The 72,089-nt window shown below is 41.6% G+C and overlaps 1 long non-coding RNA gene across 1 annotated transcript; it reads left to right on the top strand.

The window, feature by feature from the left end:
• Window positions 1-52,643: 52,643 nt before the first annotated feature.
• LOC116752123 lies at window positions 52,644-55,796 on the top strand. Its single transcript, XR_004349410.1, has 3 exons — window positions 52,644-52,743; window positions 53,520-53,645; window positions 55,163-55,796. It is a non-coding gene; the product is annotated as an uncharacterized LOC116752123 (long non-coding RNA).
• Window positions 55,797-72,089: the final 16,293 nt, after the last annotated feature.

Below are 72,089 nucleotides of genomic sequence, written 5' to 3'. Positions count from 1 at the left end.
TCTGTTTTATAGAGAGCTCTATCAGTCTGAGAAGCAGATGTCACACTCAAATTAGGATGATTTGGAAAGGGTTTATTTGCAGAAGTGTGGTCACAGAAGAAGCAGAAGAGATAGTACAGTGTCCCAGGGCTGCTACCAGCAGAGCTCTTTCCATTGTAAGCCTGTGGCTTTGAGGGGAGGAGAGCGTCATGTAGGAACAAACTACCTTGAGAGAAGATGTAATCTTTGGTTGAGGGGCACAGTCAGCCTAAGGTGACCTTGCAGGAAAAGAGTTAGGGGAGTAAATATTGAAGGGTAGCAGAATATGCCTCTTTGGCATAAGGATTATTTTGAGAAACAGCGAGCACAGAAGTAGAAGTTAGCCTTTTGTAAGGAACATTTGCATTTATAAAGGAACTCTCCATTGTAAGGGCATCTCCCTCTCTGTGTTAGGAAGAGAAGGATGACTGAATCACAGGAGAACCTTATGGATGGAGAAGGTATCTGCTTAAATGTGTATAACAAACTATTTCCTGTTGACCTTGCTTTTCCAGATAACTTCCCAGAACTGGCCTCCTCCCACATCTTTTTCTTTTGTCGTTAGATGAAGATGGAATTTAAGTTGGAGTTCTAAGCCACCTTGGAGAGTTACTCTTTTTTCACTGGGTATCTCCCACATATACATGATGTATACAAGTCAATAAACTTCTGTTTGTTTCTTCTGTTGTTAATCTTTTATTACAGGGGTCTCAGCCAAGAACTCAGAAGGATAGAGAAAGTTAAAGCTTCAACAGATGAACTTTGTGGGGGGTTGGGGGCATAATTCAATCCATAACAGTTGGCAATATGCTTTATACCAACTTTTAAAAAAATATGTTTATTTATTTGGCTGTGCTGGGTCTTCATCGTGGCAAGCCGGGTCTTCGTTGCCACGTGGGGGATCTTTTTAGTTGGGGCATGCAGTATCTTAGTTGTGGCATGTGGGATCTAGTTCCCTGATAAGGGATCGGACCAGGGATTGAACCTGGGTCCCCCGCATTGGGAGCTTGGAGTCTTAACCACTGGACCACCAGGGAAGTCCCCTATACCAACTTTACATGGCTTCTATGAACACGTAGGTAATTGGAAAAGCTCACAGAATATCCAGAGCCTCTCATTTTGATTTGATTCTCATCACATTATTCTTCCAAATACCTTTTTCTGGCATTGGATGTCCATCTCTGCCTCTCTGACCACAGGCCTTGAGACATGGAGACTCTGACCTGGGTCCTTGATTTCCAGGTATCAGATCCAGTAAACTTCTTTTTTTTTTTTTTTTTTTTAAAGTAAACTCATTCCATACCAGTGAACTTCATTCTAATCTAGAGATTCATTCAGTCCTGTGAGTAACTTTCTATTCTTACAAGTAGTACATGTCAACAAGTTCCCTTTTTACTGAATTTAATTTAAATTGGGTTTCTGCCATTTGTGTCCCCAACTTCTGACTGGTCCTAATTAGGGTTATAGGGCATTTATTTGTGAGAATTTTGTTCTAGTTACTTAGGAGCAGGAGAAAATTAGAAATCTCCCTTTTTTTTTCTTTTTTCTTTTGGTCACACCATGCAGCTTGCAGGATCTTAGTTCTCCGACCAGGGATTGAACCTGGTCCCCAGCAGTGAAAGCGCTGAGTCCTAACCACTGGACTGTCAGGGAATTCCCAGAAATGTCACTCTTAATCAAGATTTGAGGCTAGTTTTATGAGACAGCAACCAGCCTATCTCTATCCCCAGCAGATGTGGCCACCCCTTGAAGGGATCGACAGAGCCAGGGAGGGACACAGGGCCCTTGTTTAGTGACCACTGCAGCCAGTCGGGATGCTTCTCAACACTGACCTTTAGAAAAATATCATGTACAGCATCACTGTTCACATTCGACATTCACAGGATCTCTCAGGTATCAGAGAAGGATTAATCCTAGATCCCCCAGGCTTGCTTGTTTCCCCACTCTCTTTGTTCTTCATTAGATGGGTGGGTTGCAGCCAGGAGGCTCTGGAGACAACAGTGGCTTCCTCTAATAAAATGCCTTGAATGTGTTACCTCAGAGGCTGCAGACAGCTACTGTGCTAAATTATTCACACTGACTTTTATTGGGTACCTTCCTCCCATCTCAATTACTTGGGATTTTTTATAGAAAATTGGCTGTGGGAATTTGACCACTCCAACTGCCTGGTAATAATCTGGTCTGAATAGCAAACTCAGCAGGTATTGATTCTGGGACAAGCCAGAGCATTCTCAGAATTTGTGAGGAGCTGCCCTCCACTGCAGAGAAAGCTAGGAATGTTTATACAAAATGAAGCTATTTATTTGTGAGAATTTTGTGCTATTTACATACCAGCAGGAAAAATTAGAAATGTCACTCTTCATCAGGCATTGAGGTCGGTTTTCTAAAATAGCAACAAGCCTTTTCATAAATGCTTTGACCTTGTGGGACTATGAAAATGCTTTTAAACGTCTGTATTATAATATAAAGAAATTTCGATGTCCACACACAAGCCATACACATAACGGCTGAAAGCTTGGCTGGGTGCTTACTCTATGCCATGTACTGTGCTCTGTTTATGTTCATTAGCTCACATAATCCTGATAATAATACAATGCGATAACGGCTGTGTTATCCCCATTCTGCAAATTAGGAAACTGAGGCTCTGGGAGATCACGGATTCCTCTGGAGATCAAGGAATACTTCATTTACTCCTTTAGAGATTCCCATGAGGTTAGGATTTGTAATCACACTTTATGAAGGAAGAAACTAAAGCACAAAAAAGCAGAATCAGAGGAGTGGCAGCAGCAGGATTTGAATTCAGAGTTGACTTCCTATTCCACTCAGTTAACCCATTCTGTAAACCAGGCAGTGTCTGATGATAGCATCATCAGGTCTTACCTTGGCAGATGAATGTTTTGCCAAATCTGCCCCAGCTCTGCTTTGCTTTGAGACCCCCAGTCCTGTTCTGTGAACATGGGTGGGAGAATTGACGTGATAATCTGGATTAGCTCTCCTTCTAAAGTTAGGATCCCCAGACTGCTTACACAAGATGGATTTGGGTTTTGGAGAGAGGTGGAGTAGACCTACGTGTATGTGTTGGGGGGTGATGGGTGAGAAAGGAGATACTTTGGGGGGACCCTGCACCCTCACTACTCTTCTTAGAGTTTCTTCTCATTTTGAAAGCTGACCTACCATTTCTTTAGTCACTAGAAATACTGAGTTCTCTGGTCTGGATCCCTTGACTCTGCTGAGAGCCAAGTGCCACCTCTGATTTACCACACTTGAATCCAGAACCTCATTGCCTTTTGAAAGACATACCAGTCAAGATATGATACAGGAAGCAGGGCTCAGACTGCGAATCTATTGCTTCACAGTCATTGGTGAGCACTCTTTCCAGGCACCAAGAGGAGTGCAGGTTTCCAAGCTTCTCTTCATGGAACTTGGAGTCCATTGGACAATTCCACCGCCTACAGAGGTAAAAATGAATTTTAGAAAGCTGTAGTAATTCAAAACAAAACAAAACAACCCATCTCCCTGAGGGTATTTGAATTTAGCTTCTGATGAAAATAAGGCCATTTCAGTGACATCATACAGCCATGTTTACCTTTTCCTGCCATCTCCGATTGGAGCCAGCTCAGTGCTTGTCCCCAGCCAAAACTAACAGCTGGACTTCTTTTGCAACTTTAAGAAGCCACTCTTTTATTTAGTGCTGAGAAATCTCTCTAAGGAATGTTTCACGGAACTGTGCTCAGTCTCCAGCTCTTCTGTAGGGAAACAAATCCAGGATGGTTTTAAGGGTAATCGGTTATCATGGAGTCAAAGTTCATTATCATTAAACCAAGTTATTGTTTCAGTGGATGTTTCACTTAGTATATGTTTAGAAGGGCTCCAAATTAAACAATCCGACCAATTCCTTTTTCACTTGTCTCTCTGCCAGTAAATGAATGCTGAGTATTATAGTCCACGTGACTGAGTCTCTTCTCCGCTACACAAGGCTGTTATTAATGTAACTTTTATTGAGTACCTACTGCATGTAAGGCTCAATTTTGGATGCCATGGTGAATGGAAAGGTGAAAAAGACACTCCTTCTCTTCTCTAGAAGATATTGGGAAGGTACCACCACATATAAAATATCTGAACAAGCCATGCAATAATCACTGCTAGCTGAAGGAACCTCTAGGGGTCAGAGGAGGTATCTGAGAGGAGAGAGATTGAAACCGGACTTAAAATGATGTGCAGGACTTTCCTGAGTAGATGTGACATCTGCAGAGTCGCACGTGATTGATTATGCTGTACAAGCACTTGGGGGAGCAGCCATATTCACCGTAGCTATTCATTGTCAATGAAGGCTGTGGCCTGTAAGTTTCAGCTCCCACTGCAGAACCCAAACAGAGTCAGCACAGACTGCACTGTACATTGACCCTCTTTAACAGAGACAAGAAGTCCCCTCACTCCTACCTCTTCCTGTTGCACAGGGAGAAGTTAACCAGAGATCCCGAGAAGGCTGACATGTCCTTGCTCTGGCCAGCAGTCCAGTCTCTGAAAAGGTTGAGAGAGGCTCACAGTGATCTTGGAAAGATGCTGGTCACTGGTCCAATGAGCACCTGGTCCCTGGAGCACATTTCCCTTATAGGGTCCTGCATTCAAGCAGACAACCCCCCCCCCCCGCCCCTCTCCTTCTACCTCCTGGGTCATGTTTCTCTTAGCTCAGCTTCCCAGAGACATGCAGAGGCCAGGGTAGTGGATCCAGCCAAAACATGTCCTTGGCGGAGATGCCAAGATAGAGCCTTGAAGAACAAAGGAAGTGTAGCAGATAAGTGGCTTCCTCTGAAGGAATCCAGCGGGTTATGACTACAGTGAGCTGTTGGCACCAGCGGGGGATGGAAACCGGGCCTTGCAAACTGAATCCCAGCTTGTCTGGGATGCATTCAAACCTGGCACGTGTGTAGGATGAATGAGGGCTGGATGCAGGATGCTGTGGGGCTCCCTCTCAGTGGTGTGGCCTTTCCCAGGAGCCCAGCCAAACGATGGAGAAGGGGACTGAGTCACAGGGGGAGCTGAGCTGTGCGCTGCTTCAGGCCAGGGAGGAATAAGGAGACTTGTCCTGATTTCTTTAAAAAGAAAACACACAAGTTCTTTCTATTTAGCCAAGCCTTAGGCAGATAAGAAGTATCCCTTCCAAATTCAGGGCAGTGTCTTTCTGATACTGGAATCACTTGGTTTGCTAGCTAAAAAAGCTAAAAACTTCAGGCCTGGTGAACTTGAATCTGAGGTAATTTGGGAAGTTTGCAAAGTTTAACGCATGCCCCATGTGAGTCCTTTGCCCTAGATAAGTAAAAATCCTGCCTCTAGTTACAAACAGAAGGACCGTGAAGCTTGCGTTTTGTATACCAAGCAGTGATGGTGGCTTCCAGAAGACCTAAATGAAATTCAAGACATTCATTCACTTCCCCAAACATATTTAGATCCTGAAGCTGAGACCCTGTGATACTTTAGATACTAAATAGTTCAGTGACTGCAGTGGTACCAGCCTCCCTCAGCTAGTTATCTGACAAATTGTTGCAAGACAATTTATACATCTGAGCTTCTGTTTTTGCATTTTCAAAAGGGTAGAGTTGACTGTTTGAATGCAATTGGAACCAAGAATTCTTCCGATTTTGTCTGGGTTGAACAGAGGACCCCCATCAAGGAAATTGGGCTCCAGGAGCCAGTGACCAGCATCTGCTTTTATTTTGCTGAGGTTTAGTGGTTGAGAAACTAGGCTTTGATGCAAGACCTTCCTGTTTGAAACCAAACTCTGACACCCATTAGCTGTATGACTTTGGGCAAGTTACTTAACATCTCTATGTCTCAATTTTCTCATCTAAAAGGGAATATAATAATTAGATATTCCTCCCAGGTGTTACAAGCATGTAAAGAACTTAGAATCTCACCTGCCTGGTAGAAACACTCAACAAATGTTGGCTTTAGTATGCATTTTGCGTTTTACAGATGATCCTTTGGAAGACCTTCCAGCTTAATCACCGAGACCTTCCCTTGGGCTTGAAAGTACATTTTACTACATGTGCTGGGATAGTATGCTATGTTCTTTTAGAGTCAACAAATATTTACTAAGGCTTTACCTGGTACAAAGGTGCAGAGGAAAGGCATATACTTTGCCTTCACGCAGCTATTAGTCTTGTCTGAGATAGGCATTTTATTGTTGGTTTACTTGCCTGTAATTGTACAAAGAACTATGAACAAAGGAAGAATCTGTTAGTCCTTCGAATCCTTTTTTCTTTGCTTTCATGGCAGAATCTCATTTTGATCCTGACAACAGTCCTGTGCAAAAAGCAGGCAGTATTTAGGAGAGTGGTTTTCAATACTCAGTGACTTATGGGGTTCTTTGGAGGCCCTTAGAAGCCAAGGGGGGAAGTGAAATGAACATAAGGGTCTCCCTGTCCCTCCTCCAAGTACACATGAACACACTTCCTCCAATCAGAAGATGTCTATTCTAACTATTTGAGCTTCCTCAGGAAGCTGTCATTAAATCAGGTTCTGCTGGGTGTAGAGGGTGGTGTGGAGGAAGAAATCCAAGATCTGGCTTTTTCCTGCAAATTAGGACTTCTGAGAGGATGGCCTTGGCATAGAACTGAGGCTCAAGAAGGAGAGGCAGAGCCTCAGGGCTCTTTCTCATGAAGGTATTTGTTTCCCTTTGTTTGTTTGTTTTTAGTAGATTGGAGCCTGTAAACAATTTAGGCCACAGTCCCAGAGGGTAAAACCATTTCTGAGCACCTACTTCACTCAGCAACTTCACTCAGAATTACACACGTAAAACCTGCAAACATTGGGATGAAAAAAGGGAATCAAACTTCAGACTGGAATAAAATGCACTGCAATTCTGAAAGACATATGATACATTTTAACCCATTTTATAAATACACGCCATTTAGGAATATTAAAAAAATTATTGACTCATTCATAAAATAAGCTGGTCTAAGGGAAGCCTGTGTTTAGACTTTCTAGGTCTTGGAGCTTTTGCTGATGGCCCAGTCTGGGGCATGCTCTGCTTCCAGCCTTTTGCACCAGCATGTACACTCACACGTGGGCCTGCACTAGGATGTGGGTTTCTGAATCTACCCATTTCAACTTCACACTATAACAGTACCTCACCTGTTAAAGAATAGGGCATGTGACGTTTTGATGAGGTCTTCTTGGTGCAGCCGTTTTGACTCTGGGACATTTTAGCCTGGGGAAAAAATCAAATAATTAAACTTTCAGGGAAAAAATTCTGAGTAATGTGCACGACAGAAAGATCAACTCATGTCTCATTTTCTCTCCTAGTAGCACTTTGACAAAACTACCAAATAAACATGTGCATCATTCATACCTCAAACCCCGCACCTTTCCCCATCTCTACTCTGCTGCTTACCCCAAACCTGCCTCTGTTCCCAACCACAATCCCTGTTCTTAGGGTTACGGAAAAAATAAGGACAGAAAAGATAAAACAACAGTTTATTATTACTTAAGTGTCCATTTAAACAGTGCACTAAACAGACAATTTTAAATTGACAAAAATGATGGCATATGTATGTATCTCACTTGAGAGAATACCTGACACATATGATAAACATGTGTAATGTATTTGTATTTGTTATATATAATGTGTAATATATTTGCGTATATTAACTCACTTAATCCTCACAACATACTGAGGCACAAAGAGGTTAAACAGTTTGCCTAATATTACTTTGCAATGCAAGTGTGTTGGGGCTATGCTTCAGACCCAGCCAGACTGTGTTCCTAACCACTGTGTCACCTGCACATGTGTCCTCAAATCAGATGGTGAGGATGTCACCAAATGCATTATTATTTATTTATTTATTTATTTTGCGGTATGCGGGCCTCTCACTGTTGTGGCCTCTCCCGTTGCGGAGCACAGGCTCTGGACGCGCAGGCTCAGCGGCCATGGCTCACGGGCCCAGCCGCTCCGCGGCATGTGGGATCTTCCCGGACCGGGGCACGAACCCGTGTCCCCTGCACCGGCAGGCGGACTCTCAACCACTGCGCCACCAGGGGAGCCCCAAATGCATTATTTTTTACCTTAAATATAGAGTTTAAGATGGATTAATGAAAGGCAATGTCCAAATATACAACTTGATTAAATCTACTCACTGATAGATGCAAGTGGAATTCACTGTGGAGCAGCTGACATGGGGCAATTAATAAATGAACTTTATTTGTCCAATCTGGAAAACACCAAGAATATGAGCAGAACATCTGTGGAGAAGAAACACCATAGAGAGTGCTTAAATGTACGAGGACTGAGAGAAGAAATCTGAGACTTTTGAGCCTGGAAATGGAATACAAAGGCAGAACTATCAGAGAGGAATCTCTTTATAATTTTCTTATGAATTCCTCATGAATAAAATGTTTGATATCAGAATTTGTAACTGAGCAGGACCCTATGGTGCCTTCCCACAACTGACCTCCCCCCAGGCCCTCCTCCGTCTGCCTTTTGTCTGTAGAAAAACTTTAGTCAAAGAATATATTTAAACAGAGAAGTGAGAAAATGCAGAAAGAAAGGAAAACAGTCAGAATACAAAATAATAATAGTTTAGCCATTAAACAAAGTCAAGGACCTTTCATTCCTCCTCGAGGGCTATAGAGAATATTCTGAGTCATGTCCTTTGAGCTGTCTGATAGATACTGAACCTCACCCTCTGCCCCCACCAGGTAGAAGAAGTTAACTGTGTGCTGTCCACAAGCAAGTAGACCCCAGACTGGTTGAAACCAGAAGGTTGATGATGCTGACTCCAGATTACCTCACCACCAACCAATCAGAAGAGTGTCCACGAGCTGACCACACATTCCACAACCTCCCTCCCTCACCCTGTCTTTAAAAATCTTTCCCTGAAAGCCTTCAGGGAGTTTGGGTCTTTTAAACACTAGCTGTCTGGACTCCTTGCCTGGCGCCCTGCAATATACACTGCCCTTTCCTTCACCACAACCTGGGGTCAGTAGATTGATTTTACTGCAAGTGGGCAAGCAGACCCAAGTTTGGTTTGGTAAGAAAACCACTTTAATCAAATGCCCCTGTGGTTCAGAAGAGTGGGTTTTCAGATAATTTACCGAAAGAAGTTTCCTAATACATTTAGATTTTTCTGGTTGACACCAGCAATGAGGAATGAGTGGGGTAGGGGGAGGTGGGCTAGGTTCAGGGATAGGGAATGGAGGAAGGGGAGATGAAAACTATTGTACAAACAGCACATACTAGGCCCCAGGTTTCAACAAAAATGACAAATGAGGACATATGCAGGGGTAGAGTGAGGGTCAGGATAAGACAGTTGACATTACCTGGTAATCTTTTTTAAAAAGTAAAGATTTCTTTTTAGGAGGAAATCTGTATCTACAAGAATGGCTCATGGGGAAGAATTATTGATCAGTGGCTGGCATTGACAGCTAATATTTATTACACATTTACTGATGCTTTAGATAGATGTATTACTTCATTTCAGACTCATAAGAATCTTGCAGGGTAGGTATTTTTACTTCCCACCTCTATAGCTCAGGAAAACAGGAGCATAGAGTCAGCAACTTGCCTAAGGTCATCTGGGAAGAATGGCAGAAGCTGGGATTTGAACCCCGTCACATCCCTCTAGGGCCTGACTTCATAATCGTGAGAGTCCCTTGAAGGCCAGGAGTGGGGACTCCCTCCTGCCCCCAGACCAGCTGCCAGAGCAGTAAATCTGTCCAGATATAATGTCTGTTTTTTAAATATCTTTTTACCTTTTATTTTTATACGTCTCATTTTAGACGGTACTCATCTCAACAGAGGGGAATATAAATGTGGACAGAAATCATGTCTACATTTTGGAAAATCTAATTTGGAAACAAAATTTTAAAAGTCCTGCCATGAATTTCCTAACTCGGTCCTCTTGAGGCTGACAGTGAAAATTTGCTCTCAGAAGTCATGGTGGGTTGGCTACCAGAGGCTTTCCTAACCAAGGAAATAAAACTTTTAAACCAGGAAACTGAGAGGTGAGCATTTTAAAACTCCAGATTTTTGCAGGCCTTATCATGTTAAAAAAACCTTCAGAAAAACTAACACTTTAGAAGCTGTATATGTATTTATAATTTATGTAAAATGGCTGTCCTTAATTTTTGGCTGATCATAACAGCTGGCTTATCATAGGTGCTCAATAAATACATTTTTTTGGTTTTGTTTTTTGGCCGTGCGATGCAGCTTGTGGGATTTTAGTTGCCCAACCAGGGATCGAACCCGGGGCCCCCTGCAGTGGAAGTGCCGGGACCAGGGAATTCCCTAAATACATTTTAAATAAGCAGATGGATGAATGAGTTTGGCAAAGCGAATGCCAATACCAGCACTGGCCAAGACAGCAATATCTAATATTTATTGATGACTTGTTATGTGTCAGGTATAGCTTAAATATATAGCACACTCACTCATTCAAACCCTCAAGCAACCGTTGGAAGTAAGGACTACTTTTAATCTTTATTTTGTAGATAAGAATACAGGGACCAAAGATATTTCACACTTACTCAAAGTAAGTTGTATACCCACGATTTAAACTTGGGCCCTATAGCCTGGGGCTTATCCTGGGGTCCACTGGGACAAGCCCCCTCCAACAAACAAAGCTCATCTGGGCCTGATTAAGCTCTGTTTAGTCACTCCCAGAAAAAAAGTGGTCTGCAGGCATTCTGGAGGGGCCTCTTGGAATCTAGTGATGAGGCTGACCAATGAGGTTATGCAAGGGCAAAATGACGTTGGGCCATGAGTGAGGATGGGCTGTGGCCAGGCTGGGGACTAAGGGAGTTGTCACTTCCTGTGGCTGATGGAGGTGGTGCTCCTTTGTCAGAGTTCTGTAGGGAATCCAATTGGAAATATGCTTTTAAAAGTGGATGAGGGGAGGGGAAAAAAAAGTGAATGAAACCGGGAATATGGTGATTATGAGCCTCAGTTGTCAGTATCTAAATTCAATATGGTGTCCAATATGTACCCCAGCAGAATGAGAAGGTAAGAGAAGCCCAACCTCAAACACCTCTTTGAGTTATAAGGCGCAGCCTTGGGAGAAGAAGGATCACCACTGTCAGTAGAAATAGGGTGTCCTATCTTAGGTACTGGCCCTCTAGGAGGTCCTGGATTGCCCAGAACAATCCAGACATGGCAAAAGTACCTCCCAGCAGGAAACCATCTGGATGGACTTTAAAAAAGATTCATAAAGTCTCCCAGCTTCTCCTTGACTGTCATAATGACAGAACGGAACTTGTGGTGGCAACCCAAGAGAGGGTTCTCCCAAAGCCCTCCAGGGGTGGGGTGGGGATGTGTAATTAAAACCTGGAAATCTGTCCATTCAGATCAGGTTGATTAAAAAAAATCAGGCAAAAATAAAAAGCAGTTCCAGAGCCCAGTGTACATCCACCACTCTGCTTCTTGTCATGAGACTTCATTCAGGGGTTCAACACCACCTTGCTCCTCACCAGTGTCAGGCCAGGGCAGTGCAGGTGGGTCCTTCCACAGGTGTGGCCTGTACAGTGTCCACTTTGGCTCGGAATTACTGTTATGTCCTGATATATTATTATAAATAACACTATTGTTATATATTACATACAATATTATTTATATATTATATAATATTATATATAATATATTAATAATACTATTATTTATATATTATACTATCTATGAAAACATTATGTGTGTGTATATATATATCCCTCAAATCCAAGGGTTATAAAAAAGACCAGAGGCTTTCAATAACATATTTTTTTAAAAGACATTTCACTTGATCTTTTTTTTTTTTTTACAGTTTTTTAAATTTTTATTTATTTATTTTAAGTTTTGGCTGTGCTGGGTCTTTGTTGCTGCATGGGGGCTTTCTCTAGTTGTGGCGAGCAAGGACTACTCTTCGTAGCGGTGCTCAGGCTTCTCATTGCGGTGGCTCCTCTTGTTGCAGAGCACGGGCTCTAGGCGCACGGGCTTCAGTAGTTGTGCATGTGGGCTCAGTAGTTGTGGCTCGCAGGCTCTAGAGCTCAGGCTCAATTGTTGTGGCACATGGGCTTAGTTGCTCCATGTTATGTGGGATCTTCCTGGACCAGGGCTTGAACCTGTGCCCCCTGCATTGGCAGATGGATTCTTAACTACTGCACCACCAGGGAAGTCCCTCAATAATATTATTTAAAAAGCAGAACTTTTTTTTTCCCTGAATGAAATCATGTCTGAAACCTCAGCACAGAAAGTAAAGGGGAGCTCTCTAGATGCAAGAGCAGGGTAGGGGGCAGGGGAGGTGGGGGGAAGGGGAGTGATAGGCAGGGCTGGAACTGGGGACATCCCAGGAGGGTCACCCCTGAAGAGACAGCAGGGAATGAAAATTCTCTGAGGGAAGACCCATCCTTTGTTTTGGGCTCCTGTATCCCCAGGCCTAGCCCAAGGCCTGGCCTGTTCAGCACTTGTTGAATGAAGTGGGGAAGAAGAAAGGAACAGGGCAGTTGCATCTACATTCTTTGGCAATAAGGCAGGGACTTCAGGGTGGGGATGAAGAAGGTCTTTAAAACATATATACACTACCAAATGTAAAATAGCTAGTGGGAAGCAGCCACATAGCATGGGGAGATCAGCCCCAGGCTTTGTGACCACCTAGGGGTGGGATAGAGAGGGTGGGAGGGAGATGCAAGAGGGATGAGATATGGGGATATATGTATATGTATAGCTGATTCACTTTGTTATAAAGCAGAAACTAACACACCATTGTAGAACAATTATACTCCAATAAAGATGTTAAAAAATTTTTTTAAATAAAAATAAAAAAGGAATGTCTTTAAGTATGGGAGAAGCTAGTGGGCAACAAACATATTTTCTATGAACTGTTTGTCATTCTTCCTTCTATGGTTGATGACTAATACTGATGTTAATTAATGGGCTGGTCATGTATTTGTCCCTGAGCCTCAAGTCTTTCTTTCTTTCTTTCTTCCTCTCTTTCTTTCTTTCTTTCTCTCTCTCTCTTTCTTTCTTCCTTTCTTTCTTCCTTTCTTCCTTCCTTCCTTCCTTCCTTTCTTTCTTTCTCTCTCTCTCTTTCTTTCTTCCTTTCTTTCTTCCTTTCTTCCTTCCTTCCTTCCTTCCTTCCTTTCTTTCTTTCTTTCTCTCTCTCTCTTTTTTTCTTTCTTTCTTTTTCTTTCCTTTCTTCCATTCAAGAACCAGCTCTCTGGATCCTCTATCATCCCAAAATACCTCTTGGAACTCCTGCCAGGAGTCCCCATGGGGTAGAATGTAGGGTAGTTGCCCCAAGTCACTGCTCACTCTGAAAGGCTCTCATGGACTTCCTCACAAGACCCTATGGGATATTTTTCAAAGTAAAATGTCTGTAGCAAGTTTCTGAGAATAAAGGTGAAATTTTTAAAAAAATTAGTGTTGTCTTCAGAAATGAATATTTCATCTGATGATGTCTAATGTCATTCTGGAGGGGGTGATGAGATTTGCAGTGATTCTAGGTGTTCAGAGTTAGTTTTATTATTTTTTGAGGGATAAATGAATAAGATGACAGCAGGCTATCGCACGCCAAGATTTAGCAATGGGTTTGCAGAATCCTTCAGTCATGTGTAAACATTTTCTGGTCCTAAAGTCTTCACCTTACTGCCAAAGCGGGAGAGGTGATTTAGCTGGGAAACATCATATGAAGAGTGCTTGGTTAGCATTTTTTCTCACCTACCAAGTCATAAAGAAGACTTTATCCTCCAGGAATGTAGGCATTTTTGTCTCTTTTATTCCCTGCTGTATTCTAGGCATCTAGAACAATGCCTTGTAAGTGGTACACACTCAATAACTAGTTTATGAATGTATGAAGTATGCTTCTCTGCAAATCCTTTGTGAAATTCAGGCCCATGGGCCAAAAGGAATCAGGTATCAACTTCTATGACTTTCCAAACTTTAAACATTTTTTTCTCAACTGTAGATACCTTTACTAGAGTCCACCAATCTACTCCACATTCTTTGAGATGAATGGGACAGAAAGACCAACTTTTAGATCCAACTCAATACAAAAAAAAAAAAATCCCTATAATGTGTAGAGATGTTAATTCCCTGATAGTACAGAATAGAGGGTCCCAACATGTCCAAGTATAAGGATGTCTGTTTAATATTCAAAGTTTGGCATATTGTCACATAATGGTTGTTGTATGTTTAGTATCCAGTCATTGCTTTTTGCCATAATATATTTTCTCAATTAAAAATTCAGTCACATTTAAAAATAAATTTGCATTTTATTAATCAAAACTACATCTATAGCACTTGAAAAATAGTAATAAGTATATATGAAAAACATTTGATTTATAACAATGCTTGACACATACATAGATTCATGGACTACTCTCTTCCCCTCTCCCATCCCCCACCCAAATCTGACGGTGGAACTAACACAGATAGATCACATTACGTTTATAAATAAAAGCTACTTTTGGTTAATTTGCATAAATTATTTTTAAGGAATGAAGTCCTAGTAACACTAGTAGTAATAGATGAACGCACTATTGCTATTCACTATCCCAAGACTGAAATTTTGGAGGAGTTAACTCCTTGAGATAGGCATCTCGGAGAGCAGCCCACCTGTGTCCTCTATTGTTGCCTTGAGCCATCAACAGGTGCCATCATTTTATTCACACAAGAAACCTCCCTTTCAGGAATGTATATATTTTTTTGTTTTATGTTTTTGTTTTTTTTTTTGCGGTATGCGGGCCTCTCACTGTTGTGGACTCTCCCATTGCAGAGCACAGCCTCCGGACGCGCAGGCTCAGCGGCCATGGCTCACGGGCCCAGCCGCTCCGCGGCATGTGGGATCTTCCCGGACCGGGGCACGAACCCGTGTCCCCTGCATCGGCAGGCGGACTCTCAACCACTGCGCCACCAGGGAAGCCCAGGAATGTATATTGCTTCTTGGCCCCTGCCTTCTCCCTGGAGGTCCTGGGCAAAGAGTCAGGAAAAGAATGTGATTGCTTAGGCGAAAATCAATGGCCTGGCGTTTCTTCTCCTTGGGTGACTCTACTCAAGGAATGAACTGAATTGGCACTGAGTAGGGAAGACAGCACATTCCCTTTGGATTCACTCCTTGATTTATAAGCCATAACCTCAGGGACAATAGCGGGAGGGCCTGACAGTATCCTTGAGCCAGCAACTCGGCTGATGTCACAGTAACAGTGCTTACCTAGCACCTGAGAACCAATGTAAAAAAAGCCCGAACCAAATGAAACATTGAATATTAATGTTATTCCAAAGGTGAAGCAGCAGAAGTATGAAGAGCTGATTCCCCCCAACTTTCTTCAAGTTTTAGAGCCAAGCATGATGATGGCTTCAGTCAAGAAGTGAAGTCAGGGAGCGTATAAGGCAGAACTTGCCACAAAGAGAGCTGACTTTTCATGTGTACCTGAACAGGGTAACAGCAGAGGTTAAAGCTATGGGTGACTAACAGGGGATCCATGATGATCTCATTTGACTTTAGTAGAGGCTGCTGCTACCTGCCTGGCATCCACTTCCCCTCCTTCCTTACTAAGAGAACCTCAATTCAGTGTTATCAGCAGTGTACGTAGCTGAAAAACCACATTTTCGATCTTCCTCTACACAGGTGGCTACGCTGTTTTGGCCATTGACATGTAGGTGAATGTGATGTTGTGATTTATATTAAGAAATATATATTTGTTTTTCATCCCCATTTCTGGCACAGAGCTCCTAAAACCCTTGAAATTTCCTAAGTGATAAGAGCGATAAAGGTGTCTTGATATTCATTAGAAGCCCCCTTCAACCACACCTGAGTTTATGTGAATGAGGTGACTTTTGGACCACACCTAAGGATGGGGGCTGGTTGCAGGGGAACCAACCCTGTGATTAGAGGGTTGGAACTTTCAGTCCCACCCCTGACCTCAGGGGAGGGGACAGGGGTTGGGAGGTTGAATCCATCACCGATAACCAATGATTTAATCAATCATGCCTATGTAATGAAGCCTCCATGAAAACCCCAAAGATAGGGGTTTGGAAAGCTTCTGGTGTGGTGAGCCCTAGGAGGTACTAGGAGAGACGTGCGATCAGGGAAGGCATGTGAGCTCCGAGTCCCTTTCCCTACACCTTGCCCGTGTATCTCTTCCATCTGGCCATTTCTGAGTAATATCCTTTGTAATAAACTCATAGTCTAGTAAGTAAATTGTGTGAGCCATTCTAGAAAATTAACTGAACCTGAGGAGGAGGTCATGGGAACGTCCAATTTATAGTCAGTAGATCAGAAGCACAGGTGACAACCTGGACTTGTGATTGGGGTCTGAATTGGGGGAGTCAGGGGGTGAGCGGTCTTGTAGGACTGAGCCCTTGGCCTCTGAAATCTGATGCTATCTCCAGGTAGACAGTGTCGGAACCAAGTTAAATTGTAGGACGCCCAGCTGGTATCACAGAATTGCTTGGTGTGGGGGAGAAAACATCACACGTCTGGTGTCAGAAGTGTTGTGATTGTGGTAGTAGTGTAGGAGTGAAGGAGAAACAAGGGAGAAGTGAGTTTTTCCTACACAGTGAAGGTTATTGATTGGAGCTCTTCCTGAAAACTCCAGTAGTAGGACTGACCCAGCCATACATCTGTTTGTCCTTGGTGCTTCCTCTTCTCTCCTGGTTATAGTATTAATGTGACGGCCAGAGTGGCAACTGCCATCTTAGGACAAGAGGAGACCTTGGGGCTGTAAAGCATATCGGGGATAGTAAAAGAGATAGAAGGAACTTGGGTCCCTGATAACATAGCAGAACGTCCAAAGCAGCGTAAGCTGCTCATCTCTGGACTTAACTTGCAGGAGAGAACAGTAAATTGCATCTGGCTCAACTCACTCACTGTTATCTTGTGGACCAAGGGCTTTGGCATCACCTGGGGGCTTGTTAGAAAGGCAGGATCTCAGGCCCCTCCCCAGTCCAACTCAATCAGAATCTGCATTTAACAAAATCCCCACATGCTTTGCACACACACGGCAGTTGGAGAAACACCACTCCAGATGTAGTTGTATATGTACCCCAGTTTCTCTGTTTATAAGAGATATAAGAATAATGCATCCTACTTGCTAGTACTAAAGCATAGTTAGAATTACATAATCATAGGGTAGAACAACTAAAGAGACTTGAATTCTTTGCATACAAAGAAATGAAGCTTTTGTGTAAATTAGTTAATTCATGTTCCAGCCACTACTTTTGGCACCAGAGATATCTAACAACAGATACATGTAAGCATTGCATTACAATAACTGTTTACATGCAGCAAGAGAGATATGCCCAGGTGTTTGGGGAAAACAGACTAGGAGTCTAAGCCTTCCCTCCTGGGCTATGGAGCATATTAGAGAAAACTTCTTGGAAGAGAAGTCACCCAAGTAGTTATGGACGATCTTGCTTCTTCTCCCAGCTTCACGGATGCAGAGGCCATCCTCTTTGGACTTAAGGCAGCCTACCAGCCTCCCCAGAGGAAGATTTGATGTTTAGAAAACACAGATTCCAACGCTAATGTCTTCAACATATGCCACCTTTAGTTTCTCGGTTGGTTCATAATATGGACTCCTTGACTCCATTTTACAGTTGAGGAAAATGCAGACACTGAATAGTGGGTGTATTTCAAGAAACTCAGAGTAGGTGATGGATTAAGCCCATATGAGGTTTCAGCGTTCATTGACCACTGATATCATCTCAATTTTGTCAACACTGGGTTTTGATTTCCATTGTTGATTAGCTATTTCTCTTCATCTGTATTTCTGTATAATCTGAAGTTGGAAATCCTTTTAACAGATATTTAGAATACATTTCCCCCTTTTCTTTATATTTCTATTTGATATTCTTCAGTTCATTATATTATTTAAAATGAAATCACATTTTTGGATATTTGTGGTTTGGCTGGCTAGCTGGGAAACTGTTTTCTGGCATTCATTAATGCTTTTTTTCCTTTCCATTTAAAGAACATTTACTGGATTTGGTACTTGAAGAAACAAAATGCCAAATTAAGAAATGGGAGGGAGAATAAATGCCCTGTGCTTGCAAAAACCCAGAAAGATTTTTTTTCTCCAATTTTTATGGATTTGACTGTATTGGGAAAGGGAACGTTGTTTCTAACAAAACCCAAATTTTTATTTCTCTCTCCAAGAGATGTGACTTTAATCCTTTTTTTTTTTTTTCTTTTTTCTGGCTGCTTTTCTGAAATGGTTTTCTAGGGTCTGATTTTCTTCTTCCTTAAAATAGACTAAAATAGCCTTGTTGGTGAATACCATCATGGAAGTGAAACGGACAAGGACTCAGCTTGCCTCACACTCATGGTCTGTCTACTTCTCTAGACAGTGCCTGGGTCCACAGCTCACTGCTTCTCACTGCCCTAAGTTAACTGCAACGAGGGGAAGACAGGAGAGCCTTGGGATATTTTTATATTCTCCTCTCTTCTGAAGAATTCACAAGTTAGCAAGTATTCAACCAGTGCTAAGTAGAGGGTATTGCCAAGCATAACAGACTATACACAAGTCAACAAGGCCTCCCTCATATTGCAATCCCAGCAGAAAATGGTGTAGCAAAAGCAATCCCCAATCCTTGGTTGTCTGCCACACAAGTTCTTGTTCCAAGCTACGTATTCAGCCAGTTCTAGGACGGTGCCACCTTTTCCTATGTCCAGCACTAGGTTTAAACCCGCAGTCCTTTCTACCCAGAATGTGTTATTTGGCTCTAACAAATGCAAGAGGAAGTGCCCTTCCCTGCACAGAAATCCAAACACAGGGTGAAACCACAGCTCGTTTTTAACAGGCCTCCTGTTATGAGTCCTCCCGGCTGTGCTGCCTTTCTGAAAGTGAGCTGGGGACTGGTGGTTCGAAGCCGTGGCCTCTGCCTCTTCCCGAGGATGCCTCTAACGAGGATCTTGAGATCATTAGTCACGAGCTGGAGGTTTACCAACATGGCTCACTGAACCAGGTCATGCTTTGTCAGATGTGAACTTCTAATGTTCTAACACATTGCTTGTTTGCAAATTGTGCCTTAAATAAATATGCTCATAAAATATAAAACAATACAGTGCTCTGAACTAGTGCATTATTTATGGCTTCATTTACTCAATAATCATTTATTAAGGGCCTAATATGGGCCAGGCTCTGTGCTACATGCAGCAGTTACAAGTCAGGAAAGAGATGGCATTGCCCAAAGTGGGCCAAGGATTCAAATCTCTGTCTCACCTCTCTCCACTAAACTACAAGTCCAGTAAGTGACAGCTGGTATGTAGGGAGTATAGTGGGAATGCAAAAAGGGGAGTAGTAGATTCCACTTAGGCAGGAGGGTTGCAGCTAGTACATACAGTACTTTTTTGTAAATCAGAGCCACATCCTCTGGGCTCAGGTATTCTCTTCCCCAGAACATGGGATTTGGTGAGTGGAGTATGGGCTGCGTTGACGCCACGCTCACCTCTGCAGCAGGTCCTGATCAAGACAGTTTTCTTCAGGAGTGGTGCTTGAGCTAAGTCTTGAAAGCTATGGAGGTGTCTGCTGAGAGGACAGGTATAAACAGAGCATGCCAGGAGGAGGGGACCGTGGAGCAAAGGTAAATAGATATGACACCACCTGGCACAGTCCTGGTACTACAAGCAGTTGAACTTGGTGGGACGGGGCATAAAAGGAAGGAGAGGTAGGCAGAGGCCTGGTTGTAATCGACCCTGTGTTCCAAACTAAGAAGCAAATCCTTCATTCCGAAGGTTGTAGGGCAACATTGAGGGGGTTCCCAGAAAACAAGTGAGACGATCACATTACTCATCTTCATGGCAGCATCAGAATGGTTGCAGGTGTTGAAAACAGCAGTAGGAGACCATGAAATAGTCCAGGTGATGGAGAGTGTGTTTGAACTTTCAACAGGCAACAGGGCTGAAGAGGTGAGAATAGATTTGAGAGAAGAGAAGGTGGTAGGATCTGCAGAAGGTGGTAGAATCTGGGGATTGGTGGGATTCTAGAAGATGAAGAGATTTGGGTGTTAAGTATGAATGGCTCCAGGGCGTCTTGTTTGGGATCCCGGATGGTTGCCGGCACTTTTCACTTAAGAGGGTTGCAGGGGGAAGAGGTGCTTAATGGGGGTACTCTCAGAGGAAGAATGCTGGGCGCTGTCTTACCAATGGCTACCGTCTGTTTATGGTACTCTTTTGGCAGCAGTAGGAGGTGTGGCAGGCAAAGTGCAGAGGAGCTTACCAGTCCCCACTTCATGTCACAGATGACTGAAGAATTTTTACCCAGATCAGACCCAGAACTTGAGCTGCCTACTCTATCATCACACAGAGGAAAATATCCTTCCAAAACTACGGCTCCGTTGGCTCTGACCCAGTCTGGAGAAGGCAGTGTCTGCTCGTAGGGGGCAGTGGGTTGGTGGGTCAGCCTGACATAATGCATCCCCCTGAAAGGAAAGCCTCTGAAGTACATGCTGTGACACACGTCAATACCATTGACTTACCCTACATCATGGGAAGACCACACTCTTTAGCACTAATGAAACATGCTACCCTTCAACTGCAAGTTATGTGTACACTCACAGAGTAAAAAAGATGCCAGGACTACAGTTTATATACTTGATAATTCTTCTTCTAAGTTCTCAATTTAATGAGTGTATATATTTTTTTGAGTTTTAGAATTTTATTTATTTTTTATACAGCAGGCTCTTATTAGTTATCCATTTTATACATACTAGTGTATACATGTCAATCCCAATCTCCCAGTTCATCCCACCCAGCCCCCCCTCCCCCCCTACTTCCCCCGCTTGGTGTCCATACGTTTGTTCTCTACATCTGTGTCTCTATTTCTGCCCTGCAAACCGGTCATGAGTGTATATATTTTTGAACTTTTTATTATGGAGGATTTTAAGCATATATGAAAGTAGAGTAGAAGGGATAATATAATATACCCATCCTTGTATCCATCACCCAATTCCAGCAACTATTAAGTTATAGCCAATCTTATTTCCTCTATACTGCCACCAATATCCCCCTGTCCCTCAGATTATAGATTATTTTGAAACAAATCTATTGAAGATTAAATATACTACATATGTAGTGTATAAAATATTACATAATTATATATATAAAATATATTTAAAATTTTTATTTTATTTTATTTTTTGGCTGCACTGCATGGCTTGTGGGATCTTACCTCCCCAACCAGGGATTGAACTCAGGCCCTTGGCACTGAGAGCACAGAGTCCTGACCACTGGACCGTCAGGGAATTCCCTAAAATATATTTTTTTACATAAACTTTTTATTTTGAAAGTTTTAAATCTAAAGAATTTAGATTTCTTTAAAATCTAAATACCCAGTTTCCCCTATCATTAACATTTTACACTAGTAATTACATTTGTGATAATTAACGAACCAACATTGATACATTATTAACTATACAGACCATAGTTTATTCAGATTTTCTCGGTTTTTCCCTAATGTCCCTTTTCTGTTTCATGAGCCTATTGGAGGTATATTTTACTCTGCATTTAAAAATCTTTGTGGACTTAGGGATGTAACGCTCCATCTCATCCCTTACGTGTAAGTTTTTCAGGTCTAAGAAGCCTGTGTCACATCGTGTTCACTTCATCCCTTTCTCTCATGCTCTAACGGGAAGTGAATGTCTAGCACACAGGCCCACGGCAGCTTAGGGGCACTGATACCTTTGCTACCCTAGGAGCACTTTGGGCACATGCCACTATGGAATTAATGCTGGGAAAAACCACTGAATGGACTTTAGGACAGTGGGGAAGCAGACAATTCAGAAAGGGGCAATGTACCTTTAAAAATACATTTGTGAGTTCACCACATTAATTAAATGAAATGGAACTAAAGTCACCCAGGCTGTTTGGGTCAATGTCTATGTTGGCTGTTCACAGCACAGGGTGTTCTGTGACTCAGAGGCCCTGTGGAGACCTGGGGAGGGGCTGCTGGCTGTTAACCCCTCGTCAGCACTAGGGTACCTGGGCACAGGCCATTTGCTCTCTGCTGGCGTCACAGGAAGTCAGTTCTCTTTGGAGGTGTTTGTTTTGAATCAGTGGTGTGTGTGGTCCACATTTCTGATGCAATGCTTGCCTCCAGCCAGCCTGTTGAACAAATCTAAGTGCGTGAGCCGGCTGGCTCAGGGCCAGAATGGCGTCATTGCCCATTAATAGAAGTTGACAGAGCTCAGAAAAATGCTTTAGGTCTGGCAACAACCCAACTCCTCCTATACTGTGTCTGCCGCTGGGCAGATAAATGGAAAAATCAGTTTAAGGATGCTTATTTTCACGAGTTTGTGCTAATTTAAGCATTGATTTGCCTAATTACTGTTGGATTAAAAAAAATGTTTTGTGACACATCTTGCTTTTACCCAATTTATATATTCCTTTATAGGCTCTGCTTCTTTCCAAAAAAAGATTTGAGGATTTGAGATGATTTATTACAAAGGACATTTATTATTAACATGTAAGCTTCCTCTGCTTTTCCTTGATGATGTTCTACTTATATAAATACAGCTGATGAAGTAAGAGCTTATTTATCTATCAAACATATGGAATACAATTATGGATACATTCAGAGTATACAGAGACTCACATCATATAACAAGAAAACACAAATTATAAATAGATGCAAAAGAGAAAAGAAAACACAGTTAAGAACATAAAACATATGTTTTGTGGAAATTAGGACTAAAAAGAAATTGATACCGTAAAGTCCTCCAAATGGGTCACTTATCAGTCAACAAGCATCAGAAAAGCTATGAAGAAAGAGAAAACATGACCATCTGTTAAACCAAATGACAATAATCTAAAAATAAGCCACACAATTTTTCTGATACCCAGATCAGAAAGAAAATACTATGTAATGAACAGCCTCAAAAATATTCTTATTAGAAATTATTATGGGCTGAGTTGTGTGCCCTTTAAATTTATATGTTGAAGTCCTAACCTCCAAGTGTCTCAAAATGTGACTGTATTTGGAGACAGGGTCTTTTAGAAAGTAACTAAGTTAAAATGAGACCATTAGGGTGGACTCTAATTCAGTATAACTGGCGTCCTTAGAGGAAGAGGAGATTGGGACATATGCTCAGAGGGAAAAACACGTGAAGACAAGAGGCAGCCAAGGAGAGAGGCATCAGAAGAAACCAACCCTGCCGACACCCTGGTGTTGGACTTTTGGCCTCCGGAAATGTGAGGAAATAAATTTCTCATGTGTAAGCCACCCAGTCTGCAGCACTTTGTCATGGCAGCCTTACCAAAATAATACAGACACAGTTATGAGTTTCCTAAGAGATATATCTAATGGCATGCCTCTTTGCAGGCAGATTACATCACCCTAAGGTACACACCTTCTCCTTTCCCACCTTCCACCCGAATTCACATGACAATTGTGGGAACTTTGATATTCTTATGTGACCTTGCCATGCTGACCACAGCTAATCAATCTGGAAGCAGGCATCTGACCCCAGACAGCCCAATCAGAACGCTTTTCTGGAATTTTTCCACGTGAAACCAAGAGAGCTTGATATTAGTCCTCTCTGATAGCAGAAACCGTAAGATGGAAGCCTCGTTATCTGTCAATGGCCATATTTTCTCCCAGGCTAGAAGATGTCAGGCAGAGTCTTAACATTATTCCAATTTCTAGTTTATTCTTTCATTCAGTAAATATTTATTGAATGTTACTATGTTCCAGGTGCTAGTTCAGTTGTTCCTGAAGTTTATTAGCATCCCTGCTTTCATGGCATCTTAGTTTGTGGCTACCCTTTTATTGATTTTATCACCAGTAAAACCCCCCTTTTTGCCTAAGCCAGAGCAAGTGGATTTCTGTCACTTACAACCAAAGTAATACATCACAATTCCACACATTCTCCTTTCCCTCCAGTCACACTGAATTGCCAGTAGCTCCTTGAACAAGTCCTGTTGTCTCAGGATAACAAGAGTCAGTCAAAAGATAATCATGCTTCTTTCTCAACATAAAAATGCAAAGTTCAAATATTAATTGTGCTGGTTTCCTTGTTCTGCCTGTAAAAATCTTTTTCTCCCAAATATCTGAGCTGACCTGGATATTCTCCTCCTCTTTCAGATTTGAGGGGTTCGTTACAGAGGCTTTTACTCACAACCGGGTGACTATGTCAAAGAGTCAGAAGTACCTAACCTCTTTTATAACCTCTCCTAAGGCAGAAATGATTGGTAGTAACAACATTCAATCATGGACTCAACATTATATGTATTAAGGGAATTTCCTCCATCTAGTAAATCACTCTCTTTTCTTTAGTGGGTACATTATCTTCCACTTCATGTGAAATTTATCTTTTAGGAAAGATGTATGCAATTTTTTGTGTAACTGTTCTCAGTTTATAGATTTTTTATTTTTCCCAAGACGAAGGTGAAAAATCATTAACTCTATGGTGAGGCTTTCAGCCATAGATAGGAGATGGGCACTCAATCAGGGATTCTTAAAACACATTCAAATAATTTAATAGATGTTTTCTATTCTGACAAATAACACCAAAGCCAAAGACCTAATACTTAGAAAAGAATGGTCTTTTGTTTTCATTCAGAAATGTCCACATTATCTCTATTTCTGTTGTGGAAACACATGATCTTTATTAATTAATTAATTTATTTTTACTTTTGGCTGTGTTGGGTCTTCATTTCTGTGCGAGGGCTTTCACTAGTTGTGGCGAGCGGGAGCTACTCTTCATCGCGGTGCGCGGGCCTCTCTCTGTCGCGGCCTCTCTTGTTGCGGGAGCACAGGCTCCAGACGCGTAGGCTCAGTAGTTGTGGTGCACAGGCCCAGCCACTCCCCGGCATATGGGATCTTCCCAGACCAGAGCTCGAATCTGTGTCCCCTGCATTGGCAGGCGGATTCTCAACCACTGCGTCACCCGGGAAGCCCCGGAAACACGTGATCTTTAGCAGCCCAAGTTTGGATACCAGCACTACTTGGTAGGTGGGGGCACTGTACCACGCAGGTCATTAGGCTCCAGGGCCTTAGTTTTCCTCATTTATGGAATGGGAATTTTAAAAATTCCTACTTTGTAGTATAGCTGTGATGTCAATGATAATAAATTACTGTCACAAGTGTCTGGCATGTTATGGGCATTCAAGAAATTGTATTATCATCCAATTCACTATATAATTGCTTATCTCTAATGTTCAATTGCCTTGTATGCTTACTGTCTATTCTTTCTTTCATGATTTTCTTTTTATCATTTGATACATATAATTTCTGGGCTTTTGGTGACATAAAACTGTTATCATGGCATTTTTTGGTTTTCATAAGGAGACACAAGGGAGGAAAAAGCAGAAAAGGAATACTAATTCTACATCAAGTCATTCATTTATTCATAGAAAGTACTTATTCATAGCAAGTAACCAGTATAAATAGTCCATACCACTAGAACAGCATGAGGTGTTCAAACCAAATTATGCATGTCAATGCCTTTCAGCTAAAGATCAGCAGGAACACATCTGTTGGGTTTATGACTTGTTGCAGGGAAACAGACCATGCAGCAGTAAGAGGGGGTTCCAAAGGAGTTGGAGGACTTAGCCTTGTGTTAGCTGACACAGGAAGGCAAAGGAAACAGGGCTTGTGTTTAGATTGAAAGCTGTCAGGAAGAGGAGCAAATCTATGATTGGGCATCTTAATAAATCCTATCCAGGAAGAGGAAGTGCTAAGGTTATCACTGGAAAAGAGCAGCAGTCACTCAGATGAGCAAGAATAGGGGCGTGTTTGGTCATTTTTGTGATACGGACAATGTTCATAATTTGTCCACGTTCAGACATGACACAGAGTGGTCTTTATGTTGATCCATCAAAGTCAACAGAGGGACCTTGTCTGAAGCTGATGTTCTGAGAAATTATTTACATTCAATTGGAGAACACATGGCTTATCTGTAAATGCCAGGTCAGTTCCTAACAACTGTGAAATGTAGCTGTAAGTGTCAGCCCAGTTTCCATATGTCAGGCTGCTTTTTTCATTCTTTTTTTTTTTTTTTTTTTTTTGCAGTACGCAGGCCTCTCACTGTTGTGGCCTCTCCCGTTGCGGAGCACAGGCTCCGGACGCGCAGGCTCAGCGGCCATGGCTCACGGGCCCAGCCGCTCCGCGGCACGTGGGATCTTCCCGGACCGGGGCATGAACCCGGGTCCCCTCCATTGGCAGGCGGACTCTCAACCACTGCGCCACCAGGGAAGCCCTGCTTTTTTCATTCTTATGTATTAACATGCTCTATAATAGAATTTAGGTGCAGGTAATAGGCACTGATCCATTTTAAGAGAATGAGAATTAATACAGGGAACTGGGTGCTTACAAAATTGTTGGATGAACTGAAGTAATGGTTCTGGGCTTAGAATCCAGGAACAACTTCAAGAATCACCCCACTGAACTGGTTCTCCAGAGGAGCTGCTAACCACTTAATTCCTCACCTTCCTGGTTGTAGCAATCGCCACTGAAGTTGTTCACTCCAAGAATATGTTAGCTTATGTACTCTTCAGAGATCAGGAATTGCTGATTCCTGATCAGCAATTGCATTGCTGCAATTTCTCAGCTTTGAAACCATGTCACATCTGCTCGGTGCATTCTAACTCATTTGGGCCCTGCCTCTTGGCTCTTACCATGCTGGTGACCAGAGCATGGGTACCTCTGCTACCTCGGCCATGGGACAATGCAACTCTTCTGCAGCCACCTTTGCCAACAGAAGCAGCACAAGTTGCAAACAGCACATTCTCTCTATCACTTCCAATTTCCAGATCTCAAGTCAGCAATCTGATTGCCTGAATCAAATCATATCCAGAACTCTAGCTGCAAGGGTGTTTGGGTTAGTGTTTAGGTTTTCCAGTTTTTGCAGTAGGAAGGCATATTGGAAGGAGGTTGCAATGGATATTGATTTCCAGGCCAGGTTATTCATCATAAGCCCTAACAGTAAAGAGACCTGGATCTAACCCTGATTCAGTCACTTATTTGCTATGTGAAGTTAGAAAAGCATCATTGCCTTTCTGGGTCTCAGTCTCCATGACCAAGTTAGAGTGGTTGATATCCAATTTTCTTTTGGATTCTAAAATTCTGTGGCTCTATTATAAATTATTATACATTATAAATATTTAAAATATTTTCTTAAATAGGCTCATTTTGAAAAGAATTTTCTGTACTTTTTTTTTACAAAGATTTTATTTTCCTCATTAATACTTGTAATAAAATAGGAAGTTCTCTAAGATGATTGGAGGGCCCAAGTGATTTTTACCTCTCAGTATTTTCACCCTCCCACATTGAATAAGGTTGGCCCATGTAACAGGATATTGTGGAATTAACAGTGTGTAACCCAGGGTTAGATCATAAAAGTTGTATCTTCCACCTTGCTCTCTCTTGGATGACTCACTCTAGGGGAAGCCAGCTGTTATGTCATGAGGACACGTAACCAGAACTGTAAGGAGATCAGGTGTTGAGGACTGAGGCCTCCTGACTACAGCCAGCATCAATTTGCCAGCCATATGAGTAGTCCCCCCCGGGAAAGTGAATGTCGCAGCCCCAGTCGAGCCTTCAGATGACTGTAACCCTGGCTGACATCTTGACTGAAACCTCATGCAAAACTTTGAGCCAGAGCTACCCATTTAAGCCACTCTCAAATGCCTAACCCACAGAAACTGTGTGAGATAATAAATATTTAATGCCATTTTAAGCCACTAAGTTCTGGAGCAAACTGTTATGCAGCAACAGAAAACTAATATATTCCCCAATCAGTATGCAAAATAGCATGAGAATTACTTAATTTATTTCTTAATTTCCAACATCAAATTTCATTTTCTTCTCCTTTTCTCACATAAAGCTGGTAGCCTTTGAGATTATATCCCTAGGACACAGAAGCCATTGGGTGTGTAAATCAGGATTAAAACTAAGTAATTTTTTTCTGAAATTTTATAAAATGTAGTAATGGGTAGACAGGAAAAGAGCTTATTGTTAATATACTAAGTAGCAAATATTTTCTCAGGCAAAATGCCAGGCACTTGAAACTTATCACAGGACTAATATATTCTTTGGAAAATAAAGCTAATGAAAACATAATAGTTAAAATGACTCTTTCACAGCCATCCCAGTCAGCTCTGCAAAATGACTTTTAGTTAATGAAGGAACTATGCTGTGTCTATCGGTTAACAAACACTCCAAGATGATAAAGAAAGATAAGAGTTGCCTGTTACTGAAATATTTTTTGTTTTAATCTAAAAGGTAAAGAAATTAATCTAATTTCTTGCTGTTTATAATGGCTTAAAGTTTCATTGAACAAAGAATGTTCCAACAAAACTTACTCTATACTTTGTTTTTTTGTGGTACGCGGGCCTCTCACTATTGTGGCCTCTCCCATTGCGGAGCACAGGCTCAGTGGCCATGGCTCACGGGCCCAGCCACTCCACGGCATGTGGGATCTTCGCGGACCGGGGCACGAACCCATGTCCCCTGCATCGGCAGGCGGACTCTCAACCACTGCACCACCAGGGAAGCCCAAAGCTTACTCTATACTTTTTTCACTGAGTTTATTTTTAATTAAGGTTCCCTTCTGAATTGTGCACCCATGTCTGGTAAGAACATAGTTTCTTACTTAGAGCAGTAATCTTCTGCTTATTATTAAAAATACGAGTGCATGAGTTTTGGAGGATATATTAACTCGAAGTCTGAGTAACAAGTACCACAAACCTTATATAAATCAGCTTGAGCAAAAAGAGTTTACCAGATAGTCGCTGCATTCTCCTGGAATTCAAGTCACAGCCAGGTCCCGAGAGAGCCGGAGCCTGGGGCACCGACAGAGCCAGGACTGGAAAGCCTCCAGTTCTTCCAGCCCCATCTCTGCTTCTCTGGGTGCCAGCTTTGTCCTGTGGCAGACTGGCTTTCTCTTTGTTGTGGAAAACACAGTTTTTGGCCATTGCCAAGTTTTATATTTTTCAGCTTCAGTCACTGGATACTTGTTCCTTGGTCTCAAATGCAAATTCCCAGTGAATTCCAGACAGGATTGGGATCATATTGTTCAACATGGCTGCTCTTGTGGTAGGTGGAGAGGGAGGGAGATTTCCCAGAACAGGCTGGAAAGACAACGCAATACAATATGTCCTATGTATCAGTTTCCTAGAGCTGCTGCAACAAAGCACCACAAACTAGGAGGCTTAAACATGAGAAGTTTATTGTCTTGCAGTTCTGGAGGCTAAAAGTCTGAGATCATGGTGTCGACAGAGTTGGTTTTTTTTTTTTTTTTTACTTTTGGCCAAGCCGAGGGGCTTGTGGGATCTTAGTTCTCTGACCAGGGATTGAGCCTGGGCCCTAGCAGTGAAAGCGCTGAGTCCTAACTACTAGACCGCCAGGGAATTCCCCAGAGTTGGTTTTTTTTCTAAGGGCTATGAGAGAGAATCTGTTCCAGGCCTCTCTCCAACTTCAGGTAGTTTGCTGACAGTCTTTGGCATTCCTTGGCTTGTACCAGTATCATCCTAATCTTGCCTTTATCTCCCTGTGTGTTCTGTGTCCAAATTTCCCCTTTTAATAAGGACACCAGTCATACTGGATTAGGGACCACCCTAATGGAATGACTTCATCTTAACTAATTCCATCTGCAATGCCCCTTTTCTCAAGTAAGGTCACATTCTGAGGTACTGGGGGCTAGGACTTCCACATGTAAATTTGGGGGAGGAGGGAAAATTATTTAACCTATAGCATTCCACTTAGGGCAGCGTTTCATGTACAAGGTATCAGAGACCAAAGAATGAAAGCAAGAAGCAAGGACATAGAGAAGTAAACCTAGAATTATGAAACCCTTCAGATTTCATCTTTCAAGAGAGAGAGGTAAGTAACAAACCTGCACCCAGAGAAGGAAGTGGAGGATGTTTTGGTGGTGATGAGGTAAGGTTAGACTGGGAGGGATATAGATTAATACGGAATACCTCATGCCTATAGTGACTCATTGGACACACCGACCTGCATGGATGGTCCTATTTTCTTTTTCAGGCTCACCATCCCTTCAGACCTCCAGTTGCCCAGGGTTGGAGTGGGGATTGATATAGGATGCCAGTGGAAACCAGCAGAACGAAGAGCCCAGCTTCTTCTCTGTCTGGTGAACCTGAACAGGATTGGACAGTAGAGAGAGTTTGGAAAGAGGAAGAAAGTCAGGCTCAGCACCCCTATTTCCCCTCCTACCTCCACGGGGTGCAGTGAGGGGCTCGCAGTTTGGAGTTGAATGGTGGCAGTGAGTCTCTGCCCCACTTCCTCTCTTGGTCTCCTGAGATCTGAAGCCCTGCAGATGCCCCAGCTCCACCGAACACTTGGAGGGCAGCAGAAGTAGCAGCAAGTGGCTTGTGGGCCCAGGATGGCAGAGGAGACCATCAAGGTCCCTTGCAGACATCCATCTCCTTGCATTGCCATCCCAAGAGAAGGGAGGCGCGTCTCCACGGCAGCAGTACTAGTGGGTGCAGACCAGCCACGATGTCATCAGGGACCCTGGTGAACCTAGCTCTATCCCAAAACAGGGGAGGAGAAGAGTCTTTCATTGACTGCATTTCTAGTCAGAAGAGGCAATTAAGGTACCGAATTGAGCTAAATTCAGTACCTGAAATTACTGTAAATGAACAGGATTAAGGTTTCCCTGTCAAAGTAGGAAATCAGAATCAGAGACATGATTGATTATAAATTCAATGACAAAGTTGAGTGGCAAAAATGAATCTTCTTATTCTATTATGACTTCATTATTTAGCACTAACTATGTGCCATGGAATAGCCTGAACACATTAATTTGCACCACAAATCAGTGGGTCTTACTATTATTATTCCCATATTACAGATAAAAAGACTAAGGCCTAGTGAAGTTGAGAAACTTGAACTAAAAACTAAGTGTGGGGGAATTGTATGGTATGTGAATTTTATCTCAATAAAGCTGTTACAAAATAAAATAAAATGAAAGAAGTCTGCTTGGTAATAAAGCCTACATACCATATATACTAGGAAATATCTTGCTCAGCCGGGGCTGTTGCTGGTAGCAAGAAAGTGGATTGTTCTCGTTTACATTTTTCTTGTTTAGGAGAGTGTACGTATATTATCAATTTAGTTATAAAAAGTTCCAAGGCCAGGGTCTGAAACAAAGTGATGTCAGTTCTGCCTTCCTGTATTCTGGGTGATGTGTCTTCCATGGAGGGTCATATTATCTCCTCAGAGCACAAAGGCCAGACCAAAGCCTGCTTTGCTTAAAGGGGAAATGGGAAAATTCACTATCTTGTTGGACGTTATTTAGATCCATCACTTTTTGAAACCATGCTTTATGCAATTTTGATGAAATCTTAATTTAATCCCTTAGTTGAAGTCACCGGTACTTCTTTGAAGAGGGAATCATATAATATACTAGGAGAACTCACTCTGTTTTCATATGCCACTAAAAGCAAATAAATTATCACCTTATAAGATTTATGAAAAAATATTCGTACCGATTTTTTTCTAAGTCTTTTGTAAATTGACAAGCATGGTGACCCCTTTGTTTCATAATTTATGGTAATGGATTCAAGTTGTATCTCATTTTATTACATATTCTCTTAGAGAAATTACTTGATGTGGGCCTTCAAAATGGATACTTGTCGAAATGACAGATTTGAAAGCCTTGTGAGAGTTTTGTTCACAAGCCTTAAGAGGAACGAAGGCGATATTTCAAAGTCCTTTAATTATCTCAGATGATGTGATAAGGAAAATAATATGCTAAATGCCAAAGCAAAACCATACATTGGGATGAAGTCAGTTGTTACATATACAATGGATTCTTTTCTCTTGAAAACCGTGGTCTGGACACATTTCAGTAACTTTCTTCTTTAGACACAAGCAGTGAACCACAGAGAAACCATGAGGTCTGCGATTCTGCAGGGGGCACTTTCAAAATGCTGACTTGCTACCACGGAAGGTCGCCCAGGGTACAGAGCAAAGTGAAAAATGTAAATTGTCCAACAATGTGTACAGTGTAGACCATTCACAAGGGGAAAACAGATATGATATGGTATATTATGATTTGATACAGTACTTCATTATAAACATAGAAAGGCAATTCTGAAAAGATCCCAAAGAAGAATTTAATAGTTGTTGCCTTTGGAAAGAATAAATTGAGAATGATGGTATCTTTTACATATTATAGTTAAAAAGATTTTGTGGTAAAGATAAGGAATATTAAAATTAACAAGTAAAATAAAACAAAAATAGAGAGTTGCCACTTCATAAAGAATAGCAGGCTGGGCAGGGGTGCTGGGTTTGTCCCTTGGAAGTGGACCCCAGAGCACATCACTTGCTGACGCACCAGCAATAGGTTGACTGCTCTCTGTCTGAACGTCATCGTGTGCTGGTTGATCCCTATTGACCCTTTGTATCATCCACTGAGCCGCCAGGAGATGACAGCACACTGCACCCCTTCCATATCTGTCTACGTTTCTGACATAGTAATAACAGCACATATAAAAGACCAAGGATGATGCTGGTGGCTATTGTTAGAATGTGCATCATAGCATTTCAGTAGATATTTAAGTTCACTAAAACTGAAAAAAAATCACAGATAAGAACAATTTTTGATTCAAAAGAAAGAATATTGCAATGTTGTGATAACCAACAAACAAAAAGCAGATTTTGGAAAAGTTAAGTTTTGACCTTCTGCTGAACCCACCATCCTGCCGATCTGGAATACTGAAAACATGTATTCTAGGAGACTTGTAGAATGTTGTTTGATTTATTTTACTTCACTGTTTAAACTGTATGCTTTTATTTTTTTTAAAAAACTGCATATTCATGTGGGAAAAGAAACATCTGTTTTCAAGACATTCTAAACTTTCTTATAAATGCCATTTCATCCTTGATATTCCACCTCCCTCCAGCTGTAGATTTTATATACTGGTTGAGAATAATAAATGGTGGTATATTTTAAAAAATCAGTGTTGATGGGTTCCAACATCACATCAAAAGATGGGTACTTCCAGTGAAAGATTTCAAACGTACTAAAAATAACACTTGATTTTATGTTTTAAAAAATAAAGTATAAGATTTTGAAAAAATTGGCAAAGAGTCAGGGATAGGCTGCAAAGTAGATATATCTTCAAGCAAATATCTCTTAACTGTGTATCTCCTAGTTGGGATGCTTTGCTCTGCTCTGATTTCTCAGATGTGACAGGTCCAGAGGACAAGCTTCCTTTCCAAACTACAATAGAGAAAACTGGACTCTGGAGATGTGGCCTCGTTTCTATATTTCTATCCCTTAAGAATGCTATGTTTATTCCTACCCCAGGGCCTTTACACTTACTCTTCCTTCTGCTTGGAATGTTTTTTCCTAAGATCTTCAGGTAGCTGCCTTTGTTTCACCATGTAGGTCTGTGATAGGTAGAATAATCATCCCTAGAGGTACCCATATCTTAATCTTCAGAACCTTACATGGCATAAGGGACTTTGCAGATGTGATTAAGGATCTTGAGATAAGAAGATTATCCTAGATTATTTCGGTGGATCCAAGGTAATCACAAGGGTTCTTTATAAGTGTAAGAAGTAGACAAGAGAGTGAGTGTCAAAATCAGAGATTTGAAGATGCTACTCTGCTGTCTGCTGGCTTTGCAGCTGCAGGATGAAGCCACAGTTAAGGAATGCAGGCACCTTCTAATAGCTGAGAAAGGCAACTAGAGCCTTCAGAAAGAATGCTGCCCTGCTGACAACTTGGTTTTAGCCCAGTGAGACCTGTGTTGGACTTCTGACCTCCAGAATCATGAGATAATAAATTTACGTTGTTGTTTTAAGTCATTACGTTTCTGGTAATTTATTACAGCAACAATAGGAAACTAATACAAGGTCTTAACTCAAATGTCATCTCTTAGAGGGAACCTCTTCATACCCTAACTAACTAGTCACTCTCTACCACATTATCCTTGTTTAGCCTCTCCATAGTATTTACCAGTACCTGAAAATATTTTAGACAATAAGCACATTAAAAACACTTTTTCCTTCTATTAGCGTATGAACTCTTTAGGGACGGCACTTGCTCACCACGGTAGCCCTAGCACCTCGAAAAACATCTAGCACGTCATAGGTGCTTATGAAAATGCGTAATGCTCCTCCCTGTATAGTCTTTCTTCCTCCTCCTTTTCTAGAATATACCTGCGGGAAGAGAAAAAAATAGTTTTTCATTTTAAATGTTTGTGTTTATTGACAAACAAACCATTTTGAGCCATTTCTAAATTCTGGGTGGGAGTGAGAGTCCTCCTGATACCCTCCTCTCTCCTGCTTGCCTTGCTTCCCGAGATTGGGAATGAGTCAGGCAAAGCTAGTTATTCCAGAATTCCATCAGATTGTTCAAGCCAAGAAGAGGTTGAAATTTCAAGAGTCAGATCTCTGGTAAATTTCCTGAAGGATATAACTTGGGCCTGAGCTTGATGTGCTTCCTGATATGATATCATCTTTCATTTGTGACTTATTGGAAGCCCTCCGTGGGCATGTATGGCAGAAGAAGTTGGCGGGTGAGGTGAGTGAGGCATTTGACAAATGCCTGCACTTGGCCCAGAAGGTCCTGCCTTCCTTGGCCACTGTGGACTTGTCCAGCCTTATCTTTACCCTCTCTTCTCCATGTAGGTTATGTTCTTAGGCTCCCTAGAATCCTTGCTGCTCCCTGGAAATGCTGTCCTTTCATGCCACATGTCTTCCTCATGCTGTGTCTGAGCCTGGAAGGTCTGTCTCCTTGTCCACACAGCAAACTCGTGGTCTGCCTTCAGAGACAGATCTCCTCTTCTGTTCCCTGACACATCTATCCTGGGTAACCTGCATTGCCTAACAGCTGTAACAGAAGTATGTAGGCATTGTTGCTGTCTTGTGCAGGAACACTGTCTAGTGCACTCGGGAATCCCTACTGCCTAGCACAGGGACTGACACGGTCATTTGCTGGAGGAAGGAATCTCTGGCCCGTATTAGACTGGACCAGCGCCATTCACCGTTCATCTCTGTATTTCAGAAAAATACAGAGTGGCCCAGAGTGCACTGAATACATGTTTAATGACTAGACTTGAGGTAAATGGTATGGGAAACCATTATTCTTAGGTTGTAAGATTTTTAGTTTGGCACGTAGCTCTCTGAAACTTTTCTCCACTTTACAGGTAGTTGTGGCCAAATGACCAAGTTCTGGCCAATGAAATGTGAGCAGAAGTGTCATGTGGCAGCTTCTAGGAACTTTCATCAAGAGAAGGATGACATATGCCCTTTGACTTTTCTTTGGGTCCTGTCTCCTATTGTCCTGTCTGGAAAATGGATGCCTCTAGTCGTGCAGTGTCAAAATCCCAATGCGGTATCCTGGGGCTAGTAATGGTAGGACACTATTGATACCTCCAGCCTGGGACAAAAGAAATGAGTGGTCATTGGCATCTTGAAGAAGAGGGTTGTGTGGAGAGGGCCATTCATCAAGAGCCATATCAGGGAAAGCATCAGTCAGCCTGCAGGGAGATAGCTAAGGGATTAAATATCTGACCTCACTTTCCTCCATCCTCAAGTCAATGTTCCCCATAAACTGAACCAACTGGAAATTTTAAGGCAAGGGAGCCCATTAATGTGGGGACTCCAAGGGCACAGCGGGAGGAAGAGGATGGAGAGAGGATTTGTCTGGGTAAACAGAAGATATTCAGCACACTTGGGTAGACTTGTTTTCTCATTTTATTTATTTATTTATAAAATAATATTTGGAATTTATTTATTTATTTTTGGCTGTGTTGGGTCTTCTTTGCTGCGCACAGGCTTTTTCTAGTTGCAGCGAGTGGGGGCTACTCTTCGTTGCGGTGCACGGGCTTCTCATTGCAGTGGTTTCTCTTGTTGTGGAGCACGGGCTCTAGGAGCGTGGGCTTCAGTAGTTGTGGCACAAGGGCTCAGTAGTTGTGGCTCGCGGGCCCTAGAGAGCAGGCCCAGTAGTTGTGGCTCATGGGCTTCGTTGCTCTGTGGCATGTGGGATCTTCCCAGACCAGGGCTCGAACCTGTGTCTCCTGCATTTGCAGGCGGATTCTTAACCACTGCACCACCAGGGAAGTCCTTGTTTTCTCACTTTAAAAACAAGGAAATAAGATGAAAACAATCTCTACTTTTCTTTCTGGTTGTTATATTCTGAGTGGATTTTCTGCATTAGCTGGTTTCACTTTCTCAGTCCTTTATGCTGGGCTACAGGGCAATAGCAGTCAAGCACTCCAGAGTATCAGATATTACAGATCAATGACCCAACTCAAAATCATATTAGTTGGTAAATAATATGTTAAATTTAAAAGTCCAGAAACAGATCCACACACATATGAACCATTCATTTTATGACAAAAGTGACACTGCAGAGCAATGGAAAAAGGATCGTCTTTGTAATAAATCATGCTGGATCAGTTGTATAACTTTATGGAAAAAATAAATACTAACCTGTACCCTATACACAATTCCGTATGGACAGTTGAGCTACATGTAAAACAAAACAAAAAATAAAACTTCTAAAGAAAACATCGGAGAGTATCCTCATGATGTTGGTGTAGAGCAAAAGTACGGACAAAAGATTTGAACAGCACTTCCCATATGGTCCATAAATGTAAGAGAAGGGTTCAGCCTCATCAGTTATTATCAGAATGACTAACATGACAAAGTTATGCAACGATCATTTCATAGTTGTCATTACATACTGACAGTTACAAGGGTTGGTAAGGATGTAGAGCAACTGGAACTCTTACATACTGCTAGGGGGTGTGGAGATTGGTACAATCACTTTGGAGAACTGCTTTCTAGTATCTAATAAAGTTGATCATACACAGAACCCATGACCCAGAACAGCTAGGAATATCCACCAAAGAAATGCATGCATATGTTCGCTTAAAGACATATATACTCAAGAATATTCATAGCAGCATTCTCTTTAAGAGCCAACAGTTTAAAACAGCCCAAGTGGAAATCAATAGTAGAATGGATATATGACTTGTGGTGTATTTATATAATGAAATACTAGTACAGAGCAATAAAAATGAATAATCGCTACATGCAGCAACAAGCTTGAATCTCATAAAAAATATGCAAAATGTATATACAGAATTGCTACATTTATACAGACTTTAAAAATAGGCAAAGCAGTGATCAATGGTGTCAAAAAGCAGAGTTATGCTTTCCTTCTGGAGGGATATAGGGTCTGGCTGGGGCATGAGGGCAACTAATTGAGGCTGGTAAATTTTTTTTTTTTTTTTTTTTGGTACGCGGGCCTCTCACTGCTGTGGCCTCTCCCGCTGCGGAGCACGGGCTTCGGGTGCACAGGCTCAGCGGCCATGGCTCGCGGGCCCAGCCACTCCGCGGCATGTGGGATCTTCCCGGACTGGGGCATGAACCCGTGTCCCTTGCATCGGCAGGCGGACTCTCAACCACTGTGCCACCAGGGAAGCCCAGAGGCTGGTAAATTTTTGTTTCTTGATCTTGGTCATGGTTCTGTGGGTGTGTTCACATATGAAAGCTCTTTGAGCTGGACACTAGTTTATGTTTCTGTAAATAAAGACTTACTGACATCAATAAGTAAGTGTTATCATTTAATACAGCTTTTTCCTTTTTAAAAATAAAAGCTGGGGCAGGAACCCAAACACCAGCCCTTTGCTTTTCAACACTAATGTAAAGATCAGGATTAGAGCATGTCTGTATTGCCATTGAGGAATTAAAAGCAGTGAATGATTTCAAACAGGTGTTCAAAACCAGAAAGATTTCCTAAGTCATTTGTGAAATCAACTTTCACTGCAGTCTAGAGCCCCGGTACTATGTCAGGAATCATATGCAATGAGATTTTTTTTTTTTGCCCACATTTCTGTCTGCTAAAGAAAATAAATCTATTTGACAGAACAAAAAATTGTCTCAAATGAAAACATGTCAAAAAAAAGGGCAGCATTATTCTCAACTCTGAGTGCCTCAGAGAAAAAGAATATGAGGTTTAAAATAAAGAGTTCTCTGTCCTGAAAAAGTTTAAATTTTTACCTACTCTCTCAGCAAGCTCATTTATTAAGTTCCAACTATTTCTAACCAGTAATTTAGGTGACTTACCAGAAAGACACATCAACATAGACTAATGATAAAAATAACAACCATAACGAAAACACCCAATACAAGAGCCACGTTGAAGATGAGTGAGAGGCAGTTTTACCATAAAGTCTATCTACACCGAATTTACGCCAGCTGTGTACCACATTTCACTCTTACTGCCCTAGTGGTCAAGGTGAAAGAGAAATTTAATAAATTATTTAGCTCTCCTTTAAGAAAAAAGAAAGAAAGAAAATGAAGGGAGGAAGTGTGCTAGTCCAACATGAGGGACAAACATATCCAGCATATTAAGAGAAATTAATCAGGAGGATTGTTTATATAAGGTTTTAAAATTTATTTATTTATGGCTGTGTTGGGTCTTCGTTTCTGTGCGAGGGCTTTCTCTAGTTGTGGCAAACGGGGGCCACTCTTCATCGCGGTGCGCGGGCCGCTCACTATCGCAGCCTCTCTTGTTGCAGAGCACAGGCTCCAGACGCGCAGGCTCAGTAGTTGTGGCTCACAGGCCTAGTTGCTCCACAGCATGTGGGATCCTCCCAGACCAGGGCTCGAACCCGTGTCCCCTGCATTGGCAGGCAGATTCTCAACCACTGTGCCACCAGGGAAGCCCTATATAAGGTTTTTAAACATTATAATAAAAACTGTCATTATAGCCAGTTTTATAGTGTATAAATTATCTCTGGCAAAAGGCAAAGCCATAACAACATTAAATCATGGTTTCTTTTCTTTTCTTTTTTTTTTATATCATGGTTTCTTGAAGGCACAGTGTAATATATGTGTTCCTGATGATTTGACTTGGCATTGAAGTGATTCTGTAGTGTCCAGGGCAAGCGATGGGTCTGTGTAACCCAGGTGCCTTGGCCATACCACTCTGGGGCAAAAGTAGAGCATTGCAGCATGGTTTGTCCGACTGCTCCCAGCTGACACTGCAGAGTCCCCCCAGGTGTTCATGGGCATCCCCGGGGATGGCTGTGTGTGCTCTCCTGTATGGCCCTCTCACCTACCATGTGACTCCTGCACCCAGCTCTCCTCCTCTATGGCTTCCTGTGGTGATGTTTGTGTTTGGGCGTGACGTGTTCATTTCCACTGAAGATACCAATGTTACTGAGCTGTGATAGCCGTGCTTCAAAGCACTTATTATGGATTACTGATCTCTCTCTCTTGTGCCTACTGAGTGTGTTGTTTCCCTCCCAATTTGTCTTCCCAGACTGGGCTCAGGTGGTCTTAGCACAAACTCTATGCATCCTGGGTTCCAACCCATTTCAATCCCAACCCCAGTCAGAGGCACCATAACTCCCTCTTGTGCTCTCCTCTGTGCCATTGAACAGCTGCCACTGGGGCTCCCAATATGGTCACCTTCTTACATATTTACTGTCTCCTCTCCTTTGGGATATAGTCCCTGTGGGCAAGACCAGAAATGTTCTGATTCAGAGCAAATTGTGGGGCTCATCATTTTCCTCTCTGAACCAAGTTGTGTACCAGATATGCTTTCCCTAGAAAAAGCCTGTCCCGGGAGTGGAGATTATCTGCCAGGAATGCCAGGTACATGTGAATCCAGGGGAACATAGTTTGAACTTGAGCAGAGACTCCAGCAGTAACAGCATGTCCCTAACACCATTCCTCCCAGATGTTTGTCTGCTGCTTAGATCTCGTCTAAAGCCAGGCTCTAAAGTGCACACTCTTCTTCTGACCTTGCATCATCCCAGAGCGGCACCTCCATTTAAATAGTTGTAGTCACAGTTGCTTAATGCCTGCTTCACACTGGGCACTTTGAGGCCCTATTTCTGCTTTTCACAATCACTCTGTAAGAGAAGTGCTGTTATCCAAATTTTAACAATAAAGAGGTTATTGCTAAATCATATGGTAGCTCTATTTTTAATTTTTTGCGGAATCTCCATACTGTTTTCCACAGTGGCCTCACCAGTTTACATTCTCACCAACAGTGCACAAGGGTTCCCTCTTTTCCACATCCTGGCCAACACTTGTTATTTGTTGTCTTTTAATAATAATCATTCTGACACATGTGAGGTTTCGATTTGCATTTTTCTGATGACTAGTGATGTTAACCATCTTTTAATGTGTTTCTTTGCCATCTGTGTGTCTTCTTAGGAAAAATATCTATTCAGATCCTCTGCCCATTTTTTAATTGAGTGATTTTTCTTTGATGTTGAGTTGTATGAGTTCTTTGCAATTGCACTCCTGGGTATTTATCCGAAGAAAACAAAAACACTAAATAGAAAAGATATATGCACCCCTATGTTCATTGCAGTGTTATTTACAATGGTCAAGATATGGAAGGAACCTAAGTGCCCATAAATTAATGAATGGATAAAGAAGATGTGATACACACACACACATGCACACACAGAATGGAATATTACTCAGCCATGAAAAAGAATGAAATCTTGCCATTTGTGACCACATGGATGAAACTAGAGGGTATTATGCTAAGTGAAATAAGTCAGAAAGAGAAAGATAAATACTGTATGATTTCACTTATAATGTGGAATCTGAAAAATAAAACAAATGAACAAACAAAACAGAAATAGAGTCATAGATAGAGAACAAACAGGTGGTTTCCAGAGGGGAGGGGAGTAGAGGGAGGAGAGAAATAGGTGAGGGAGATTAAAAGGTACAAACCTCAAGTTATAAAATAAATGAGTTATAGGTATGAAATGTACAGTGTAGGGAATATAGTCAATAATTTAATATCTTTGTATGGTGACAGATGGTAACTAGACTTATGGTGGTGATCATTTTCAAATGTATAGAAATACCAAATCTCTGTGTTGTGTAACAGGAACTACCATAATGTACATCAATTACACTTTAAAATCAACCAACCAAACAAACAAACAAACTCATAGAAAAAGAGATCAGATTTTTGGTTACAAGTGGCGGGGGCTTGGGTGAAGGGGAATTGGATGAAGGTGTTCAAAAAGTACAAACGTCTAGTTATAAGATAAATAAGTACCAGGGATGTAACATACAACATGATAAAAATAATTAATCCTGCTGTGTGTTATATATGAAAGTTGTTAGGGGAGTAAATCCTGAGTTCTTATCATAAAGAAAATTTTTTTCTCTTTCCTTAATTTTGTATCTGTATGAGAGTATGGATGTTCACTAAACTTACTGTGGTAATCATTTCATGATGTATATAAGTCAAATCATTGTGCTGTACACCTTAAACTTATACAGTGCTGTATGTCAATTATATCTCAATAAACTGGAAGAAAAATAAATAATAAAAGATTTTGCACATCAAAATAAATAAATAAAGATGAAGAGGTTAAGTAGTGAGGTTAAGTGACTTGCCCACGGCAACGGTGAGTGAGTGGTAGAGCTATAACTCGATCCCAGATTCGTGGGAAACAAGCCTAGCCCTGTCTTGATGAAAACGGTTCAGTATCATACAATCCTTGGAACCAGAATCTTCTTATGAACGGCTCTCTTAAGACACATTCAAATAATTTCATCTCCTTCTCTGAGAATTTAAGAGACAGATATGCACTCCCAAACACACAGCCTCTTGAGACTTGGTATAAAGACTGTTCCTGGCCTTCTTGCCTTTGGACATAAATTTCATGCCATCATCATTTTCTAATTGAAGACAGCTTCCAGATCTAGTATACTAGGAGTATATTCTAGGATTGATCAATTCAAATTCCTTCCTTTTGCATGGTTCATTCTTATAGAAAACCCTGGGCCTATTCAGGCTGAGAAGGACCCCTCTCCCACGTGTCATGTTAGCACCCCTGCCAAAGTCCTTTCCCTGAAATCCACATTTCTTGGTATCTCTCTCTTCCCTTTCCCCACTCCCAGTTCCATTAGGAATTCCTGTGCAGCTCACACTTGCCTCTGGGGTGGAGTATATAACCATCTTCTGATCATGTGACTGATTAACTCAGCTTAGGCCAGGAGTGCCACCCTTGAACTAGATTGAGTCCCAGGACTCTTTACAAGACTGCTGGGGCAAAGATGCTATCTCTTCTTTTTTGGCTAGATCTGAACAAGGAATCGTGTAGCAATGGGAGTTGCTTATGGCTCTCTTGGGACTGTGAGGGGACCCAGTCTTAGAATACAGTCAATACCCCAGAAGACGGTGGCGAAATGGAAAAGAAACACAGTGACTGAGCTGCTGAGAAGGAGCTTGTCTGAAGCAAGTGCTCCCCTGGGGTTTTCAATCATGTGAACCAATAGATTTCCTTCCTTGTTTGGGCCTGATTGAGCCAGATTTTCTGTTATTTGCAATACAAGCATCTTAAATATACATTGTGCAATGATGAGTCATGTTTTTAATGTTCTCTCACTAGACTGTGGGCTTCTTGACCCCTGAGAGAAAATTGGTTGAATGGATGAATGGGCAAAAGAAGTGAGGAAAGAGAGGCCATTTGCTCTTGTGTGTTGAGGGCTTAAGGCCATTGCCATTTCACTAGCTATTTGTTTCTCTTCCTGATTCATGGACACTTACCAATTCCTCAAGAATCTTCAGTACTGATATCCATGGTTAGAAACATGTTTATCTTGGTGGTAAGGAGCCCAGCTCCACCGGATATCATTAAATCTTTGCAAAGCAAGGAATAACTCAAAGAGAATCCTCAGGATAAACTTGCATCTCTTATCACACAATAAACAGAAGAAGCTTTGACTCACCTATTTTTGTATCAGGGTCTTGGCAATAAAGCACTTGGGACATGGATGCCTGTGGGAGCCTCTCTGCAGGAATGTTGCCAATTGACTCCAAACTCACAGGGACTGGTATTTGGAGGCCTCAACAGCCTCCTGCTCCACAAATAAAATCACAGGGATGAAAGTGGGGACGGTAGTTTAAGTAGATGTGGGTCTTTTGTTCTTTGCTTTGTGGCTCTAATGAACCGCTGAGGCTTTTATGTGCATTTATGTGCACCCCACCCCATACACCCATTCAAGGCAGCAGTGTCGGTCAAGAGTCTCAAAATTAAAAAATGAGGTTGTCACTGAAGCCCCAGGAGAAAAAGAACATGTGCAGGGATAGATTTCTTGCTGCTTCCCCTGGTTTTGCTTGCCCTGACTTTTGCCCCCTCCCCCTTTCACACCTCAAAGCCCCCTCCCCTTCACACCTCCCTTTCACCTCTCACACTCCCTTCCCTGCAACACACACAGAGGAACAGTTTTGCTCTTTGGGAAATGTTGCTCAAGAGGAAATGCCCTGGTTTTGGCCTTTGCTTTCACAGCATCAAAGTTCAGGGGCAGTAAGCACTGGGGAGGAAACATTGCATGCATAACTTTGAGTTAGCAAATCAGAATTAAGGGCTTTCAGACAGCAGTGACGAGAAAATAATGGGTGACAGATTCTAGGCCAGGCTCTGCCACCATTTTTGAAACTCTTGGCAAGTCCTTATGCTTCTCTGGACCTTGATTTCTTCAATAGCAACACAGGGAGGTTCTGTATAACAAAATAAGGCAAAATGGCTCTTACCATCTCAATACATCCTGCTGGCTACAAGAAAAAGGATGAAAGCTATTTTTTCCAGTTCCTCCAAGGTTTGTCCCACCAACACCTGTAGCTGCCAGGGAGCTTGTCTCCTGAATCCCTTGTCTCATCCCCACAGATGTCCAACAGCCTCCTGTCCTCACTCAGAGTCTCATTTCCAAAAGGCTCATGCTTCCTGCCATGCTTTCTCATCTAGGAATAGATAAAAGGAATATTCACTTGGTATGTGCTATGGTCTGAATGTTTGTATTCCCCCCAAGTTCATATGTTGAAACCCTAACCTCCAAAGATGAAGGTACTAGGAGGTGGGGGCCTTTGTGGGGTGCTTAGGTCATGAGGGTGGAGCTTTTATGATTGGGATTGGTGCCTCATAAAAGAGGCTCCTGAGAAAGCCCTAAACCCTTCCTCCATGTGAAGATGTATCTGCGACCCAGAAGAGGGCCCTCATGCTGGTGCCCTGATCCCAGACTGCCATCCTCAAGGACGGTCAGAAATTCATTTCTGTTGTTTATAAACTACCCAGTCAGTGGTATTTTATTATAGCTGCCCAAATGGACTAAAGCAGATGTCCAAATTGTGAGAATCACAACTGAAAGACCACCTGAAGGGGTGTCACAAAGAACCATACACCTGAAAAGGAGCACTATCCATCCACCATTCTATCAACAACCATTCATTCATTCACTCGTTCAACAAATATTTATGTTGAATTCATTCACTCACTCGACATGTATTACACTGCCAAGATTTGCGGCTTCAAGAGTAAGTAAGGTGTGGACATTCCTTTCTTGTTGTTTAGTTTAGTGGGAGATACATGTTAATACGTAGCCCTAAAAACATTACAATGAAATTGCTTTTGACAGAGAAGCCATGGAGTGCTATGTCAGTGCACATGAGGGGCAACTATGTCCCTAGATTTCCAAAGAAAATGATATATAAAGATGAGCAGTAGGAGTTAGCAAAGGAAGAAGGGATGGGGGAGGGTCTACAGGGAGTGTTCCAGGCAGGAACGGCCTGCATCAAGGCCTGAAGGTGAGACCAGACACAGTGGATTACAACAGAGATTGCATGAGGATGGGGGTGTAGATTGCAGGGAAGATTGAATCCTGTGGTAGTAATAAGGCACGTCTGTAGATTCTTGAGCAAGAGTGTGGCATGATAAAAATGCTTTAGGAAAACAATTAGTCTGTTTCATATATTCAGCATGCATCAGAGGTGACAGAAACCAGAGGCAGGGACAGGAAGCAGGGGGTACTGGCAATAATGAAGACAAGGACCAGAGTGCCGGCCATGAAAACAGAGAGTAAAGAACTGGAAGCCAGACTGTCTCTCAGATGAGGCTATGCTGCACCAGGAGAGCTGGAAGAGAACTCTGCTAAGTAATAAATGAGCCCAGCAATTGCCATCCATTGGGTGGAATCTGCTGTCTATTCCCCTGGACTTATTTATCTTCCTGTTTTCAAACTGTGTCCAAAGATCCCTAGGGTTTCCCCAGAGGTGCTTTAGAGACTCCATTAAGCCAGGTTGATTCTATGTTGATCTATTTTGGACAAATAGAAAACCACTAGTCTACTTTTCCCACAATGTACATGTTCTATCCAAAGCCATCGTTCTTGGTACTTACTAATTTTTGATATACGTTTGTGTCTAGACCACCATTCTCTCTTGGAAGTTTCTTAGCAATATCCCAACCAAGCTCCCACTAAAGATGTGATCACTCTTTTCCTGATGTTCTGTTTTCTGCTGTTCTTCACCCACTACCTAATTCCAAGCTCAAAGAAAACCTGTTCTTAGCATCCATCCCCATTTTAATTCTCTTTAAGCTCTCCTCTGGAGAGTGGAAAAAATTTATTATTGTTATCAACAGCAATCATTATAAAGCATGAAAACTGACCGATGAGTTTTTAGTTCAGCCAAACCTCTTGAAGAGAAACAGAAAACAAAAACAATATTTTTTCCTTGACCAGAATGATCATTTGTCAAAGGAAATAACAGAAATCCTGCACTTTGTGGGAGGAAGGGGGCAGATAGGAGGGAGGTGGAGGATGCTCAGGCACTATGCTTGGCTCAAAGAAGTTGTTCAATAAATGTTGGGTTCATAGTTTTTTCCACTCATTCTACAAACATGAACTCTGATCTCTAGGAGGAGTATTTACTTGCCTCCTGAGTTGTCTCTTGGCAATACTAATAAAGTCACTGTACAAATGATGTCTAGTGTCTATCCGCTGGCTTGATTTCCTGAGTTACTCGAGTTCTACACAGTGAGTGAGAATCAAAGGCTCTCAGACCTGGACCGGGCCTCTAAAAATGACCCGAAGTCAGCTGACCAGGAAGATTCCTCCCCGATTCTGCGAGTGTGTTTGGACATGTCCAGCCTCTCTGTCTTCAGACAACTCTGCTAGAAAATCTTGATATTGAGCTGAAATTAATCAGCCCACAGCTTCTCTCTATTGCTCCAAGAAATCCAGCAGGGGTGGGGCACTGGGAGGTAGCACAGAATTATTCTAACTCCTCTCCCCATTGGCAATTGAATATCGGAAGTTTCCTACCACTAGGAAACTTCCTTTAGGTTGATTCCAGTCTATTATTAACCAGCATCCTTTGAGTAAATTCATCCAACCTGTAAATAATCCACTTAATTTCATTTTTATCTTGTGAATACTTTACCCTCTTGAACAAAATAATATCGTGAAAATTTTGTCAAATGACTTGGACAAGTCCAGAAACACCGAGGCTGCTGTGTTTTCTTTCTCTATCTATCCAGGAAAATATCACAGTAGAAAATGTGTTCTCTGTGGACTCCTGCAGGTTCCTAGTGATCACAACTCTTTCACCTGTGTGTTTATTACTCACCTTAATCACCCACTTGGGAACCTCATTGAGAAACAGAAATTTTTATATTCTAAAAGTATCCTACTCAGTTAACTAAGGTAATGCTAGTAATTGAAGCAGATAAATCCCCACATCTCAGTGGTTTAACCCAGTAGCATATATTTCTCACTCACGTGAAGTCTGTAAGGGACATTCCTGATTAGTGAGTGGTCCTATTTCCAAACAGTAATTCAAAGCTCTTGGTTCCTTCTCTCTTGTAATTCCATGATTTTCCTAACTGATATGCCTGATACAAAGGATAATGCAGGATTAGATGAAAAAGAATTCAGTAGAAATAACAAGGAGAATTTCAGACTGACAGGGGAAGAAAAAAAAACAACAACAACAACAAAAGCAGGGATGCAAAGAAATACAGAGTATACGGCACACTCAAACTAGGGTATGGGGAAGGCTTTTAGACAGGAACCGTGCCTTCAGTTGAGGGATGAGGCCGACTTATGCCAATGACACAAGGAGGGAGCTGGGAAATGTATATCCTGACACCTGGCCTCACTCTCCTCCTGCAGGGATCCACATTGTCCAAACAGAACAATTAGCCAAAGGGCAGGGGAATTCACTGGTGTTTTCCCCACAGGTTGGTCTTCAGGACACAAAATGGGGGAGAAGTGTAAGAGTGGGTATGCAGAGGCAAACAGATGACAGGAGCACAAGAATCACTAACCATTTTTGAGGTGAGAGTAGCGCAATCTGACTTGTGCTTTACAGAGATTAATTTGGTGGCCGTGGAAACAAAGATTGGAGTGGAGAGATATTGGAGACAGGAAGACTCTTAGGGAGGCAAGGGCCAGGACAGGGCAGTGGTAGGACAAGAGGCAAGGGCTAAATACTAGAATCAGTGAATTGTTGGATATGAGAAACAAGAAAAGAGTTGAAGGGGACTCTAAAACTATAGCTTTAAAAGGAAGAGGATGAGTTCATTTGGGGACATGTTGGGTATAAATTGCTGTGTGACAACCATATGGAGATGTCCTGAGTCAGCCCAGCCCCATGGGAACTGATTTTGTCGTCTGGCTCTGCTGCTTTCTGGAAAGCTCTCGCAAATGACAAGATAGTAAGGCCTGGTCCAAAGTGAAATAATAGATGCCTATTTAAATCATCTTTCTCTTAAAAGAATCTCTGGGTAGCAAAAGATATTTTATATGATTTCCATATCTTTAAGAATTATTTATTTCATGCTACATTGCATTTATTTCCAGAAGACATATGCTATAAATGAGTTCAAGGCAACATTTGCTACCTGAAATTTAAATTGCACTTAAAAGTGCCTGTTGGAGTATCTCCCAGAAGGATGGAACTGAATCAGACCTTGTAAAAGTTAGTGTTAGTCTCAAAAGCATGTTTTAAAATACAGATTGTCTCTGAATTCATTGCTTAAAAACATAAAAATCAGTATAACAGTTCACCAGGCTCAGATTCTTGCTTGCCAAATATTTGTCTAAAATTAAGGTCACTTTGATATCATAACAAACCCAATATTTGAGCTTATTCTTGACTGAATGTTGAAAACAACTTTTAAGAAATATGAAATATAACCCTAAATTGAACCTAAGTAAACAAACCTGGAATTTAATGTGGATGGCCTTAATCTACGTGTAGTCCCACAATTCCATTCATCTTTTTAATATCTTTACAGTCAACTATCTACAATAATTATCTTTCTAAAGGGATGTGGTTGATTTTAGTTTGAACTGTTTTAAATAGAAATATACAACCATTTTTATATCTTCATGCTTACGCATTGAAGTAATTACTCTTATATTAAGGCAGCTTTAATACCAATGACAAAAGATCAGAAAAACACTTCAAAAATAAAATAACTTAAAATTGCAGGTAAGATTCAGGATAAAGTAGGCATGTGATATTTAATCATGCATGTGATATCTCACAAATCTAACTGGTGTTATGAACATCTACTCTGACAACATTTTCAGTAAGTGAGTCACATTTCAAACGTGGTTGACTTTTCAGGGTCCTCAGTAGATTGGAAAATGTCCATTTCTTCTAAAAAGAAGTTTCTCTGACAATAAAGAAGTATGAGATATTTGGGGGCCTCAGTTACTGCTGCCCTAATTATCAGCTATTCTAAACAGCATAGGCTGGGTTATGCTGTAACAGCAAATAACCTTAAACTCTCAGTAGTTTAAAACAGTGTTCATTTCTCATTCAGGTGTTATGTTCATCACCCTTTGGCAGGGGCCTCTGCTCCACATGTGTACTCAGGGAGCTGGGCTGGTGGGCCCTCCATTAACTGGAACATTGCTGATGACAATGACGTGGGGAATAATCACTGGTAAACTTCTTAAAGACTTCCACTTGAAAAACATACATATCACTTCCATTTATATGGCCATTTATATTGGCCAAAACAAACAATATGGCTACATCTAATGTCAGGAGAGTAGGGAAGATTAATTCTACTCATGCCCAGAGAGGGAGAGTTGGAAATATTGGTGAAAAGCACCAGTGTCTACCATACCAACCTTTGTTAGAATTTTGGTTTTAGTTTCAACAATGAGTTGCCAGATCAAGTGCAATTGTAGAGGACTGAATTTTGCATTCAGTTCTGGATTTCAAGGAAAAAACATTGCTAGAATCAACATGAATTTGGTTATCTTGACACAGATTGGCCTGCCTGAAATCTGCCTGATATGGAAAGTTGCAGAGATGGTAGGAACATAACCCTAGTGAGCAATGGGTTTGTGGCCACTGGACATGTCAGAGTGAGATACCTTCCTTTTGGAAGAGCGATCCGCCTTCTGATCTCTCTCCTCCCGAAGTTGCTCAATCTTGAACAGCTCTAGCATTTTTACTTTGGAAATGCTGCATATATTTGCTGCTTAGGGAACTACTTCCTGCCGAATGGTTTTAATTTTCTTTTTAACTCCTCATTTTTTGGTATCATCTGTATTTAGTTGAGAATAGTTGGGAGGACATTAACTGAACTATTCTAGTTTCTTCTTTTCCAATTCATTACTTTTTATTTCGGATCAACTGACTTTTACCCCTCTGTTTTTAAATTTTTTTCCCCCTAACTGGCTCACAATGTTGATTCTTAGGATTTTTGAAGAATGTGAGAATTTGGCATTGATCACATTGTCCCGAATTGAACTCAAAACACACACTGATTTCCCTGTCACTCTGATTTTTTATTTGTTTAAATTTTTTCTGAAACCAGGTGGGGTAAAACTGAAGGGTTTTCTGTTTGTTTGTTTGTTTGCTTGCTTGCTTGTTTGTTTGTTTTAATTTTAAAAAGGCAATCTCCATATGGAAGAGCTTCTTCTAAATTTTGAACAATCAAGGAATTCCTTTAAACTGTTCTATAATCAGGAAGCATCAGAGCTTGGAATCAATTTAAGCCCTAGTTTGCTTTGAGGACAGACAGCATGAAAGCTCAACTTGGCAAAGAGAAAGAGCTGGCTTCAGGACAGAGTGTAAGCCAAATCTTTATGGAGGGTTCCATCCACCAATGGGCTATGGAATTGCTGGCTTGCTGGCTCTTAGTGATTTCCGGAGGAGAAAGAGGAAAAGAAGGCACTAGTCAAGTCCTATTCTCATAGAGCTCCTCCTTCTCTCTTCCTAAGGACAAATTATTTAAAAAGTTAGCATTCTTTTCACCCAGTCAGAGTGAGTGTAAATAAAAGCCCACATGCCAATCACCCATAGTTTGAGTTTTATAAAGCAAATTAAAGTCTCATTAAATAATTAATACACTGTATTTTTTAGAGCAGTTTTAGGTGCACAGCAAAATTGAGCAGAAAGTACAGAGTTCCCATGTACCCCATCTCCACACATGCACAACATCCTCACCATCCATATCCTGCACCACAGTGGTACATTTGGTTACTCCTTCACTGAAGGAGTATGACCTTCCTTTCGTTATGCAGATCTGAGTTTCTGACTTATTATCCCTTTTCTCTCTTTAAAGAACTTCTTCTAACATTTCTTGCAAGTCAGCTCTACTGGCAAAATATTCCTTCAATTTTTATTTGAGAAAGTCTTTATTTCTCCTTCACTTTTGAAGGAGAATTTTGTAAGGAACAGAATTCTCTGTTGGTGGTGTTTTTCTTGCAACACTTTAAATATTTCACTCCACTCTCTTGCACATATGGTTTCTGATAAGTCAGACGTAATTCTTATTTTTGCTTTCCTATAGGTACGCTGTTATTTTCCTCTGGTTTCTTCCCATATTTTTTTCTTTGTCTTTGATTTTTTAAAATTTAATTGTATTTATTTATTTTGGCTGTGCTGGGTCTTAGTTGTGGCATTCAGACTCTTAGTTGTGGCATGCATGTGGGATCTTGTTCCCTGACCAAGAATCAAACCTGGGCCCCCTGCATTGGGAGTGCAGAGTCTTACCCACTGAACCACCAGGGAAGTCCCTGTCTTTGATTTTTTTGATGTTTGAAGATGATGTGCCTGGGCATAGGGTTTTCTTTTTTGTTGTTGTTGTTTTTGTATTTATTCTTTAGTATTTAGTATATTTTAGTATTTAGTATTTATCCTGAGTTGTGTTCTCTGAACTTCCTGGGTATGTGGGATGATGTCTAATATTAATTTGGGGGTAATTTATCAGTTATTATTGCTTCAAATATTTCTTATCTTTTTTTCTTTCTTGTCCTTCTGGTATTCGCATTATGCCTATGCCTATGTTACACCTTTTGTAGTTGTTCCATGGTTCTTGGATATCCTGTTCTTTTTTATTTTCAGTCTTTTTTCTCTTTGCTTTTCAGAGCCCACATTCTAGAATTCTGTGTCTCAACTACCCACTGATTTCCCTTCATCCCCACTGCTGTGGTGCAGCAAACACATATACACTGAGGGAGCTCTATGTTAAGGATTACTCAGCTATGACTGAGTGAGGTGTAGGCATCCATGTGTCTGTCTTTCCCTTTGGGCACTCAACTTCCCCTCTGCTACCTTTCAGTCTGGAACATGGCCTGGGAAGCCAGAGTTGTTCAGAGAATGGGCTCTATTTTTGTGTGTCTAGGATCCTTTAGTCAATACTTCCACGAACTTAGGCTGGTTATTTAACTTCTTTTGCTTCAGTTTCCTCTACTGTAAAATGGGCATGATGATAATAGGACTGAAATGTAAAGTATGTAGCAAAAGATGCTATTCCTTTATTCCTTGCTAATACTGGCCACATATATTGAGGCCTACCAGATGCCAGGTGTTGTTCGGAGTGCAGGTTTTGGTAGGTAGAATAAGGAGAGATGGTGTGATGTGAGAGTGAGGGGTGCTAAGGACATGACATGAGAGAAAAAGAAAGAGCACCAAAAAAGGAGTTAAGAGTTGCAGAATAGCCAAAGTTGAAGTTTAGTTCAAAATAAACTTCATTTCTTTTGCAGTTCCAATTTTCCTAGACCAACTCCTGACTGATTATCCAGAACCTCTAAACACCAGGAATGTGGATGAGGGAGGGAGTGAGAACCGATATCCCAATTCTCCCCAGCTCTCCCTCCAAGGAATCCAGGGCTTCATTTGGACCCTTTTAAACCCCTCGCTCCTGTACTGTCTTCCTGGCAGAGGCTCTCTAACTCCACTTACTTGAACAGATGAAGGCAGCTCAGATTCAAAGTTCTGGGTGTTTTTCGCCATGTTCCAGCTGAGTCATCCAGGTCAGCACAAGGTTTTCCTAGTCCAGGATGTGGAAGATGGCATTTTAACTGCAGCTGGAGATTTCACAAATCCAGAAAATGCCAGAGGAAAGGACTAAGGGAGTAACCGAGGGTGGGTCATGTGAACAGCAGCCCTCCTTAACATTTGTTCAGGGCTTCCCAACCAGCCAGGGACAAACACAGGAGAGGCTCAGTGACCTTCTCAGGATCGCACAGCTCAAAAGAAAATGGTGGGGCTTCCTGATGCACATTTCTTAATTTGTTTGTTTTTTAGTGACCTGTTGACTACCTCCTGTTATTTGAACTGTTACAGTTTTCCAGCCTTGATCAGACTACAATTGCATAAGAAAAAGCATAAGAATATTCTTACAATCTCAAGGTAGAAAAGGATTTCTTCACTAAGACACGGAGGAATCAACTGCAAAAGAAAATATTATTTATGGTGGGATCTTTTGGATATAAATTAAAAATTTTTAATGTAGTCAAATTTATCAAAGAGTAAACACCAGCTACTGATGGGGAGAAGATAACTGACCGTCATAATCACCAAAGGAAAAATATCCAGCCCATAAGAAGAATTCCTACATCAATAGGAAGAAAAAACTAAAATATCCAATAGAAAAATAGGTTAAGGACATAACCCAGCAACACACATAAGAGGAACCAGAATAAGAAATAAATATGAGCAATGCTCCGTCTTCCTAGAAATCAAGAAAATTCAATTAAACAACGGTGAGATCTCAATTCTCTATAATATCTCCAATACTTGGGGGTGTCAGACTTTTCCTTTTTTGTCAGTCTGATGAGTATGAAATGGTAACTCTTATGTAATGCTGGCAGGGACGTGAATTGGTACAACCAATGTGGAGAATAACTTGATAACATATAAAGATGTGTCTACAATTAGACTCATCAATTTTATTCTATGTGTCTACTTCTCAGAGATTTTCACACATATGCCAGGATACACAGGTGAGAAAGTTTCATTTGTGGCATGTTCATCATTGTGAAAAACTGGAAATAACATAAATATCCATCAACAGAAGAGTGTATCAGTAAATTGTGCTATATTCACACAGAGGAAGCTTCTATAGCAGCTAAAATTAACAAAATAAAGCTACATGTCTGTATCTACAGGTATAAATCTCAAAGACATTACTGATGAGAAAAGCAAGTTGCAGATGGATAGCATACTCTTGATATCATTTCTATAAAGATTTTAAACATGCAAAACCATAGTAAATACTGTTAATGGATACATATACATGTGGTAAAGACATTTCTTGGGAAAAATAAATACAAAATTGAAGATAGTGTTGGCTTCTATGAGGAGCAAAGGAGGGAAATGGGATTGGAAGAGATACACAGGAGGCTTCAACTATATCTGAAATGCCTTTATTTTTTTCCTTAATGTTTTGCCATATTTTATTAAATCTTTTAAAAAAGTTCTGAAGCAATCTATATGGTGGATACATAGGAGTAATTTTATTCTCTGTATTTCTCTATAGTGTGAAGTATTTCATAGTAATAAAAGAGAAAGAAATATCTCCAATGACAATGCATAGATTATTTTGGAGGAGTAAGTCCGGGGATAAGAAGACCAATTAACCTGGTTAAGAAGCAGTGGCAATAAGGTGAGTAATTGTGAAGGGCCCAGATTATGGCAAAGGAGTGGGAATGGAGGGGAAGACATTTCAAAGGTAGAATCAACTGAGCTTGGGGATTCATTATATGTGGGAAATTAGAAAAAAGAAAGAATCAAAGACGAGCTAAGAGATTCACAACTTGAAAGGCGAGTTGGCTGATACAGTTGGGAATACAGGAGGAAGATAGGCTGGGGTTGGCAGAATTGACAGGTTGTGTTTGAGGGATCCATGTGTCACTTAAGCTCAGCCGTCCGGTAGAAATGTAGGCCTAGCCCTGGACAGGGTGTCAATTACGTTTCAGCCCTGTACCTTACATGTGCCCAGGCACTTATGTATCTACCCATACACATGACTCAGGAATTTCTTCAAGCTGCCACTCTTCCTTCTCTGATGGTTTAATCGTCACATCAACTCCATCTTCTTCGGAGGATTACTGGTTTGACTCTCCATTCTGATGTCATATACTCTGACTGCTCTTTTTCTTTCCAACCTCTGATTTCTTGCTGATAGCTCCCACTGCCAAACCCACCAGAAGACAGAGGGCAAGGGAACTTGGGTGATGATGCAGCCTGTAAGAATCAGCCTTCTAGGGCTCAGAGCAAGACAGAGGAGGGTGGAGAATCGATCCTTGGTGGATATGAGGGGATACCAATGGAGAATAGCCAGGATAGCCATGTTTGGTCCAAGAGTGAGAACATAACTTGATCCCTGTCAGCAGGACGATGCTGTGCTATGACTAGCTCAGCCTAGACTATGGGTCACAGGCCGGGGGAAGAGGGTTTGTTACCAGAAGCAGGAAATTAGGAAACTTGCTAGGTCTTGAAAATCTACTACAAAGTCCAAATGAATAGTCTACTACAGTCATGCATGCAGATGTAGTAGGAAAACCACAGGAGTGCTTACTTCAGAAGAGGATGTAGTGAGGAGAGGAAATGGACAAAGCCAAAGATATACCCAACTAAAGTACTGACATTTAGGGAAGAAGTCCCAGAAGAAGAAATGCTTACAAAGTGTCTGAGAATAAGCAACCAGATTGGTAGGAGGAACATGAGTGTGGTCTTACTAAAGCCGAGGGAGCAGAGAGTTTCAAGAAGACGATGGTCAAGAGTGTAAAATGCCGAACCAATAACGCCAAATGGAAGCGTGTAAGTGGGAAAGGGGAAGACGAGGAGGAGAAAACAGTTATAGCTTTGGAGATGACTGAATTCCCCGAAAGGGTGCACTGAAAGGAAAGAAAGAAGAGAGCCGTGGGACGATGATGAAATGATAATAACACAGATAGTCAGGAAAGAACGGAAAAGGTCAACTCAGTACATCCCGACCCCAAAACAGCTTTGTGGGGAATAAGATCTGGATTATATCTGATAATTACAGTCATTTAAAAACAGAAATGGATTCTTATATTATCCTCTTTCAATTACATCTTTACGTGGACCCATTAGATTCTGGAGCCTCCCATAACTTTCTCCATCTTTGAATTATAGCCCATCAAACTGTCTTTCTAGGGGGAAGAAGGAGAGGAGAACTGCCATCCAGCGGCAGAGTGAGGCATGGAAGACATGGAAGAGTGGTGACAGAGCACAGCTGGGGCCACAGGAGGCCCAGATCGAAGTCCCAGTTCTGCCATGACCACATTGCTAAACACAGGGCCACTTGCCCATGTCCATAGGCCTCATTTGGGGTTGGAATGGGTGCTCCCTAGTGCTGCTTTCATCTTTGACTGTCTGTGGCTCTGATCCTGAAGGGCAGGGAGGGAAACTCCTAAGGGTTCTGTGAAAGCAGCATCCCTCGATCAGCAAGGGTGCTCCCTGGTGAATAGGTCTAGCAAAGACCCCTGAAGCATTTCATTCTCAGTGCTCACAGGTGTGCTACCTGACAGGGGTCTTTGGGAGGTACTCTCCTCAAAACTCAGAGCAGATTCTAGGGCCCTTCACCAGCTTCTCTTTCCACAGGTCGATGTGGAGCAAAGGTGCCTGCTCAGCAGGCAAGGAGAGAGCCCTTAGCAGGCAAGGAGCTGGCTCAGTGCCTAGAGCAGGTGCTCAGAAAACGGGCAGGGCGTGGCCTGCGCTGGATGGAAAGTCTGAGGCTGGGTGGTGTGCTCCGGGCCAGAACACTTTGGGGGAAGCTGCCAAAATCATTCAGACAAGCACCTGGGGGAATTTCCGTTGTCCCCAAAGTACCTTTTAATTTGAAAATAATTAGGAGGCAGGTCAGAGGGTTTTTCATCACTTGGCAGCGGGTGACAGTGCCTGGTCTTGGAGAGCCACTCTATGCAGTTACAGGCTCCAATTAGGTGTGAGAAGAGGTTACTGCTGCCTGCCAGCTGGGGAAGAGCCAGGCAGCCTGTCATCTCTTGTCTCATAAATACCAGGGGCTCCAGCACCAAGCCCAGAAAGACCAATGACACCATTCATCACATAAAACTTGCCAAACACTGGAGGAAGCTCACAGGTTCTGCAGCAAATCTTTTCACCCAAGGGCCTGAGATGACACCACTCAGAGATTTCTGCAAGTAGAGATGCAGGTGATATAGCCAGTATAAGAGGACAGTCCGTTTCTGAGTTCCACCAAAAAGAAATATGAACAGAGAAGTCTATACTGATGATTTTGGAGCAGAAATGGAGTCTCATGACACAGCAAGGCAAGGAACTTCATATGAAAGGCAGCCCCCAGCACCTCTTCAACAGCCTGTGAGCCCTCACGATTGGGCTGTTTGACCTGGTTCTCACCTCTCTGCACTTTGTGCTTTCTCCTTCCTCCTTCCATTCCTTCCCTTGTCTTCCCCCTTCATCTCCAAAGCAAAAGCAAATTTCTCTCCATGTCCAGTGCAGGCCAGTTTTACTTTATTCTTTGAAGTTCTATGGCCAAAAAAAACCCAGGCCCTCAGGGTCCCCAAAACATTTCCAAACAACAGCTATCAAGATAATAAAATAAGGCTTTCAAGCAATTTATAAATATTGCCTAATAGAAAGTCTTCTCAACCCTGTCCTACATCAAGAGAAAGTGAATGTTTTGATACTCGGAGGCAAAGTCAAAATAGAAACGAGTTTTCAGCTCCTCAGCCAGATTCTCTAACACACAGTGTGAATATTGGGGAAAACCCTCCTCAACTTACAAACATCCGGATCAGAATGTTCCCTCAGACACATGCTCCCAGGGCAGGAGAAGTTCCTTTTCACCTCCCATCGCTTCTTCTCTCATTTTCCTTCCCTCTCCCGAAGGACAAACCCAACCACAAGGTGACCTAGGCCACGGAGTCAGGGACGCATCTCTCCAGCTCTGCGACTGCCTCTCACCCTCAACCCATCCCCCATCTCCTGCCCCTGCTGGCAGTGGAGCAGACCCGCTGATGTGAGCAGGCGGAGAGCAAAGGGTAGTCTCTCAACGCAGGAGGTGGCCGTGAGGACAGGGGCCCAGAGAGCGGGCAGCGTGGGGACAAGATGGCCATGATCCCACACTGCAGGACTACTGGCCACACCGCCTCTGCGCCTGAATTTGAGGATATGGTGTCACTATTTTGCGGTATGTCAAGCGAGTGCCTTAAGCACTTTGATAATTTAAAATCCTAATTGACTTTTTCCTTCACATCAATTGCAGGGAAGTGATACCTTTTCTGGGATGGGATTACTTCTTTCTTTGATTGGCAGCCTGAGGCAAGTCTCTCCCCAGAACTCTGGGTTCCCAGTCAACAATTAGCAGCGGAACCTGCAGAATCCTATGGAATGTTAATGTGGGGCTGCCTGCATTTGCCAGCTTGTTGTCTTCACCACAAACCTTTAATTTCCTAGTACCCCATTCTCCTTTAACCCCATCCCTCCCCAGACCAATACAAGCATCTGAAGGTAGATAAACCCATCAAGGGAGCTCATAACCCCAAACACCTCCATTTTATTGAAGCCAGTAAAACAGGCCAGTTAAACTTTCCCAACGCTCTTCGACTGCCACCCCCAAAACCGAAAAATATCCCAGCTCTGTCTTCAATGTATCTCTTTTACTTGTTAAAAATAGATGTTCCTGGATCTAGTATGTATTACAAAAATAAAACTCATTTGCAAAACCAACAAAGGACTTAAGAAAGTGCGTTTCCATCGATCTGAATGGGACGAGTGCAAACAGATTCAGCATTGAGCTGCCACAGCTTGATGATATTAAGCTCAACATGCTATGGTTGTGACAAAAGGGTACAAGATGAATAAAGCCTAAGGAGGTAATGTATAACATGGTGACCAGAGTTGACAAAACTGTATTGCATAATTGGAATTTGCTAAGAGATTAGAACTTAAATGTTCTTACAAAAAAGAAAAAGTTAAGTGTGTGAGGTGCCAGAGGTGTCCATTATAACTCAAAGGGAGGGAATCCTTTTCCAATGTAAATGTGTGTCAAATCATCACAATGTTCACTTAAATATCATATTTGTCAATTATACCTCAATAAAGCTGGAAAAGAAGGGTATGAATGTGTACTTGTCTTCAAATATAGAATAATTTAATCAGATTCTCTTCTCAATGATTTGGGGTGTAGAGTGGGTGGAGGAAGGAATGAAACTTGTTACTGACCTTTTCCAGTTGGTACCCAACAAGGGTCCTTCTGCAGGGTGTCCTTCGAGCCAGTAGAACGAGACTGAGTTTAGTTCAGAAGCAAAGGAAAGCTTTATTCTTTGATCAAAGAGTGGAGAGGTGCCAGCTCGAGCTCTAGAGTACAACTCTTCCCACAGGCCAGCTATTGTTGGGCTGCTTCATAGGGCTCTCCTCAGTGGGGGGGGGGGGGGGGGGGGGGGAAGGGGGGAGGGGCAGAGCACTCCTGCACAGGCGCGTTGCTCACAGCGTGGTCTCTGTGCACTGCGTGCAATGGCCATCTTTTTTTTTTTTTTTTTTTACATCTTTATTGGAGTATAATTGATTTACAATGGTGTGTTAGTTTCTGCTTTATAACAAAGTGAATCAGTTATACATATACATATGTTCCCATATCTCTCCCCTCTTGCGTCTCCCTCCCTCCCACCCTCCCTATCCCACCCCTCCAGGCGGTCACAAAGCACCGAGCTGATCTCCCTGTGCTATGCGGCTGCTTCCCACTAGCTATCTACCTTACGTTTGGTAGTGTATATATGTCCATGCTTCTCTCGTGCTTTGTCACAGCTTATCTTTCCGCCTCCCCATATCCTCAAGTCCATTCTCTAGAAGGTCTGTGTCTTTATTCCTGTCTTACCCCTAGGTTCTTCACGACGTTTTTTTGTCCTTAAATTCCATATATATGTGTTACCATATGGTATTTGTCTTTCTCTTTCTGACTTACTTCACTCTGTATGACAGACTCTAGATCTATCCACCTCATTACAAATAGCTCAATTTCGTTTCTTTTTATGGCTAATATTCCATTGTATATATGTGCCACATCTTCTTTATCCATTCATCCGATGATGGACACTTAGATTGTTTACATCTCCGGGCTATTGTAAATAGAGCTGCAATGAACATTTTGGTACATGACTATTTTTGAATTATGGTTTTCTCAGGGTATATGCCCAGTAGTGGGATTGCTGGGTCATATGGTAGTTCTATTTGGAGTTTTTAAAGGTACCTCCATACTGTTCTCCACAGTGGCTGTATCAATTTACATTCCCACCAACAGTGCAAGAGGGTTCCCCTTTTCCACACCCTCTCCAGCATTTATTGTTTCTAGATTTTTTGATGATGGCCATTCTGACTGGTGTGAGATGATATCTCATTGTAGTTTTGACTTGCATTTCTCTAATGATTAATGACATTGAGCATTCTTTGGTGTGTTTGTTGGCAGTCTGTATATCTTCTTTGGAGGAATGTCTATTTAGGTCTTCTGCCCATTTTTGGATTGGGTTATTTGTTTTTTTGTTATTCAGCTGCATGAGCTGCTTATAAATTTTGGAGATTAATCCTTTGTCTGTTGCTTCATTTGCAAATGTTTTCTCCCATTCTGAGGGTTGTCTTTTGGTCTTATTTATGGTTTCCTTTGCTGTGCAAAAGCTTTGAAGTTTCATTACGTCCCATTTGTTTATTTTTGTTTTTATTTCCATTTCTCTAAGAGGTGGGTCAAAAAGGATCTTGCTGTGATTTATGTCATAGAGTGTTCTGCCTATGTTTTCCTCTAAGAGTTTGATAGTTTCTGGCCTTACATTTAGGTCTTTAATCCATTTTGAGCTTATTTCTGTGCATGGTGTTAGGGAGTGATCTAATCTTATACTTTTACATGTACCTGTCTAGTTTTCCCAGCACCACTTATTGAGGAGGCTGTCCTTTCTCCACTGTACATTCCTGCCTCCTTTATCAAAGATAAGGTGACCACATGTGCGTGGGTTTATCTCTGGGCTTTCTATCCTGTTACATTGATCTTTCTGTTTTTGTGCCAGTACCATACTGTCTTGATTACTGTAGCTTTGTAGTATAATCTGAAGTCAGGGAGCCTGATTCCTCCAGCTCCGTTTTTTGTTCTCAAGATTGCTTTGGCTATTCGGGGTCTTTTGTGTTTCCATACAAATTGTGAAATTTTTTGTTCTAGTTCTGTGAAAAATGCCAGTGGTAGTTTGATTTGCATTGAATCTGTAGATTGCTTTGGGTAGTAGAGTCATTTTCACAATGTTGATTCTTCCAATCCAAGAACATGGTATATCTCTCCATCTATTTGTATCATCTTTAATTTCTTTCATCAGTGTCTTATAATTTTCTGCATACAGGTCTTTTGTCTCCTTAGGTAGGTTTATTCCTAAGTATTTTATTCTTTTTGTTGCAATGATAAATGGGAGTGTTTTCTTGATTTCACTTTCAGATTTTTCATCATTAGTGTATAGGCATGCAAGAGATTTCTGTGCATTAATATTGTATCCTGCTGCTTTACCAAATTCATTGATTAGCTCTAATAGTTTTCTGGTAGCATCTTTAGGATTCTCTATGTATAGTATCATGTCATCTGCAAACAGTGACAGCTTTACTTCTTCTTTTCCGATTTGGATTCCTTTTATTTCCTTTTCTTCTCTGATTGCTGTGGCTAAAACTTCCAAAACTATGTTGAATAAGAGTGGTGAGAGTGGGCAACCTTGTCTTGTTCCTGATCTTAGTGGAAATGGTTTCAGTTTTTCACCATTGAGGACAATGTTGGTTGTGGGTTTGTCATATATGGTCTTTATTATGTTGAGGAAAGTTCCCTCTATGCCTACTTTCTGCAGGGTTTTTATCATATATGGGTGTTGAATTTTGTTGAAAGCTTTCTCTGCATCTATTTAGAGGATCATAGGGTTTTTCTCCTTCAATTTGTTAATATGGTGTATCACATTGATTGATTTGCATATATTGAAGAATGCTTGCGTTCCTGGAATAAACCCCAGTTGATCATGGTGCATGATCTGTTTAATGTGCTGTTGGATTCTGTTTGCTAGTATTTTGTTGAGGATTTTTGCATCTATGTTCATCAGTGATATTGGCCTGTAGTTTTCTTTCTTTGTGACATCCTTGTCTGGTTTTGGTATCAGGGTGATGGTGGCCTCGTAGAATGAGTTTGGGAGTGTTCCTCCCTCTGCAACATTTTGGAAGAGTTTGAGAAGGATAGGTGTTAGCTCTTCTCTAAATGTTTGATAGAATTCACCTGTGAAGCCATCTGGTCCTGGGCTTTTGTTTGTTGGAAGATTTTTAATCACAGTTTCAATTTCAGTGCTTGTGATTGGTCTGTTCATATTTTCTATTTCTTCCTGATGCAGTCTTGGCAGGTTGTGCATTTCTAAGAATTTGTCCATTTCTTCCAGGTTGTCCATTTTATTGGCATAGAGTTGCTTGTAGTAATGTCTCATGATCTTTTGTATTTCTGCAGCGTCAGTTGTTACTTCTCCTTTTTCATTTCTAATTCTATTGATTTGAGTCTTCCTTTTTTTCTTGATGAGTCTGGCTAATCGTTTATCAATTTAGTTTATCGTCTCAAAGAACCAGCTTTTAGTTTTATTGATCTTTGCTATCGTTTCCTTCATTTCTTTTTCATTTATTTCTGATCTGATTTTTATGATTTCTTTCCTTCTGCTAACTTTAGGGCTTTTTTGTTCTTTCTCTAATTGCTTTAGGTTCAAGGTTAGGTTGTTTATTCGAGATGTTTCCTGTTTCTTAAGGTAGGATTGTATTGCTATAAACTTCCCTCTCAGAACAGCTTTTGCTGCATCCCATAGATTTTGGCTCGTCGTGTCTCCATTGTCATTTGTTTCTAGGTATTTTGTAATTTCCTCTTTGATTTCTTCGGTGATCACTTCATTATTAAGTAGTGTATTGTTTAGCCTCCATGTGTTTGTATATTTTACAGGTCTTTTTCTGTAACTGATATCTAGTCTCATAGCATTGTGGTCAGAAAAGATACTTGAAACAATTTCAATTTTCTTAAATTTACCAAGGCTTCATTTGTGACCCAAGATATGATCTATCCTGGAGAATGTTCCATGAGCGCTAGAGAAAAATGTGTATTCTGTTCTTTTTGGAAGGAATGTCCTATAAATATCAATTAAGTCCATCTTGTTTAATGTATCATTTAAAGCTTGTGTTTCCTTCTTTATTTCCATTTTGGATGATCTGTCCATTGGTGAAAGTGGGCTGTTAAAGTCCCCTACTATGAATGTGTTACTGTCAATTTCCCCTTTTATGGCTGTTAGTATTTGCCTTATATATTGAGGTGCTCCTATGTTGGGTGCATAAATATTTACAATTGTTATATCTTCTTCTTGGATTGATCCCTTGATCATTATGTAGTGTCCTTCTTTGTCTCTTCTAATAGTCTTTATTTTAAAGTCTATTTTGTCTGATATGAGAATTGCTACTCCAGCTTTCTTTTGGTTTCCATTTGCATGAAATACCTTTTTCCATCTGCTTACTTTCAGTCTGTATGTGTCCCTAGGTCTGAAGTGGGTCTCTTGTAGACAGAAAATATATGGGTCTTGTTTTTGTATCCATTCAGCCAATCTGTGTCTTTTGGTGGGAGCATTTAGTCCATATACATTTAAGGTAATTATCGATATGTATGTTCCTATTCCCATTTTCTTAATTGTTTTGGGTTTGTTATTGTAGGTTTTTTCCTTCTCTTGTGTTTCTTGTCCAGAGAAGTTCCTTTAGCAGTTGTTGTAAAGCTGGTTTGGTGGTGCTGAACTCTTTCAGCTTTTGCTTGTCTGTAAAGGTTTTAATTTCTCCATCAAATCTGAATGAGATCCTTGCTGGGTAGAGTTATCTTGGTTGCAGGTTTTTCTCCTTCATCACTTTAAATATAACCTGCCAGTCCCTTCTGGCTTGCAGAGTTTCTGCTGAAAGATCAGCTGTTAACCTTATGGGGATTCCCTTGTGTGTTATTTGTTGTTTTTCCCTTGCTGCTTTTAATATGTTTTCTTTGTATTTAATTTTTGACAGTTTGATTAATATGTGTCTTGGCATATTTCTCCTTGGATTTACCCTGTATGGGACTCTCTGTGCTTCCTGGACTTGATTAACTATTTCCTTTCCCATACTAGGGAAGTTTTCAACTATAATCTCTTCAAATATTTTCTCAGTCCATTTCTTTTTCTCTTCTTCTTCTGGAACCCCTATAATTCAAATGTTGTTGCATTTAATGTTGTCCCAGAGTTCTCTGAGACTGTCCCCAATTCTTTTCATTCTTTTTACTTTATTCTGCTCTGCAGTAGTTACTTCCACTATTTTATCTTCCAGGTCACTTATCCGTTCTTCTGCCTCAGTTATTCTGCTATTGATCCCATCTAGAGTATTTTAAATTTCATTTATTGTGTTGTTCATCGTTGTTTGTTTCATCTTTAGTTCTTCTAGGTCCTTGTTAAATGTTTCTTGCATTTTGTCTATTCTATTTCCAAGATTTTGGATCATCTTTACTATCATTATTCTGAATTCTTTTTCAGGTAGACTGCCTATTTCTTCTTCATTTGTTAGGTCTGGTGGGTTTTTATCTTGCTCCTTCATCTGCTGTGTGTTTTTCTGTCTTCTCATTTTGCTTATCTTACTGTGTTTGGGGTCTCCTTTTTGCAGGCAGCAGGTTCGTAGTTCCTGTTGATTTTGGTGTCTGTCCGCAGTGGCTAGGGTTGGTTCAGTGGGTTGTGTAGGCTTCCTGGTGGAGGGGACTAGTGCCTGTGTTCTGGTGGATGAGGCTGGATCTTGTCTCTTTGGTGGGCAGGTCCACGTCTGGAGGTGTGTTTTGGGGTGTCTGTGGACTTATTATGATTTTAGGCAGCCTCTCTGCTAATGGGTGGGGTTGTGTTCCTGTCTTGCTAGTTGTTTGGCATAGGATGTTCAGCACTATAGCTTGCTGGTCGTTGAGTGAAGCTGGGTGCTGGTGTTAAGAAGGAGATCTCTGGGAGATTTTCGCCATTTGATATTATGTGGAGCTGGGAGGTCTCTTGTGGACCACTGTCCTGAAGTTGGTTCTCCCACCTCAGAGGCACAGCACTGACTCCTGGCTGCAATACCAAGAGCCTTTCATCCACACGGCTCAGAATAAAAGAGAGAAAAAGTAGAAAGAAGGAAATAGTAGAAGAAGAAAGAAAGAAAGAAAGAAAGGAGGGAGGGAGGGAGGGAGGGAGAGAGGGAGGGAGGAAGGAAGGAAGGAAGGAGAGAAGGAAGGGAAAAAAGAAAGAAGATAAAGTAAAATAAAATAAGATAAAATATAATAAAGTTATTAAAATAAATATTTATTAAGAGAAAAAAAGAAAAAAAATTTAAAAAAAAAGGACGGATAGAACCCTAGGCAAAATGGTGGAAGAAAAGCTATACAGACAAAATATCACACAGAAGCATACAGATACACACTCACAATAAGAGGAAAAGGGGAAAAAAGTCATAAATCTTGCTCTCAAAGTCCACCTCCTCCATTTGGGATAATTCATTGTCTAAAGGAGGGAAGGAGGGAAGGAAGGAAAGAAAGAAAGAAAGAAAGAAAAGTAAAATAAAATAAAGTTATTAAAATAAAAAATAATTATTAAGAAAAAAATTAAACAAAAAAAACGGAAGGATAGAACCCTAGGACAAATGGTGGAAGCAAAGCTATACAGACAAAATCTCACACAGAAGCATACACATACACACTCACAAAAAGAGGAAAAGGGGAAAAAATCATAAATCTTGCTCTCAAAGTCCACCTTCTTAATTTGGGGTGATTCGTTGTCTATTCATGCATTCCACAGATGCAGGTACATCAAGTTGATTGTGGAGCTTTAATCCGCTGCTTCTGAGGCTGTTGGGAGAGATTTCCCTTTCTCTTCTTTGTTCTCACAGCTCCCAGGGGCTCAGCTTTGGATTTGGCCCCACCTCTGCGTGTAGGTCCCCGGAGGGGGGGGGGGGGGGGAAGGGAGGGGCAAGGAGTGCGGGGTGGGCCTGCGGCAGCAGAGGCCGGCGTGACGTTGAGGCGCGCCGTGTGTTGTCCCGGGGAAGTTGTCCCTGGATCCCGGGACCCCGGCAGTGGTGGGCTGCACAGGCTCCCCGGAAGGGGGGTGTGGATAGTGACCTGTGCTCGCACACAGGCTTCTTGGTGGCGGCAGCAGCAGCCTTAGCGTCTCATGCCCGTCTCTGGGGTCCACGCTTTTAGCCGCGGCTCGCACCCGTCTCTGGAGCTCCTTTAAGCAGCGCTCTTAATCCCTTCTCCTCGTGCACCAGGAAACAAAGAGGGAAGAAAAAGTCTCTTGCCTCTTCGGCAGGTCCCTCCCGGCTAGCCGTGGCGCACTAACCCTCTGCAGGCTGTGTTCACGCCGCCAACCCCAGTCCTCTCCCGGCGCTCCGACCGAAGCCCAAGCCTCAGCTCCCAGCCCCGCCCGCCCCGGCGGGGGACCAGACAAGCCTCTCGGGCTGGTGAGTGCCGGTCGAACCTGATCCTCTGTGCGAGAATCTCTCCGCTTTGCCCTCCGCACCCCTGTTGCTGTGCTCTCCTCCACGGTCCCGAAGCTTTCCCCCTCCGCCACCCGTAATATCCGCCCGCGAAGAGGCTTCCTAGTGTGTGGAAACGTTTCCTCCTCCCCAGCTCCCTCCCACTGGTGCAGGTCCCGTCCCTATCCTTTTGTCTCTGTTTATTCTTTTTTCTTTTGCCCTACCCAGGTACATGGGGAGTTTCTTGCCTTTTGGGAGGTCTGAGGTCTTCTGCCAGCGTTCAGTAGGTGTTCTGTAGGAGTTGTTCCATGTGTAGATGTATTTCTGGTGTATCTGTGGGGAGGAAGGTGATTTCCACGTCTTACTCTCCCGCCATCTTCCCAGAAGCCCCTCTGCCATCTTGAATTGAGGTGCCGTGGGCAGCTCTTCTCCAGGCAGCCACGGAGCTGAGGTGTCAGGCTGGCGGTTAGGTGCTGGAAACTCTAATCTGACATGTTAGGTGCAAGGCCTCTGCACACGGCCCCCTATAGGCAAGTGAAACTAGACTAAGCACAAAAGAAGAGTTTAGACCTTATCTTATTATCTGTATTCCATCTTACTTTCCCTGGGGTCCGTAGTGGGCTTTGCCAGTGACGCTTTACCTCTACCACCCCCTTCTGTTTCCTCATACCCTCTCGACAAAGTTTATTGTCAAACTTGTTGATCTTTTCAGAGTGTGTTATTCAAACTGGACTGATAAAAATGGTAATATGTATCCTTTATTATAAATGAGACCGTTAATTTTGAAAAGTCAGACAAAGAAGTCACTCAATTGTGATTTTAATTAAAGCAACCTGGTCAGACAGTGGTTTTCTCTTGGGGGCACCAGAGCCAAGTCTCTCTACAAGATGAATGATAGCTTGTCCCCCTCTCTACAAGATGAATGATAGCTTGTCTCCTGTGTCCTTATTTTAGAACTATTTCTACAATTCCCGTCCAGTTATAGACACTACCGGCATCTGAGTGGCCCACTCTCATGAAGAGGGAAAACCTGGATTCTTAAGAAAACTAAAAATGCAAATACTTTGGATATGTTGAGTGTTCTCAGCTGTGATTAGGGATGGGCACTTATTTCCACCTCTAAGAATCAGGACTTTGCTCTTTACCTGAAGTTGTTGTCAGATATGAGAAGAACTGGAAGATAAGTTTGGTAGGACAAGTACTAAATCTTGATGCGCCTTGCAGAGTGATTTCCAAGAAATTTCCTGAAAGGTTGTCCAGATAAGCAGAAAGAACAAAGGAGATTTCTTGTTACTTAGATCAAGCTATTACAATTAGAGCACCTCTGAAGAAGAAATGTTTGTACCCCAATAAGGCCCAGAGGTTCAAATCAATGAAAACGTGAGTGTCGCAGGCTGGGTCCCCTGGGTAGCAAACTTGAGCAGAGAGAGCAGTGTGTGGGATGCTTCTGAACGTGTGCTTGACACCTGCAGAAGGAAAGAGAAGAAATCAGGATTGAGCACCAGGAGAAGTTGAACTTCAATGCTGGATATCTCAATGGAAGACACAGTCAACCCTGCAGGGAGTTCTGAAGATGGAATCATATTCAGAGGGACCCCACTTTGGGAAAAGGAGGGAAAATACCTTGTATCTCTTGTTGATTAGTCACTGGATATGGGCTGCCCAGGAAAAAGGTAAGACTCTGTGTGTGTGTGTGTGTGTGTGTGTGTGTGTGTGTGTGTGTGCGCACGCACATGTAGGTCTCTCTTTGGCTGAGGCCATCCCTGTGGGGATGGCCAGCCAAAAGCAGTTTGTCTGCCGCACTCCTGGTAGGAATAATTCTTTCCGTCTTGAAGGGAGTGCTAAGTGGAGCACCACAGTGTCTACCACGCTGAATGATGTGGAAGTGAAGGAGTTATGATAAAAGGATTGTGCCGTGAAAGCTGGTAGGATTGTTTCTTGCCTTTGCGGGAAATACAAAAGGAAGAATGCACTCAGAGTCAGGTAAGGTATTCCTTCACAAAGAACACTCTGTTGCTTATTTAGCACTGCTAGTGGATATTCTTGGCTTACCTGAACTGTGATCAAAAGGGTATAAATATTCTTATCCAAATCTAGATACCTAAAAAAAAAAAAGGGCAGGGGGTGGGGGATAGATAACCTATTCCTAGAGGACAGCTTTAGGACCCGAAGCGAGGCAGGGAGACACTCATCTTTCGGATAGTGTCTGGCCACTTTTACTTGAGCTAATCCAGGCTCATAAGTGGAGAAATTCGTGCAAATTTCTCAGTCTGTGTGTATGTACATGAATATGTTGGAGGTGTTTGAATGCATTTTTTTTGTTTGTCCATTTGTTTTTTCTTTAAATTTATTTATTTATTTTACTTTTGGCTGTGTTGGGTCTTCGTTGTGGTGCGTGGGCTTCTCACTGCGGTGGCTTCTCTTGGTTCGGAGCACAGTCTCTAGGTGCGCGGGCTTCGGTAGTTGTGACACACGGGCTCTAGAGCGCAGGTTCAGTAGTTGTAGTGCATGGGCTTAGTTGCTCCACGGCATGTGGGATGTTCCCGGACCAGGGCTTGAACCCATGTCCATTGCATTGGCAGGCAGATTCTTAACCACTGTGCCACCAGGGAAGCCCCTGTCCATTTGTTTTTACAAAAATTTGGTAGTGCTCTTGGCCTTTTTGTAGCTTTTTATTCCTTGGAGATCTATGTTTATTTTTTCTAAACATAAGAAACAACAGATATTTTATAGTGTGTATTTTATAATTCTAATTTTGAAGTCTCTGTGGTCTGGTTCTATTGTCTTATTTCTGCTTATTCTCACTCCTGTTGTCTGGGTTATGTGACTGATCATATGTGACCATGTGCTGGTCATTGTACTTGAAATATAATTTAGGAATGATTGTTCAAGGCTGTGGTTCCTTGGGCTATCTGGATGACCCAAACCTGGGTTGCAAATTCACACAACAGCTGGTGTACTTTTGGCTTTTCATTTGCCTGAGGGTACAGGCCTTTGGATCCCAGTTTAATATATTTGGGGAAGAAGTGAGACTCCCCGGTTCTGGTGGGCCCCAGGCTTTGACTTCTTCCTTTTGCTTTTTGAGGCCACCAAAACAGCACCTCAGCTTTGCATGTGTCTTCATGTTTGATGGTTGCTGTTGGGTCAGAGTAGCTTCATGTGCTCAGTTTACCTCCCTGGATTTGCCTTCTAGATTTTTGCATATTAACTCCTCACTATCTTGTTAGCTTTTAGGTTTTATTAGTTAAAAAAATTAATTTCACCCAGTTTTTCGTTTATTTGTTTGGGGTTTTTTTTAGTTGTTCTTATTGGAAGGGAGGAAACCTCTGGTGCTTCTTGTCTATGGCCAAAACCTGTGGCATTCTCTATGAGAATTCAAGGGAGATCAGGAGGCATCTTATTTCGTATCTCAAACTTTCAAGCTTATTTTGTTGGTTGAAGTTGAGTCAAATAGAATCATATATTAGCACTGCATTGTTCTAAGGACTTAAAATAAATAAAAATTGAAAATTCTCATTAAGCATGGATCTGATTTTCCATCTCAAATGTAACCACATAAATATAAGATGTTATATTAAATTATCATAATTTCTCTAAAACTAACAGAACGTGATACCCAAACTTTAAAAAATAAAGCTATAGAAATACATGCATTATCAATGACATTTTCATTTTTAAGTTATTTAGAATTTACTGGAGGTGGGATTAACTTTTTATAGGTTATTTGAGCATGAGAAAGTTAAAAAGGAGAAGTCAAGTATTTTTTTCAGTGCAGAGAGGCAGTTATTTTCAGTGATAGGAAGAAAATTCAGGTCTTCCTTATAATTATAGAGCTAGCACATAGTAATTACATGAGAAAAACCTCTCATAGATAACGATGCAATCTAAGCCATCCAGTTTAGGGTAATTTTCCTTATTTAAAAAGTGCCAAACACAATTAATGTTGAATAACTTTCAAAAGAATAATGAAATTTCATTTCCCCCATTCAAGATGACTCCAACCTAGAGACACAAGTTCCTCATTTCAGGAGCTAGTTACCCACAAATGAACCCTTATGACATAAGTGAAACCTGAAACTCTTCAAGTGCTAGATTTATTTCCATGAGGTTGATGTGAACCAAAAAGATTCATTCTCTCAAAGGAATTGTTTCATCTCCCCTGCAATGCTGTGGCTTATAATAGAGTTATTATTAGCTTTGACCACAGTTACATCACTGGGACAGCCTCCCCACCTGCTCGGACCAAGAGTGATGTCCATGTCTCTGGAATACTGGTTGCACTTCCTCTTCAGACCACTCAACTGACACTTAGCTTTGCTAAATGTTACTTAGCCTTTTATGTGCATGGCTATCTCCTCAAGGAGACGGAACCCTTGAAGGGCAAGGGCCCTGCCACACCAGGCCTTGTTATAGGTCCCTGAAGTGCCCAGTCCCAGCACCTTCTACACAAGATGCTCAATACATGTTTGTTGATGGTAATGATAATTCATATTTTGACTTGGGCGAGAAATGTATCTTATTCATTATGTTGCCTCAGCTCCTAGCACATTCCCTGGCCCAGAATAGAAGCTCAAGAAAAGTTTACTGAATGAATGAACAAATAAATGAAGGGATGAGTCGTTAGATAAAAATCTGGTTAGAAACATACACACAGGGAATGGAGATCATCATGATCAGATTATTTTTCAGGCTTTCTTTTTTTTTCTTTCTTTCTTTTTTTCTTCTTTTAGTTTACCATGAAAGGATAGACAAACTATGACATGATCAATTTAATCAAGTACCATTAAATCCCACACCCCTTTTACTTGCCTCAGGCATATAGGGTATAAATGTCAAGTGTCCTGACTCTCCCGCCAATGCCATATATTTTGTTTTGTGAACAAACTGAGAAGTCCAGTGTCTGTGACATTCCGTCTCTTCTGCTCTACTTTAGAAGGAGAATGTGGGACTTCCCTGGTGGTCCAGTGGTAAAGACTCTGTGCTCCCAACGCAGGGGGCATGAGTTCGATCCCTAGTCAGGGAGCTAAGATCCTGCATGTCACAGGGCATGGCCAAAATAAATAAAAAGTAAAAATAGAAGGAGAATGTGACCCATTCCCTGGAATTTGGAGAAAACAGGACATTGGAAAACCCTATTTGACCATAACAAGAGACAAGTGTCAAAATGGTATAAAGGAACAGCTTTAAATATCACTCCTCTCATCTAAAAGTTAAGTGTATCACCACTGGGTTAGCACTGAATTGTTCCTTTGCTAGAGTATTATTTTCTTTATTAGATGTATTATTCTCTAAGATTCCTTTTAGCTCAAAGATCAGTGTTTTTGTAGGGAGTATAGAGTTTGGAGTTTGAGGATCTGAGTGTCAAATTCTAGCTTCACTTCTCACAAAGTTGACTTTGAGCAAATCATGTAATCTGCTGACACCCTGACCCTTGCCCAGTTATTCCTGTGTAGACTGGGGTTTATAATTCCTGCCCTGTTTCTCATAGCATAACCATGAGACTCATTGGGGAAATGCATATGAAAATACATTAAGTATGAAACTATTCAGGTATTAGACATTAATGCTAGTTAAAGAAGATAAATATCTTCCCAAGAGACTCGAGACCAGCGGGCTGAGCATTTCCTGAAGGGTGTTTCAGAGAACATGATTTTTTTTTCACAAATGGTAATAGCCATGACATGACAAAATCATTTCAAACAAGAATGGGAAATTCTATGCTAAACAAAAGTAAGCAAATTCTTTTATTGTAGGACTTAGCAGAGCTGTTAACATGGTCATGTGCTTTGTGAATCTCTGAGCATTTCCCAGTGTAAATGGACAGGGTATCTTACAGGATTAGGATTCCATGGAGTACAACTTGGGGAGCACTGAGCTAGTTCATTGCCCAGACCAATCTCACACTAAGTCAGTGCTACTCCAAGTACCGAGAAATGTTTGTTCCCTATCTGTGATGAGAAAAAGAGTTTATGAGAGGACAGAAATCAACACATGCTTCCTTCATCAGGAAAGTCTTCCTACCGGAAAAAGAAAGTCAGTCAGCTGAGCATAGCTGATTTATTTTGGTGCAAGCTCCTCATCGGCTTGCATACCAGCAGTGGTCCTGTACTACTTTTTGAGGCATGGAGAAGGCTGGAAAGTGACTCTGGAGGGGAAAATGAAGGCGATCCAGAACAGTGTCACTTACTACTGAGCTCAGAAAACAAATAGTTATAATATATAATAGCCAAGGCTCTCGGTTTCTGTTGGCCTCTCTTATCAAAACTTTTGCCAATCAAGGCATTTTTCTTCTTTTCAGTGCTGTCATAGTACCAGAATACCAACTTGCCTTTGGACTGAGATTCCCACTTTTTCCAGAATTTAATTCTCAAGATGAAAAGAGAGTGGGCACGTTTGCCACCATCAACCTCATAAATCCACACACTAAAAATTATGTTAATCAGCACTATTTTAACTGAAAGGCCTCACTTATTTGATTTCTCTCTTATTTTTAGAGATAAATTTGATTTAATATTGTTTGCATATACTCAGACTCCCCATTAAACACACGTCCCTGGTATAAACCTACTGATCTTGA

This window comes from Phocoena sinus, chromosome 3 (genome assembly GCF_008692025.1).
Source record: "Phocoena sinus isolate mPhoSin1 chromosome 3, mPhoSin1.pri, whole genome shotgun sequence".
Lineage (NCBI taxonomy): Eukaryota > Metazoa > Chordata > Mammalia > Artiodactyla > Phocoenidae > Phocoena > Phocoena sinus.
This window is presented reverse-complemented; position numbering and strand designations above follow the sequence as displayed.